We start from the raw sequence: 72,089 nt of genomic DNA, 5'->3' as shown, positions 1-72,089 counted from the left end.
TTCCTTGTTCCGCAATTTCTTAACTACTCGATCTACTATCTGAGTAGGCCGACTGTCATAGCTGAGGTCTTCGCGGACTTGTATCAGCTGGGGCTCAATCACCTGGGTGGCATCTGGGATATGCTTCTTCAGCATAGAGACATGAAATACATTGTGGACAGCTGACATCTCCTGGGGTAGCTCTAGCTCATATGCTACCTTGCCCACTCTTCTGCTGATAAGGTATGGTCCCACATATCTGGGACTTAGCTTGCCCTTCTTCCCAAAACGCATTACTCCCTTCATGGGAGCCACTCTGAGGAACACTGAATCCCCAACTGAAAACTCTAAGGGTCTGCGCCGTGTATCAGCATAGCTTTTCTACCGGCTCTGAGCTGTCTCTATCCTCTGGCGGATCTGCTGTATAGCTGCTGTGGTATCTGCCACTAGATCTGTCTGAAGTTCTAGCTCTTTCTGTTCACCACTCTCATACCAGCAGATTGGAGATCTACACCTCCGCCCATAGAGAGCCTCATAAGGTGTCATACCGATAGTGGCCTGATAGCTGTTGTTGTATGCAAATTCTGCTAGACTCAGATATTTACACCAACTTCCCTTGAAATCTAGGGCACAAGCTCGGAGCATATCTTCGAGTACCTGATTTACTCGCTCCGTCTGACAATCTGTCTGAGGATGGAAAGCTGTGTTGAACTTTAACGGTCCTACACACACTCCCAGAAGTGTGATGTGAACCTACTGTCTCTGTCTGAAATAATGGTTCGTGGGACTCCATGCAGTCTAACGATCTCCTTGAGATACAACTGAGCTAGCTGTTCCATGGAGTAGGATATCCTGATAGCTAAGAAGTGGGTTGATTTAGTTAACCTGTCGACTATTACCCAAATGGTATCAAAACCATTCGTTGTTCTGGGTAGTCCCACTATGAAATCCATGGAAATATCCTCCCACTTCCACTCTGGAATCTGGATAGGCTGCAGAACTCCTCCTGGTCTCTGATGTTCTGCCTTGACCCTCTGACAGGTTAGACAGGTGCTGACATATCTCGCGATGTCTCTCTTCATCCCAGGCCACCAAAAATGTCCCTTCAGGTCTTGATACATTTTGGTAGAGTCAGGATGCATCGCATAAGGAGTCTTGTGAGCCTCATCTAAAATCTTTCTTCGTAGTTCCTCCTGATCTGGAACACAAAGTCTGTCGCCAAAATACAACACCCCGCTAGCGGACACACTGAATTCTCCACTTTCTGGTTCTGCTATCCCTTGCTTGATTTTCTGAATTTCAGGATCCTGCTCCTGAGCTATCTGGATGTCACCAAGCAAGGTAGACTCTAATGTCATAGTAGAGAGCTGTCCGACTATGAGTTCGAGACCGAAATCTGTGATCTCTTTCTGTAGGGGCGGTGACATGGCTGCTAGAGATAATAAGGTAGTGCTGGACTTTCTGCTAAGTGCGTCTGCTACCCTATTTGCTTTTCCTGGGTGGTAGAGGATATCTATATCGTAGTCTTTGACCAGCTCTAGCCATCTGCGCTGTCGCATATTCAGATACTTCTGAGTGAAGAAGTACTTCAAACTCTGATGATCTGTATACACTCTGCATTGAGCTCTATACAAGTAATGTCTCCAAATTTTACGAGCGAACACCACTGCTGCAAGCTCAAGGTCATGAGTAGGATAATTCTTCTCATAATCCTTGAGTTGTCTGGAGGCATAGGCGATCACCTTACCACTTTGCATCAGTACTGCTCCTAGTCCCAATTTAGAGGCATCACTATATATATCAAAGCTGTCGGTGTTTTCTGGTAGAGTCAGAATAGGTGCACTGGTCAATCTCCTTTTGAGCTCGCTGAAGCTGTTCTCACAGTCCTCTGTCCACTGAAATTTCTTGTTCTTCCTGGTGAGAGCTATCAGTGGGGAGGTTATCCTGGAGAAATCCTCTATGAATCTTCTGTAATAGCCTGCTAGTCCCAAAAAGTTTCTGATCTCGCTAGCGTTCTTGGGTTTTTTCCAGTGACTCACAGCTTCTATCTTACTGGGGTCCACCATGATACCATCCTTTGAGATGATATGACCCAGGAAGGACACCTGATCTAACCAAAATTCACATTTTGTGAATTTGGCGTATAGCTGGTTCTGCTGAAGGGTCTGCAATACTATTTTCAGGTGTTTTGCGTGTTATTCCTGAGTTCCTGAATAGATAAGGATGTCATCGATGAATACGATAACAAACTTATCTAAGTATTCTCTGAATACCCTGTTCATGAGGTCCATGAAAGTAGCTGGAGTATTGGTCACACCGAAGGGCATGACTACGAACTCGTAGTGTCCGTATCTGGTCCTGAAAGCTGTCTTGGGTATATCATCCTCTTTTACTTTCACTTGGTGATATCCCAATCTGAGGTCTATCTTAGAGAACACCGCTGCTCCCTTTAGCTGGTCGAACACGTCATCTATTCTGGGAAGAGGGTACCTGTTCTTGATCGTGACTTGGTTCAGTGCCCGGTAGTCTATACACAGGCGCATGCTCCCGTCCTTCTTCTTCACGAACAGTACAGGCGCTCCCCATGGTGAGTGACTAGGGCGTATGAAGCCTTTGTCGAGCAGCTCCTGTAATTTCTCATGAAGTTCCTTCAGTTCTGCTGGAGCCATGCGGTACAGCGCTTTGGAGATAGGATTTGTACCGGGAACGAGTTCTATCTCAAATTCAATCTCCCTGTCTGGTGCTAAGCCTGGTAACTCCTCGGGGAAGACTGCTGGGTAGTCACATACGACTCGGACCTCTGCTAGCTGTTGGTCCTTGTCCTGACTGGTATTGACTACATGTGCTAGGAATCCCGTACATCCTGAATCCATTAATCTCTGTGCTTTCATAGCTGAGAGAAACTTCTTGGCCTTTCTCTTTGGTTCCCCGATGAACTCGAACTGTGCTTCTGCTTCGGGTTAGAATACGACTTTCTGTTTACGGCACTCTATGGAGGCACCGTATCTGATCAAGAAGTCCATTCCAAAGATGACATCGTAGTCAGTCATATCTAGCACTATCAGATCACAACAGAGTTCTCCGTCTGCTATAATGACTGGCACTGCTTTGAGCTAGTGCGTGGATGCCATAATTTCTCCTGAAGGTAGTGTTGTCAGAAATTGACCACTAAGTACCTCTGGAGGTATCACTAACTTTTCGACGAATGCCCTAAATACATAAGAATGGGTTGCCCCAGTATCGAATAAGACAGTTGTACTTTGTTGTAAAATACTAATCTGACCTGTGACAACTGTCGAGGCATTCGCTACATCATCTCTGGTCAGTGAGTAGATCCTCGCATTGGTCATAGCTGAAGGGGCTTCTAGTTTGCCCTGGCTGATGTGTGGACCATCTAAGGCGGTCTACATCTGGTGCAATTGTGTCGGCTGGCCTCCATACTGAATCGGCTGTGGTGGAGGAAAACTGGTCTTGTTCGGGCATTGCTTAGCCATATGCCCTTCTTGTTCACATTCGAAGCATCCCCGTGTGCCCTTGCGACAAACCCCTGGATGGAATTTCCCACAGATAGAGCACTTGGGATGACTGGGTTGTTTACTAGCTAGTCCTCCTTTTGGGTAACTCCCTGGCTTGCGTTTGTTGCTGGAGTTCCCTTTCCAGTTAGAGCCGTGGGAGCTGTGGCCCTGGTGTTTCTGAGTACCTGAGCCTCCTTGGCCCTTATACTCTGAGAGGACTTGTTTCTGCTGTTTGATGCTGTTCTGGTAGTGCTCGGTGGTCAGAGCACTACTAACTAGTTCTTCAGTGGTTTGCGGCCTATGAATGCCGCCAGCCATGTTCATTGCTATTTCCGGCCTCAGCATCTTGAGCATCAACTGGACTCGTTCTTTTTTAGTGCTGACTAGTTCCGGACATAGATGAGCCAACCTATTGAATTTCTTCACGGCTTCCTCCACTGAAAGGTTGCCCTGGCGAAACTCAGTGAACTCATCGTAGTGGCGGTTTGTGACCCGCATGTGAAAGAACTCCTCAAAGAATTCCTTCTCGAAGTCAGCCCATGTCATCTGGTTTACTGGGCGCTTCACTTTGATTCTCTCCCACCACATGCGTGCATCTCCTACTAAGAAGAAGGAGGCGCACTTCACCTTCTCGTGTTTTGGCCAGTCCAGAAGCTCCATCGTGCTCTCCAGTGTTTTGAACCAGGACTGAGCATCCCATGGTTCGTTGGTGCCTGAGAAATTCTCTGGCTTGACCCTCTGCCACTGGATCAGATAGGCTTCTCTCCTTGCCTCTGTTGCTGGGGCTACTGGTGTTGTAGGCTGGACTGGTGGAACCTCTAAGACTACTGGTGTTGCTATGTTTGGTTCCGGGGTAACTGTGGGAGTATTCTGCTGATTAGCCTTTAAGGTGGCTATCTCCTGTTGCTGTTCAGCCAACTGCTGCTGTAACTGAGCCACTAATGCTGTAAGGTCTGGGGGAGGCACTGAACTGCCTGCCTCGTGCTGGGGCTCAGTGGCTGGTGCCCTCTTAGCTGGGCGTCCTCGTGCCATTTCTAAAGACGTAGAGGACATACATGACTAATACAATCATAATGGAGTAACTATTGTTATCATGTTAACTACTATCATAAACAAGCATGCTTCAGTTATATCTAAACATGAAAACAAGAACATAAGAAAAGTGAGGGATGTTCTTACTTGGAAGCTGCAGGTTCAATGCTGATGTGTGTGTAGGAAGTATGGAATTCTGCTCTGATACCACTCTGTAACGACCCGCCTCCTACTGACCAGGCTGCGAGGCCGATCGTTACATTATGCTGTGCTAAACTAATCCCTGACCATCAATAAATCTAGTTTCGGAAGCTGTACTAATTAAAATCTTGTTAAACTATTATCTTTTCTTTATTCTACGGGTGCTAAGGGGTGTAATCTAACTATCCATGTCATTATTACCTCCCCTTATGGTCAAGGAACTTAGCTGAGGGTGTCTGGCTGATATCAGGCCTCCCAATCGATCCACGGATCGATTGAAGGGGGTCGGATCGATCCAGTGATCGATCCAGCCTGCTATTGTGTGGTGCACTTGGGTTCGATCGATCCAGTGATCGATCCAGCACGCTACTGTGCTCGGGGCGATATTCTGGATCGATCGGCTGATCGATCCAGACCAGCAATCGATCCAGTGATCGATCCCAGAGCCTTCTGTTCGCGATGAATTTAGGCTGGATCGAACGGCTGATCGATCCGGACGTAGTCTGTTCGCGGAACAAGTTGCCAATCGATCCATTGATCGATTGAGGACTCCCAATCGATCCACCGATCGATTGGGGTTTCTGATTTTGCAGCTGAGCTCTGATTTCAGCACTTGTTCGTGCCAAAATTTCTTATATCCATTCTAAACTAACTTCAAACATTCTAACATCAGATATTTAACATTCTAAGCATAGTCTAATGCATAGTTCATTAGCTCATGGCGTTTAACATGCTAAAATGAGGAGTAATAGAGATACTAAGGTTCAAACGCTTAAATGCAATTTGCTGGATCCCTAGGATCTTTATTCCAAGTTCCTTCCACACACACCGCCGTTGCATTGACCTCCAGCCTCTGCTAGTCCATCTTTCCTTTACCTTTATCTGCAGTATAAGGAAAAATAGTATCTGTAAGCTTTCGCTTAGTAAGAAACCATCTACCTCACAAAACATGCATACGATGCAATTTATGCTTTGAAAACATGCTGTTGAAATATGTACTGACTAGACTAAACATGGCATGCTATCATACAACACATAGAAATCAAAAGCTAGTCATGGCATACTATCATCTAAAGCATGTGTAACAAAAGCTGAAACATAAAGCTATCATGCATCATCATAGGAAGGAGCTGAGCTGAAACATGAACTGAGCTAAACTAAGCAAATTCTGATTTTAAATCATGTTCACATAACTGATTGTGAGGTTTGAAAACTATATATCATAATAGATTAAAATACTAATCATGCTACTGATGGGCCCGGCAATTGTACTTGTTGTGTGCGCATCCCTAACTAAACTCGGGGTTACAAATTCCGAATCTAGTAGGGTTACTAGGTTATCTGAACCTAGGGATGACTGTGGGAGCCCAACCCAATGGATATCTAATCCAGTACAGTGCCACTGAAAAAGTAAAATACTGCATATAGCTAATTATTGTTTGTCTCGCTCTTTCTAGGTTATCTAAACCTAGAGCTAGGTTGTCTGAACCTAGAGGCGACTGTGGGAGCCCACCCATTGGACATCTAGTCCTGTAAAAGCTGAAGCAAGACTACTATACTATCTTAAATGCTCCTATTGCATTTAACTGAGCTGTTAAACTGTCTAAAACTATACTAGTCATTTTATCGGACACTTGGTGTACGTCAACTCTCCTCTCTATCAGGGAGATCACCTCTATGCACCCGACAACGTCTAAACCTCCGACTGAAGGGGGAAAAGCGTGTCCGGCCCATCTAGAGATGCTCGACTAATCCCTAAATCTGTGAGAAGGGTTAAACACACCCTAAATGTCGACAAAAATCTGCATATTGCTAATCTACAAGCATGAAATTCATGCGAGAGCAACTTATACTGCAGGTGAGGGGTTTCTTACCTCCTGTGCTAAATTTCTTACAAATCTAAGCGCTGGTTTTTCGGTGGAGAAGATCCCTTCGTCGATCTTCTCGCGTCTACGTGTCCTTCTCTCGGAGGGGAGCGTCCTTGTACCCGAGATATCGCCGGAAGAAGCCCTTAGGACCCTAGGGATGGAACCCTAGGTGTGCTTGTGGTTGGCGCCGAGAGAGGGAAGAGGAAGAGGGGGCGGCGTGAGGCTAGGGTGAGGGAGAAATTGTCACGATCAAAAAGTAATCCCTCACTTAATAATTTTCCTATTTATATTTAGGAATTAATTCGCCCAACTCCAACATAAATTTTATTGGTTCCCTTTCCTTTCAGCACGGCCCTGCTGGGTTCAACTGGTTACTAGAATTATCCGTAAACCATAGGTCTCGGGTTCAATCCCTGCTTAGGCCGTTTTCGTTTTCTATTTATTTTTATTTTTTTGCTACTTCCGCTACTCTAAAAATTCCGGAAAAATATTCTAAAATTCCAGAAAAATAATAGAATATTTCTAAAATTATTTTGAGAATTTTTGGGCGTTACAACGGAGGTATGTTTTTATACGTGATTTTTACTGTTGCGCTACATTTTTTGCTTCTTCTTGCTTCGTCGGAGACTGACTTGAGCGTCGGAGGGTCATTGCTGGGGACCCCTTCTCAAACTCGACACTGAGGCTAGCTGCTTGTGTTGCAAGCGGAAGCGGAGTCGACCGGAGGTCGGGAGGAGCGCCACGTCCCCAGCATCCATCTCTTCGACTTTCGGACATGATCAGTTTATATAAAGTGATTGATGACGTTGATAAAACTAAATTAATAAACTTTTCTAATTTAATAAGAAGAGATTCAAAGGAAATGGGAGAAAATTAGCGTTCAGGACTCATACTTTACTATTTAGAGTCTTATGACTTCTGTAAACAAATTAATGAAAAAAGAATTGTACAAAAAAAAATCTTGGAAAGAGAAAAAAGGATCATTTATCTTCCTTCTTTTTTTTCTTTCTTTTATTTTTTAAATTTTTTTCTTAAATTTTAATAGAAAATATATTTTTTATCTTTATTAAAATAATTCAACAATATATATATTTTTAGACCTTTATTAAAATAATCTAATCAAATATATTTTTTAGATTTTTATTAAAACAATCTAAGTATATATAATATATATATTATATATACATGTCAAAATCGGCCCCCCCTAAAAATCAGGAGCCCTTGGCCATTGCCCCCAGTGACATGCCTTAGGGCTGACCCTGTATCTATATTGCTAGCAGCTAGCCCCCGGGTTACAATACAACTGTAGGGTACTTATGCAGTATCTTAAATATTCATAGTTTAATTTCTAATTGTGGTGTACTGCAGAATAATTTTCTCCAATAAAATGACAAATCTAGGATGTTGTGTAGTCGGGTCGTTTGCTACGAGTACTTTCTGTTGGAACCCCAAGGTTGTTTTGGTGTGATCAACAAGTCAAGTTAGGTCTTGTGTGTTTCTAACCTTGTGTCTAAGTGTGCAGGAGCTTAGTAGCATAGGTAGTCGAGCGGAAGACGCAGCTAGTGAGAAGGACGGCACGCTGTGCGTCCGAGGGATGAGGCGCTGCGAAAGAGTACACCGGCGGACGAGAAGGAAGCGTGCGGTGGTTCCGAGGGACGAAAGCCGGAGCGGAAGATTGCTCGGGGAGCAAGAGATGTAGCTAGCGAGAAGGACGGCACGCGGTGCGTCCGAGGGACGAAGACTGCGGATGAGTACACCGACGGACGAGAAGGAAACACACGGCGATTCCGAGGGACGAGAAGCCGGAGGGAAGTCCTCTCGAGAAGACCGGAAGTTGGGTTGGGTGCGTCCGAGTAGAAGACCCGGACCAAACACGAGCTGAACCAGAGCCAAGAGCCCGGACCAAAAAGTCAACAATGTTGACTTTAATGGTTCGGGCGCCCGGATGCATTCCGGGTGCCCGGACCATCCGGGCGCCCGGAGTCTGGTTTTTGACCAGATCGAGGTTTGACTCGATTTGAAAGTTGGGACTAAAGTTTTATCCCCCCAGGGCGCCCAGAACCCTTCCAGGCGCCCCGACCAAGGCTATAAATAGAGCCTTGGTCCAGAAGCTTTAAATCAGTTCAGAAATTGTAACAACGCTTGTGTGCTTCCACTATTTAGAATAGCTTCTTTCTTTCTGTGCCTACATTGCTGTAAAAGAGGCTTCTCCGCCTGAAGGAAATAGTAGTGCGATCATTTTCCTTGGATTAACAACCTCCCCGGTTGTAACCAAGTAAACAGCTATGCCTCTTCGTTTCTGTTTTTAATTCACTGCTTTTCTATTTTATATGCAAGTGTTAGTTTGAAAAGTTGGGAAGGATTTTGTGCTTTATTTTTACAGGGATATTTAACCCCCCTTCTAGCCGGCCGCAACGGTCCTACAAGTGGTATCAGAGCCGAGGCGCTTCAGGAGGACTAACCGCCGAACGAAGCAACGCGATGGCCGGACCAAGCATCCACCCGCCGAAATACGAAGGGGACTTCGCTACCTGGAAAAAACTGATGCAGGTATTTCTTACAACAGATATTTAATTAATTTTAACAATGAAACTTGGCTTTGAAGATCCAGAGGACAAGGAAATAAATCAATGGATAAAAAGGAGTAGGCCGACTTCGTGGCGAACGGCAAAGCAGAATACCATCTGCTGAGCGTTCTTCCGCCTCAAGAAGTCAACAGGATCGGTAAATACAACTCCATAAAGGAACTTTGGGATAATTTCCTCGAGCTGCACGAAGGAACGTCCGAGGCCAAGCTCGCCAAAAGAGATCTACTTCGCAATCAGCTCATTAGCCTACGACCTGGGGAAGATGAGACAGTTGTGCACCTGCACTCGAGAATCAAGGAGATCATCATCGGACTCTCGAATCTCGAAGAAAAGCTAAGTAACCGAGATTCGCTAAGGTACGCTTTAAATTCCTTTCCTAGAAATACCAAATGGGCATCATTAGTAGATGTCTTTTACATTTCTAAAGATTTAGAAAATATTTTGTTAGAAGAATTCTTTTCAACATTTGAAGTACATGAGTCAAGATGTGCATGAACAAAGGGGTCCAAGAATAACATCGCCCTCAAAGCTTCGAGAGACGAATCTGAGTCGGAATCCTCTTGTAACATCCCAAATTTCATGATTTGGAGTCCTAAAAGACCTTATTAAAATCTGGAAATATTTTAGAAAGATTCTAGAGATTTTTAGAAATTTTTAGAGTATTTTTATGAAATTTTTGGAGTTCATTTGGTATTTTTACCAAGAGGAAGAAGTTTAAAAAAAAAAAGAAAAAGGGAAAATGTTGAAGCTGGGTTTTGAACCCAGAACCTCGGGCTTGACCCGAGTCTTAACAAACTCAGCCCAACCATCTGGTCTACGGATATTTTGTTAATTATATATGGAGCGATATATATTTAACTAGTAATTAGGAACAGTAAAATAAATTGGAAATAAAAGTGCGCGGCTGAGGAATCGAAGTCGAGATCTCTGACTTGGTTAAAACCGGGCAGACAAAGTGTGCTAGCGATCATTTGTTATTAAAGAAGGAGAAAAATTCTATTTAAGCGATAGTTGGAAACGAAAATAACCTTAAGTATAAGATTTAAATCTTTTTTTTCTAAAACCTAAAATTTCCTCTCTTGAAGCCTTCCTCTCTGCTTCACGCATGCGCGGCGCCGATTCCTTCTCGGGCGAAAACGAAGCTAGAGCTTCGTCTCCGGTGGCCGGCGAGCACTTCTCTCCGTCGGTTCTTCACAGATTCGAGGTCTCCTCATTGAAGAGAGCTCGTGGGCATTAGGAAGGGTTGAAATTTGAAGTTTCTCCGCGAACCCTAGAGGTTTTCTCCTTCGGTTTGAATTGAAGAATCATAGTAAGTTGCTACTCACCTGTGGTAAGATAGCTTCGAAGTTTATTTCTTATTTTTTTTTCTTGTTCCCGAAGCTTTGGATGAAACCTAGGGTTGGGTTTTGCCGAATTGATGGAACGGAGATGAATAGAGATTTGGTGCTGTGCATTAAGCTGCATGTTACCTGTTTGTTTTAATGTTGGATAGAGTTAATCGTGTGATTTGAGCTCTGAATGAAGTTTTAGATTCGGCTGAGGATTTTCATGAAGATTTGGAATCGATTTTGAGAGTTCTGTAGTTTTGTTCCTCTTTGAAATCTTGGACAAATCCATTCGATACCCTTATTATGCTGTAAGTTAATGTTTACATGTTTGGATTCGGAGATTTCGGGAAGATGGTGTGAACCTTTCATTCTGAGGTTTGGTATGGATTTTAACTATTTTCAATTTGAGGTTTCTGTGAGGTCTCGTGTAATCTATGATTCCATTCTTGGCTTGCTGTGGGTTTTTGTTTTGGAAGACAGTTGGCTTACATCAAGTTCGGTTAGTTTTGAAGTTGCTGCCATGGAGTTTTTAATCAGAATTTGCTTATGTTAAATCTGAGATTGAGGTTTAGATAATTTGCTTATGTAAAATCTGAGATTGAGGATTAGATATGCTACTTCCATTTAAATATATGGATTTGAAATTCCTTATTCTAGCATGAGGTACTCTATTCTAGAATTTGTTATTGTATACAGATTTGGGGTGCTTATATTGGTATGTGGATTCTGCTAGTATACTTTCTGCTAGTATTACAAGAGGTTTCGAATCAGAATTTGGAAAGAATTCCCAGAAGTGTTCTAGACTATGTCTAATGGTCTTATTACTTGTAATACTAAGACTAGTAGGGGATATGTTTAGTAATGCTAGAGAGTTTAACCAGCAGAAGTTAGTCAGTGTAGTAGGCAGATTTGATTAAGCTTATAGTGCAGAATTTTAGATAAGCTTAATGTACAGTTTTTAGATAAGTTTAATATGTGGATTTTCATTAAGCAAATGCAGATTTTTGTTAAGTTAGTATGCAAATTTCTGTTAAGTTAGTATGCAGATTTTTATTAAGCTAGTATGCAGATTTCTGTTAAGCATTAGTGCAGATTTTTGATAAGTATTGTATGTGCAGATTTCTTTTGTATTCTATGCATGATTATGTGTTACATAGTTAGTTTCATTCATAGATGCAAACGAAAGATACCCTAACAGTATTTTGGGTTGAAGAAAAGTATAGGAAAGATAAAGAAAAGTATAAGAAAGATAAAGAAAGGAAATAAAAGACCAAGATAGGTTCTGGGATGGTGGTATGATCCGGGGACCTAAGCCCGGTGAGCGCGCCAGAATCAACCAAGATAGGTTCTGGGATGGTGGTATGATCTGGGGACCTAAGCCCGGTGAGCGCGCCAGAATCAACCAAGATATGTTCTGGGATGGTGGTATGATACGTGGACCTAAGCCCGGTGAGCGCGCCAGAATCAAACAAGATATGTTCTGGGATGGTGGTATGATCCGGGGACCTAAGCCCGGTGAGCGCGCCAGAATCAAACAAGATATGTTCTGGGATGGTGGTATGATCTGGGGACCTAAGCCCAGTGAGCGCGCCAGAATCAAACAAGATATATTCTGGGATGGTGGTATGATCCGGGGACCTAAGCCCGGTGAGCGCGCCAGAATAAAAGAGGAACTCCGGTCCTAAGTTCTGACTCCTACCAACCTAGCGCTAGGATAGTTGTCTGATCAACAACTTATGTTAAGGTACTGCTAAGTGCAACTAGATCACCACAATAGTAGGTTTATAAGTACGCATGCAAGTATGTTCAAGCCATGTTCATGTTTATGCTTATGTATATGTTTATGTTAAACTTGCTCACATGTATAGCACTTCAGTATGTTTGTTTATTTATTATTAGATGAGCATGAGTAGTCTTCAGTAAGTAATAAGTTAGATCATGTTATAGATATATGTACATGCATATCGAGATTTTGTGAGTTAGATAGCGCTTACTAAGCATGTTTCTTATAGACTGCACTTCCTCTTACTACAGATAAAGGAAAGGAAAAGATAAAGAAAGAAAGGCGACAAGGAGGTGTTCGAAGGATGTGTGATGCCAGGACTATGGAAGCCTTGGGACTAGGAAAGAAGTTTTATTTTAGTTTCCATTGTCTTTTGCTATGTTAGGAGTATTTGAGATAGTATTTGTTATTTTGATGTGATTAGGACATAGTAGAAGAATTGTAATCTTGTATGATGATTTCTGGTGTTGTTCTCTTTTATTTTGGATTTATTATACTGCGTGGTTGATTGATATGTGTTCCAGCCGCTTGTGGCTGAGTATATATTGCATGCATTGTTGAATATGGTCACCAGTACAAGGGAGGTTCTGTCGAAATTTTTCGGTAGAGTTTCCTTGTGATTTTAATCATACCGGTTAAGTAGAGTTAGTAGTTAAGTAACGATCACTCTTAGGTAGTAGCAGTAGTAAGAAGGGTGGTCGTTACACCACTCTCGACGGCAAGGAAATGGTAATGATGGTAAGAAGATTCAAAAAACTTTGTAAATCTAGATCTACTAACCATCCACAGGGGAAAAAGAAAAGGACAATCCGTTGCTACCATTGCGACGAAGAAGGGCATGTCAAGGACAACTGGCCCAAGCTGAAGAACAAGGATAAGCATAAGGGTAAGAAGCCTATCCAAAAGCGAAAAGCCCTAAAGGCGACATGGGACGATACGTCATCAGAATCAGAAGTTAAAGCATTCTCCGGACTTGCTCTAATGGCAAGTCATCAAGACGACTGCGAGACAAGCTCTTCCGAAATGAGCATCGAGAGCATCGATGAAGGGGGAGATACGGACAACGAGACCGACAAGGTAAGTCAGGTACGATCTCTTCCTCCCGACAAAATGTTTAAATTCGTTAAACTTTTAACAAAAGATTGCTGCAAATTAGAAAATGAAAATAAAAATTTAAAAGTAATTCTAGCTAAGTCCTATCCCTTAGAAGAATTAGACAAATCAAAATTGAAAAATGAAAAATTAAAATTAGAAAATTAAAATTTGAAAATTCAAATTGATAACTTAAAAAACTATGTATCTTCATCTAAAACCAATTTTAGAAGATTTAATAATTTTAATTGGTACTTTAAATATCATTCAGGGTAAATTAGGAACATTTCAAGAAAATATGTCCCTAAAAACTTTTTAGTTAATCTAGTAGATTGGAACCTATATTGGGTTCCGAAATATGCTTAAACTAAATTTTAAAATTAAAATTAGCGCTTTAAGTGAGAAAATTAAACAAAGAATTTCTTTATGAGGCTTTGTCAAGGAAGTGGTTGTTGCTCCAATAACCAAGAAGGTCTAGTGTCTCGCCACGACCTGTAAGCTAAAATTTTGAAATAAATATTTAATTAACTTACTAATGAAGCATTAACACAAGAATTAATTAATACTTTAAAAAGGTTATTCAAAATATTTTTTTCGATTTAGAAATTTATTTACTTAGAATTTTTTAAAAATTGCCTAACTCAAATTTTTTAATAGAAAAACTTTCAAAAATCATTTTTTTCTAAGTTAAATTTTTTTTTTCTGAAACTAGAAGTTTTTGCTTAAGTTACTTAGAAAAATTCTCATTATTTTTACTTAGAACTTTTTGAATTAGAAATATTTTTTCAAAGTCTTTTACCCTTGGATTGTTTTTTCTTGGAACCCCATTTTTTGTGATCAAAGGGGGAGAAGAAAAAATATAAGTCTAGCGGGAGGTAGATCAAATTTTAACTTGTTTTATTTTTGCACTCAAATTGCAAATTTAGTTAAGTTTACTTTATGTCTATTTTAACCCTAGCTTAACTTGGGTTGATCACACCAAAAAGGAGGAGATTGTTGGAACCCCAAGGTTGTTTTGGTGTGATCAACAAGTTAAGTTAGGTCCTGTGTGTTTCTAACCTTGTGTCTAACTATGCAGGAGCTTAGTAGCACAGGTAGTCGAGCGGAAGACGCAGCTAGCGAGAAGGACGACACGCTGTGCGTCCGAGGGACGAGGCGCTGCGGAAGAGTACACTGGCAGACGAGAAGGAAGTGTGCAGTGGTTCCGAGGGACGAAAGCCGGAGCGGAAGATTGCTCGGGGAGCAAGAGACGCAGCTAGCGAAAAGGACGGCACGCGATGCGTCCGAGGGACGAAGACTACGGATGAGTACACCGGCGGACGAGAAGGAAACATGCGACGATTCCGAGAGACGAGAAGCCAGAGGGAAGTCCACTCGAGAAGACTGGAAGTTGGGTTCGGGTGAGCCCTATTCCGGATGGCAGAGATCACCCAAACGAGCGGACCCGGAGTAGAAGACTCGGACCAAAGACGAGCTGAACCGGAGCCGAGAGCCCGGACCAAAAATTCAACAATGTTGACTTTAATGGTCCGGGCGCCCGGAACCATTCCGGGTGCCCGGAGTCTGATTTTTTATCAGATCGAAATTTGACTCGATCTGAAAGTTGGGGATAAAGTTTTATCTCCCCTAGAGCGCCCGGAACCCTTCCAGGCGCCCCGACCAAGGCTATAAATAGAGCTTTGGTCCAAAAGCTTTAAATTAGTTCAGAAATTATAACAACGCTTGTGCGCTTCCACTGTTTAGAATAGCTTCTTTCTTTCTGTAAAAGAGGCTTCTCCGCCTGAAGGAGATAGTAGTGCGATCATTTTCCTTGGATTAATAGTTGGGACCGAAATGTAGCTAGAGGGGGGGTGAATAGCTCGTCGTGTGCTCGTGTGTTTCGTTGCTTGTTTCTTCAGAGATGTGCAGCAGAAATACAAGAAACAACTACAACAATGCTAACACAATGGATTTTACTTGGTATCCACCTCACAAGAGGTGACTAGTCCAAGGATCCACGCACACACACACACCTCCACTAATAAATACTCCTTTTCGGTAACTACCGAAGACGGAGAAGCCCTACAAGACTCTCAATACAAGGAGAAAGGAAAGGGCAGTAAAGAACAAGCAAAAGCTTACAAGAAGTGCAATAAAAAAACCCTAACCCTAACTTCTCTTCTTTGCCTCTTGACTTGGACAAAAGCTTCCAAGAATCTTCAAGATCTGGCGTGGAGAGCTCTGTGGAGAAGCAGTGGAGTCACTGAGATGAATCATGTGAGAGCTGGAGAGTTCTACCGAAGAAGATGCACGTCAACGGCCTTTATCTGCACCAACAGTCGGATCCCGATCGATTGGATTGCTCCCAATCGATCGGGGAGGCTTTGGATCGATCAACGGATCGATCCAGAGCGCCTCTGTGCTCTGAGAATTTGCCTGGATTGATTGGCTGATCGATCCAGGGCTTATCGCGACAAAACGCAGCTTTCCAATCGATCCACTGATCGATTGGGACCTCTGGATCGATCAGTTGATCGATCCAGAGGTGTTCTATGTGCTCTGCGACTTGCCCACTTGAGGCTTGTCGCGGGGACCTTCCCAATCGATCGGCCGATCGATTGCGCTCCAGCCAATCGATCGGCTGATCGATTCGGACATTGATTTTTGCCCAAAACCAAGTCCCAAGCCCCCAAACCAACATCCGGTCAGTCCATGACCTGTTGGTTCATCATGCCTAGCATCCGGTCACCCTTGACCTGCTAGGACTCCCTCACCAAGTGTCCGATCAATCCCTTTGACTCACTTGGACTTTTCTTCATCATACCAAGTATCCGGTCACTCCCTTGACCTACTTGGACTTTCACCAGATGTCTGGTCAACCTTGACCCATCTGGATTTCCTCGTGCCAAGTATCCAGTCAATCCTTTGACCTACTTGGACTTTCACCAGATGTCTAGTCAACCTTGACCCATCTGGATTTCCTCGTGCCAAGTATCCAGTCAATCCTTTGATCTACTTGGACTTCCCTTCTGCCTAGCTTCACTCACTAGGACTTCTCTTCTGCCTGGCTTCACTCACCAGGTCTTTCACCTAGCTTCACTCACTAGGATTTTCACTTGGCTTCACTCACCAAGATTTTCCTTTGCTTGGCTTCACTCACTAGAACTTTCCTTCTGCCTAGCTTCACTCACTAGGACTTTCAAACTGCCTAGCTTCACTCACTAGGTCTTTCACCTGGCTTCATTCACAAGGATTTTCCTTCTGCCTAACATCCCAGTTAGGACTTTCCTAGTCAAGTATCCGGTCAACCTTGACCTACTTGACTCTTCTACAACCAAACTGATCAGATTCTGATCAGAGGGGAATTGCACCAAACAATCTCTCCAAATGAACAATTGCACCTGCACTTATCCATATCATCGAAGTCTTGTATTGTCAAACATCGAAACTCAAATCAAGACTCAAGCTTGGTCAACCAGGTCATCCTTGACCTGAGGGATATTGCACCAACAATCTCCCCCTTTTTGATGTTTGACAATACCACATTTAAGTTAGGCTAATTCCCATAGCCTCAACCTCCTTCATGCCACTGGGTAATGAAGGCATAAGTTAAACCCCTCATTCTCCTCCTAAGAGGGCAAACTCCCTCTAGGTAATGAAGTCCTAACTTAAACCCTACATTCTCCCCCTATTGGCACACATTAACAACATTCCCCATCTTTGGGCTCACATCAACAAATTCACTTGTTGAAAACTCTCCCCCTGAAGAGTTGCTCATCGTTGTTCACAACTTCACTCGTTGTGATCAACATGATAATGAAAGTCTCATACCTTTCATTTATCATTAACCCTACATTCTCCCCCAATGTAGTCAAATGCCCATCCTTGAGTATTTTTAACTTAACCAATGAAGATATCCACTCTCCATTGTAAACAAATGCTCAACCTTGAGCATTTTCACAACAGAAGGTTAACCACCTTCCAAGGTTCATGAAAAATAGTTTTCATGTCTTTAAAGAGTACCTCCCCCTAAAGACATGGTGGTAACTTCTGTCATTGCACCAACAATGACTTGGAATCCCTAAACCTTTAGGAAACCCAAATTTAGAAGTTTAGAGGTTCAAAAATTTAATATTGAAACCAAACTCAACCTAAACTTCAATTTAGTCTTCCTCAACCAGTCCATCCTTGTTTTCAACATGAAAACACCCTTTTTATGTATACAAATGTTTTTTTAAAAGGTTTGGAATGGTTACCTAGACTAACCATGGTTCAAAAATGCTAAAATCAGGCTTTCCCAGCTAAAATCAGCAACTTCGATCGATTGGAGTTGGGTCTCAATCGATCGGACCATGCTGAATCGATCCACTGATTGATTCAGGAGGGCTGGATCGATCGGTGGATCGATCCAAGAAGCTTCTGTTCGTGAGAAGCTTACTCTCAATCAATTGCCCGATCGATTGATACTCTTCAATCGATTGGGTGATCGATTAAGGTCTGATAGTTGCTGAAATTTAATTTCAGTCAACTTCAGAAACCCCTAGAAAATTTTACAAAATCATGAAAATTTGTGTATGTTGGGACCGATGTGCCCGCTAGAGGGGGGTGAATAGCGGCTCACCCAAATCGTTTGCTTCCTACGTTGTTAGCTTGCGCAGCGGAATAGTACAAAAATAAACAAGTTAAACAAAACACAAGACAAGAAAGAATGCAAACCAAGCTACACGATCATTTACGTGGTTCGGAGATAAAGCTCCTACTCCACGGCGTGTCCGTAAGCTGGACGATCCCTATCCGTCAGTGGATTACTCCCCGGAAGACCTCCGGCTAGCTCAAACTCCTTGTGGGTGGAGAAACCTGACCACAAACTCACCAAGACCTCTTGGACACAAGGAAAACTCTTGAGCACTTGTAGACTACTAATTAGACCTTAACCAAGTCTAATTTCGTCAGCTTAAACCAAGCTCCCAAGCTTTGGTTTTATAGCCCGCGGGTAGAAAACCCCGCCTACCAGTCGACTGCTAAAACATGCAGTCGACTGCTCTCCGTGGAAATTCGACCATTACACCCCAACGGCTCGATTTCACACATTCTGTTCGCTGCCAGTCGACTGCTAAAACATGCAGTCGACTGCTACAGTAACGCTACAGTACTGCTACAGTAAACCCTAATTTTGAGATTTTACCCCAAGTACATTCACTTAGCACTCGTTCTCGCCCGACCAACCTAGACTCTGCCTTCTAGCCTCCTCCATCAGCCTTGCGTCCCTCGGATGCCTCCCCATCCTTCACGTCTTGCCTTCTGGAGCTTCCATCGGCCTTGTCATTGTTGTCAGGTCTTCCTTTGCCAAGAGGTCGCGCCTCCAGGACTTCATTCATTGTCAAGTCACACTTGGATTTACGTTGCCAAGACTACATGCTTGGACTTACACCGCCAAGACCCATCCTTGGACTTTCCTCCTTTGCCAAGATCACACTTGGACTTACGTTGCCAAGACTACATGCTTGGACTTATACCGCCAAGACTCACCCTTGGACTTTCCTTGTTGTACCTGTATCCTGCACACTCACAATGCATATCAAATACAACAATAAACCTAACTTAAACCTTTGCTCAAACATCAAAACCTAGGGTCACTAGATTGCTCCAACAATCTCCCCCTTTTTGATGTTTGGCAAATCGTTTAAGTTAGGGAAACAATATATCAATAATAATGCAAATAAACATGCAATCTACACATGCATAAATCATGGAACCTAATCCTAGGCTCCCCCTTCACCTAAGCTCCCCCTTGAGGTAGGATTTCTTGCAAAGGTAAACTTCTCCCCCTTTGCTAATAAATGAGCAATCGCTCCCCCTTCACCTAAGCTCCCCCTTGAGCTAGGATTTCTTGCAAAGATATGTAGGTTTCCCACTTAAACCTAAATTTCTCCCCCTTTGCCATACATCAAAAAGAGCTCCAACAATATCCCAATTATCGGACTCTTTGACCTCTAATGACCATAGACATCATGTATTAATCCCCCATAAGATTACATACATGTTCACCACTCTTTTGGTCATTTTCTAATGCTGAAAAACATTTTCAGACCGTATCAGTCGACTGCAAGAAGTACCAGTCGACTGCCCCCATGAAAACGAGCTTACAGAGACATTCTATGCTTATGAACAGTGTTACCAGTCGACTGGCCTCGTCAAAATGAGCTTACAGAGGTCCTCTGTGTTGAAAATTACTGTTACCAGTCGACTGGTAACTGTACCAGTCGACTGGTACACTATACATGAAAAAATCAGCCTTTTTTGGCCAACTTCAAAAATACGCCAGAAATTTCACATACCTCCAAAAAAATCTCAAATTTTGTGGGGAGGTCTATTATATCAACGTCTACTTGGGAAAAATATATCTATCACCAATCCCAAGATTGACACAAAACACAAAACTAGCTAAAAAGTTCAATTGAACCTTGACCTAAAGTCCTAGTTTTGGCTTCCTCTTGATGTATCTGCCCATACTAAACCATAATGCATCCCTAGCATTAGTTTATATGGCATCTATATATCAAAAACTAATTTTCATGCAATGTGAACCCAATTCATATTTCCATGCATGAAACTTAACCTAATTGTGCCAACCAAGTATAGTAGAGACTCAAATCCATCTCTAATCCCTTTGGCACATCTTGGTTCACTTAAGATCATTTACCATATGTCCCAAAGACTCTTTGAGATCCCCCTTGAGCTCTTAATCTTAGTCACCTCCCTAGGTGACTCATCCATAATGGCTAGGCCACATCGGTGCACCTCAGGTACACTTGGCCTACAAAACTCACTTTCTTAACCTTAGACACCTTGTCTTTGGTTAATTTCTTCTTGTCATTAATCTTGGACACCTTATCCTTTCTATAATCATATGCTACCCTAGCATATTCCTTCTTATTAGCCTTGGATGACTCTCCCTTGTTCTTGGTAACACCTCCCATATCAATATCATGTGCTACCTTAACACTTGACCTCCTTTTGGTCTTTGAAAAGATTTTATGTTTTCAAAAAGCAACTCCCCCTAAAAACATGGTTAAACTTCTATCATTACACCAACAATGACTTGGGGTTCCTAAATAATTAGGAAAACCAAAACTTGAAGTTTTGAGGTTAAAAATTCAATAATGAAACTAAACCTCAACCGAAACTTCACTTTGGTTTTTCTTAACCAAACCATACTTGTTTTCATCATGAAAACTCATGTAGACATTATTTAGGGTATACTTTATCAAGGAAAAATAGTTTTTTATGAAAATACTTCATATTTTCAAAGATTGACACAAATTTGAAAACTTCAATGTTTTCTCCTAGTTTGTGTCTAACTTTCCAATGATGATTACTATCAAAAGATAGTCTTCACCAAGGTTTTTCAAAAGTATTTTGAAATCTTTTTTAAAACCAATATCCAACCACGTTCTTTGGGCTCAATGCACATGACTTGTACATTAGCTTTCCCAATGATTGGAAGACACATAACTATGTGTTTTGATGAACCTAAAACTCAACAAGATGCACTAGATCAACATCTTGAGTTTAGTTCACCATCTTAACATCTCACTTGTATCTAACGTGTATTTAAAATACATACAAGTCACCTTATAGTTCTTTGTGAGATGTATATTTGGTCTTGCCCTAAACTAAGGGATCATGCATATCTATCTAGGCATTATGAAACTTGTGATCATCAGACCTAGGATGTCATTTGTTATAATCCCACTTGTTGGGATATTTACCATTCTTAATAAATGTCTTTTGTCCTTAATTACAAGGAAATTAAAATAATGCATGATGTTTTATGGCATACATCAAAATAAGTAATTTTTAAAAGAAAAAACATGCTATAACTACATGATGTATGTATGACATGACATGATATTTTTGTGTTTTTCATAATAAAGATGAATGAAAAAATAAATATGATGTCATGACATATGATGGGCAAACAAAGCATGACAAATTAGCATACATAAGATACCTAGATTACCTATCTAAATGTCCTTAAACCTAGCTAACTCAAAATTTAACCCTAGATTGCCCATGATTTCCCATGAAAATGTCAAAACCCAATTTTGACATTTCTTTTCCCTTTCTAAATTTGTGTCATTTTAACTTAAACAAATTTCTCAAAGTATGACACATTTTACTCTTTCAAAGAGTAAATGAAATCAAATTAAGGCTTAGATTCTCCTTTAACCTTCTAAGAAAATGTCAAAACCCCAACTTGGCATTTCTTATCCTTTTCTAAATATGTCAATTTAAATTAAGTTCAAATCCTCAACGTTTGACACATTTTACTCTTCCAAAGAGTAAACATTTTATATTAGGACCTAGATTTCTCTTAAATCACTAAGAAGATACGAAAATCCCAACTTGGTATTTCTTATGATTCTCCAAATTGTGCCAATTTAATTCAAAGATAATTCCTTAAGATTTGGCACATGTTACTCTCTCCAAGAGTGATAATTTGTATTAAGGTTTACATTTCCCTTAATTCCGTAATAAAATGCCGAATTCCAAATTTGGCATTACTTTTGCTTCTCTCAAGTGTGTCAATTTAAATTAGATTCAACTCCTCAAATTTTGACACATTTTACTCTTTCAAAGAGTAACACTTATCATCCTTTTCATTTTCAAAGGTTAACAATAACCTTGAAAATACTCTCAAGTGTCAACTTTAATAAGGTTAGGTTAACTACCCTTCCAATTTGAGTTGACACTCTCTAAACCCATCTAGGGTGTAGAGAATATGCTCCTAGAAACCCAAAACCTATTGGTGCTTGATCCTGTCCGAATCGCTGAACGAACGGACGCTGGGCACGGGGCGCTCTCCTACTGCTGACGTGGATCTTCGACTGGAGGCAAGAAGCTCCGGCGAACCTGCACAGAAGTCGGGCCGGGAGGGAGTCCCGGCGGCGACCCTCCGACGCTCAAGTCAGGCAAGCGAATGGTGGAAAAAGTAGCTCCAAAGGCCGTAGTATGCGTACCTCCGATGAAGAATGAAGGCCTTTATATAGAGCTGGGAAGGGACTTGTGCACAGATACCAAGGCATGTACGTGTCCTCAACTCATACCTCAACAAGGGCTTGTCAGTAGGCTTACCTGACACCATGCTGCTACAGTCCAAGCATGTCTCCGATGGGACAGCAGAACCTCTTGTCATGAGATTCAGCACATGACCGAATGACAGAGCATGCCCTCTGTCAGAAGATATCCTTTGTCCTCTGTTCCCAGACCGGCCGTTCGGCTCTTCTATTTAGTCCGACCGGACGCTTGCATGAGTGGGAGCTTCCAGCTTAAATGCTTGGATGAAACCTCAACATGGCTACTTTATTCTTCAGCCGAGCGTCGGAAACCCCTTTGCGCAGGGTCGTCGCTTACTCCGTTCGGCCAGTCGGCCTGTCAACCTTTTGACCTCCACGTGGCGTTGACTCCCCTCGAAAGGGGGGGCCACTGTTCTTACCGCCGGATCAGTGCTCTTTGGATGCTCTAGGTACTCACTAGGGATGACTTCCCTAGATATCTTCCTAAGGACCTTTCTAGGCTTCATAGAAGCCTTGGTCACTTCCACTAGGTCACTTCTAGGGCTAACTCCCCTTGTAACCTTATTTGTGACTTTGTTTGGCCTTTTTGGAGCCTTAGTCACCTGTACTAAGTCAACTCTAGGGATGACCTCCCTTGTGACCTTCATTGTGATATTATTAGACTTCTTAGAAGTCTTAGTCACATTGGTCTTTGCAAAAGTACTCTTAGGGATTCCTTCCCTAGTATCTTTAACTTGACCTCTAAACCTAGGGTTGGTCTCATAACTATATGGAACCCTATGAAAGGAAGTCACATCCTTCTTGGCTTTAGGTTTGTGTCCCAAACCTCTATAATCATTGGATGACTCTTGTCTAGTTCTCCCTAGAGTTTGCTCATTTTGACCCTTAAGAAGATTTTCCATTCTTGCTAGGGTTCTTTCTAAGTTATCAAGTCTTGACCTCAAGAATTGGTTTTCCGTCATTAAATTCATAGATTTGGATTTTTCTTGACTCCTATGAGTATTTCTATATTTAGGCATATATCTAAAATCCTTAGAGTTATTGCCTAAATCGTTATCTACCTTCCTAGCCTTAGGTATGGTAATTCTAGCATGAGGAGGAATATATTTATCCTTAGATTTATCATGCATTCTATTTTCATGATAAATAGCATTATAATGATTTAAATTTGAACTAACATTCAAGTTAGGGTTTACCTCCCTTACCCTTGAAGCTCTCTTCTTTTCCCACTTTTTCAAGTGCACCAATTTCTTGAGCTCTCCTCTCCTTGGGCACTTTGTGTGGTAGTGACCCCACTCACCACATGTAAAGCACCTAATGTGCTTATTCTCCTTCCTCTTCTTCTTCCTACAACTCACATTAGTTTCTAAATTAACTTTAGTGAGTTTAGGATTTACCTCCTTTACCTTCTTGAGCGAAGGACACCTACTCTTATAGTGCCCCATCTTACCACACTCAAAGCATTTGATGTGGTCCTTTGTGCTCTTCTTGGTAGTTGAGGTGGAGGGTTGAGCTTCCAAGATCTCCTCTTCCTTGGATTGCTCTTCTTCCTCTTCACTTGAAGATGTGGACGGTTCCACTTCTTCCTCCCTTGATGATGTGGATGATACCTCCTCATCTTCCTTCTCCTCCTCGGATGTTGAACTCATATCAACATTTGATTGGTCCTTCTCTTCTTGGACCAATGAGCCCTTCTCCTTGGGCTTCTCCTCTTCTTGAATTTGTGTAGGGTTCTCATGATGGGCAATGGTCTTTTTCCAAAGATCGCATGTACTTGTGTATTCACCTACACTCACAATGATATTAGAAGGTAATAGGTTTAACAAAATTTTTGTTACCTCCTTATCCGCCTCCGCTTGCTCCCTTTGTTCCTCGGTCCAATGTCGAGGTCGGAGGAGCTTCCCCTTTTTGTCCGTAGGAGCTTCAAATGGGTCACTCAAGACAACCCATTGGTTCCAATCCATTTGGAACCATGTCTCCAACCGCTTCCTCCAATAATTAAAGTCTTTTTTGTCATACGGAGGTGGAATTCGGATATCCCATCCGAGCGGTCCTTTGGACTCCATCTTCTTCTTCCTCTAGCTTTTTGCTCTCTTGGCGGTTAGTCCGTAGAAGAGCGCCCTCGCTCTGATACCACTTGTTGGGACCGATGTGCCTGCTAGAGGGGGTGAATAGCGGCTCACCCAAATCGTTTGCTTCCTACGTTGTTAGCTTGCGCAGCGGAATAATACAAAAATAAACAAGCTAAACAAAACACAAGACAAGAAAGAATGCAAACCAAGCTACACGATCATTTACGTGGTTCGGAGATAAAGCTCCTACTCCACGGCGTGTCCGTAAGGTGGACGATCCCTATCCGTCGGTGGATTACTCCCCGGAAGACCTCCGGCTAGCTCAAACTCCTTGTGGGTGGAGAAACCTCACCACAAACTCACCAAGACCTCTTGGACACAAGGAAAACTCTTGAGCACTTGTAGACTACTAATTAGACCTTAACCAAGTCTAATTTCGTCAGCTCAAACCAAGCTCCCAAGCTTTGGTTTTATAGCCCGCGGGTTGAAAACCCCGCCTACTAGTCGACTGCTAAAACATGCAGTCGACTGCCCTCCGTGGAAATTCGACCGTTACACCCCAACGGCTCGATTTCACACATTCTGTTCGCTGCCAGTTGACTGCCCCAGTCGACTGCACCAGTCAACTGCTAAAACATGCAGTCGACTGCTACAGTACTGCTACAGTAACGCTGCAGTAATGCTACAGTACTGCTGCAATAAACCCTAATTTTGAGATTTTACCCCGAGTACATTCGCTCAGCACTCGTTCTCGCCCGACCAACCTAGACCTAGCCTTCTAGCCTCCTCCATCAGCCTTGCGTCCCTCGTATGCCTCCCCATCCTTCACGTCTTGCCTTCTGGAGCTTCCATCGGCCTTGTCATAGCTTGGACTTATACCGCCAAGACTCACCCTTGGACTTTCCTTGTTGTACATGTATCCTGCACACTCACAATGCATATCAAATACAACAATAAACCTAACTTAAACCTTTGCCCAAACATCAAAACCTAGGGTCACTAGATTGCTCCAACAGTGTAGATATTATTTAGGGTATATATTATCAAGGAAAAATAGTTTTCTAAGAAAATACTTAATATTTTCAAAGATTGATACAAACTTGAAAACTTGCAAAAACTTTAGTGTTTTCTTCAAGTTTGTGTCTAACTATTCAATGGTGATTACTATCAAAAGATAGCCTTCACCAAGGTTTTCCAAAATCATTTTAAAAATATTTTCAAAACCAATATCCCACCATATTTTTTGGGCTTAATGTACATGACTTGTACATTAGCTTTTCCAATGATGGGAAACACATAACTATGTGTTTTGATGAACTTAAAACCCAAAAGAATGCACTAAATCAACATCTTGAGTTTTGTTCATCATCCTAACATCTCACTTGTATCTAATGTGTACTAAAACATATATACAAGTCATCTTATAGATCTTTGTGAGATGTAAAATTTGGTTTTGCCCTAATCTAGGGATCATGCATATCTATCTAGGCATTTTAGAATTATAGACATCCACCAAGGATGTTACTTGTTGATAAACCTGTTGATAAATGCCATTTATCCTTAATTTTAAGGAAATAAACATAATGCATGATAATATTATGGCATACATCAAAATGAAATAGCTTTCAAAAGAAAGATTCCTATAACTACATGATGTATGTATGTCATGACATGGTATTTTTATATTTTTCATTGTAGATCATGAATGCAAAATACAAAACTAAATATGATGTCATGACATATAATGGGCAAACAATCATGGCAAGGTTTAGCATAAATAAAATACCTAGATTGCCCTCTAAACGCTCCAAGAAAATGCCAGCCAAAACCTAAATTGGCATTTCTAGTTCTCTTAATTAATTTATGCCAATTGAAATTAAGTATATTCCTCAAGTGTTGGCATATTTCATTTTTCCACAAGAGTAGCACTTTAAATTAAGGCTTAGATTTGCCTTAAATTACTAAGAAAATACCAAAGTCCCAACTTGGTATTTCTTATGTTTTCCCAAATTGTGCCAATTAAGATTAAAATCAATATCTCTCAAATTTGACACATTTTACTCTTTCAAAGAGTAAACAATAAATCCATTTCATTTTCAAAGATTAGTAATAACCTTGAAAATGCTCCTTGAATGTCAACTTCATCATGATTGTGTTAACTACCCTTCCACTTAGAGTTGACACTCTCTAACCCATCTATGGGTTAGAGAAGATGCTCCTAGGAACCCAAAACCTATTGGTACTCCTTGGATGCTCTAGGTATTCACTAGGGATAACTTCCCTAGATACCTTCCTAGTGACATTGTTTGACTTCTTAGAAGCCTTGGTCACCTTTTCTAGGTCAACCCTAGGGATTGCTTCCCTTGTGACCTTGTTAGTGACTTTCTTAGACTTCTTAGAAGTCTTAGTCACGTTTGTTGCAAAAATACTCTTAGGAATAACCTTCCTAGTATTTTTGACTTGATCACTAGACCTAGGGTTGGTTCCATAACTATATGGAACCCTATGGTAAGAAATTACATCCTTCTTGGTTTTAGGTTTGTATTCCAAACCCTTATGACCATTGGATGACTTTGATACTTCTAGGCCTAGGTTTTGATTCTTAGACCCTTGTGTCATATTTGTGATTTTTCTAAGAATCCTCTCTAATTTGTCAAGTCTTGACCTCAAGACTTGATTTTCCTTTCATAATTCTTCAACCTTAGGTTTTTCACTAAAACCTTGATTTTTCTTCTTCTTAGGCAAATACCTAGAATCCTTAGGGTTCTTACCTAAATTCCTATCTTCCTTTCTAAACCTAAGTTGAGAGGTTTTAGCATGATAAGCTACATGATTTTCCTTAATGTTATCATGCTTTCTATTTTCATGGTAAATAGCATTGAAATGATATAAGTTAGAACTAGCATGCTTTTTACCATAATTTAAAGGGGTAGGCTCAATAAAAGTTACCTTTCTTTTTACCTTGGAGGCTCCCCCTTGAATTGAGCTTTCTACTTGAGCCTTGACCACCTTCTTCCCCTTAGGGCATTGACTTCGGTAATGCCCCTTTTGATTGCAAGAGAAGCACACAATGTGTTCCTTGCTCTTCTTTGTATTGGGGATGGTCTCCTTGGGCTTCTCCTTGCCCTTTTTTGTCACTTGGCCCTTCTTCTTGATCAATTTAGGGCACTTGCTCTTGTAGTGCCCATGTTCCCTACACTTAAAACATATAATATGATTTTTATTATTAATTGACACATTTATACCTTCATGTGTAGGGATGACACTTTCTCCTTTGGATCCGGAGGTATAGGCTTCCTCTTGATCCGATAATGATGCTCCTCCAATAGATTTGGCTTGACTTGTGGAGGTTGAAGCCTCTTCCTCCTCTTCTTCTCTTGATCCGGATGTAGAAGCTTCTCCTTCTTCTTGATCCGGTGTCACCAAGAATTGCTCCCCCTCAATCCTAGAGGTGGAGGCTTCATCATCTTGTACATGGAACAAGGAGTATGCTCCCTCCTTGTTCCCTTCATTGCATTCCCTAGAAGATGAAGCTTCTTCTTGGACTTCTTCTTCGGAAGTTGAGCATCTCTCAACCTCGGAGTCCTCCTCTTGGTCTTGCTCTAATGAGTCGCCCTCTTTGGATTCCTCTTGATTTGGTACAGTGGAGGGTTCTTTATGGAGCTTAGCCAACTTGCTCCAAAGCTCTTTGGCATCTTCATATTGTCCAATTTTGCATAGTATTGTGCTAGGCAATAAATTAACCAATAATTTGGTTACCTTGTCATTTGCTTCGCACCTTTGGACTTGCTCCGGGCTCCATTTGCTCCTCTTGAGATCTTTGCCCTTTGAATTCGTTGGAGCTTCGAAGCCTTCCATAAGAGCAAATCATTGCTCTATCTCCACCACTAATAAGTTTTCAATCCTTGATTTCCAAAGATCGAAACTTGTAGATGTGTACGGTGGAGCCACCCTTGTGTCAAATCCAAGTCCATCTTAGAATTACATCTTGAAGTTGAGCTTCTTAAATTCTTTGACTTTGCTGAATTTGCTCCAACTTCTTCACCCTCTAGCTTTGCTTGTTTTGTTTGCCCCTTCCGACGATGATTCCGGTGAAGAGCGACCTTGCTTTGATACCACTTGTTAGGACCGAAATGTAGCTAGAGGGGGGTGAATATCTCGTCGTGTGCTCGTGTGCTTCGTTGCTTGTTTCTTCAGAGATGTGCAGCGGAAATACAAGAAACAACTACAACAATGCTAACACAATGGATTTTACTTGGTATCCACCTCACAAGAAGTGACTAGTCCAAGGATCCACGCACACACACACACACACACCTCCACTAATAAACACTCCTTTTCGGTAACTACCAAAGGCGGAGAAGCCCTACAAGACTCTCAATACAAGGAGAAAGGAAAGGGCAGTAAAGAACAAGCAAAAGCTTACAAGAAGTGCAATAAAAAACCCTAACCCTAACTTCTCTTCTTCGCCTCTTGACTTGGACTAAAGCTTCCAAGAATCTTCAAGATCTGGTGTGGAGAGCCCTATGGAGAAGCTGTGGAGTCACTAAGATGAATCGTGTGAGAGCTGGAGAGTTCTACCGAAGAAGACGCACGCCAACGGCCTTTATCTGCACCAACGGTCGGATCCTGATCGATTGGATTGCTCCCAATCGATCAAGGAGGCTTTGGATCGATCAACGGATCGATCCAGAGCACCTCTGTGCTCTGGGAATTTGCCTGGATTGATCGGCTGATCGATCCAGGGCTTATCGCGACAAAACGCAGCTTCCCAATCGATCCACTGATCGATTGGGACCTCTGGATCGATCAGTTGATCGATCCAGAGGTGTTCTATGTGCTCTGCGACTTGCCCACTTGAGGCTTGTCGCGGGGACCTTCCCAATCGATCGGCCGATCGATTGGGCTCCAACCAATCGATCGACTGATCGATTCGGACATTGATTTTTTCCCAAAACCAAGTCCCAAGCCCCCAAACCAACATCCGGTCAGTCCATGACCTGTTGGTTCATCATGCCTAGCATCCGGTCACCCTTGACCTGCTAGAACTCCCTCACCAAGTGTCCGGTCAATCCCTTTGACCCACTTGGACTTTTCTTCATCATGCCAAGTATCCGGTCACTCCCTTGACCTACTTGGACTTTCACCAGATGTCTGGTCAACCTTGACCCATCTGGATTTCCTCGTGCCAAGTATCCAGTCAATTCTTTGACCTACTTGGACTTTCACCAGATGTCTGGTTAACCTTGACCCATTTGGATTTCCTTGTGCTAAGTATCCAGTCAATCCTTTGACTTACTTGGACTTCCCTTCTGCCTAGCTTCACTCACTAGGATTTCTCTTCTGCCTGACTTCACTCACCAGGTCTTTCACCTAGCTTCACTCACTAGGATTTTCACCTGGCTTCACTCACCAGGATTTTCCTCTGTCTGGCTTCACTCACCAGGACTTTCCTTCTGTCTAGCTTCACTCACCAGGACTTTCAAACTGCCTAGCTTCACTCACTAGGTCTTTCACCAGGATTTTCCTTCTGCCTAACATCCTAGTTAGGACTTTCCTAGTCAAGTATCCGGTCAACCTTGACCTACTTGACTCTTCTACAACCAAACTGATCAGACCCTGATCAGAGGGGAATTGCACCAAACAATCTCCCCAAATGAACAACTGCACCTGCACTTGTCCATATCATCGAAGTCTTGTATTGTCAAACATCGAAACTCAAACCAAGACTCAAGCTTGGTCAACCAAGTCATCCTTGACTTGAGGGATATTGCACCAACATTAACAACCTCCCCGATTATAACCAAGTAAATTGTTGGGCATCTTCGTTTCTGTTTTTAATTCACTGCTTTTCTATTTTATATGCAAGTGTTAGTTTGAAAAGTCGGGAAGGGTTTTGTGTTTTATTTTTACAGAGTTATTCAATCCCCTCCCCTTCTAGTCGGTCGCAACGGTCCTACACTTTCAAATTTATTGATAGAAAATTTATGTTGAATTAGATTGATCATCTCTAAAATTAATTAGTTTGAAAAATAGGATAGTGCTAAGTTGAGAAATAATAATAATTTGGATAACAAGCTCTTGGTTGGGCTGGAACAAGAAAATAATAAGAAAGACAGACTAAGGAGAAAAGCAAGGTGGTGGATGTCCCTCGAAGCTAATTAATGTGCACTACGAAGACATAAGGGCATTCCCCTTTCCCAACTGTTTTTTCTCCACTACTCTTAATCTATAAAATCTATCTTATATTCATTGCGTATCTAAGTGGATCTTTTCAAAAAGATGCGTGCCATTCTACACAAAAATAGAATGCAAGCCATGCATGTTTATAAACTAACTATTTATATTTAACTAAAGCGTTCCCATCCTTTTATTGATAGCAATCCGCATAAGTTTTACAAATATGCAACTTGTACATTTTATTTTTAAATTACCAAATTTTGTTTGACTAGCGCCCGCTTGAATAGTGTGACTAAGGTGGTCGTGAAATCTAGACCAAACTTATAGAGTAGCTATGCAAGTTACAACTAAGTAGATCGAGTGATTATTTAACCGTGAAATCATAGCTGAACTGATGGCATGATGGTAAAATTATGATTAAGCTTGGTCGTAAAATCACAATCAAGCTATCATACAATTGCGGCCAAATGGTAGAATGACCACTTTTGCGGTCGGCCATCTCTTGGTTCACCCATTAAGTAAATCCAAAAGTGCTTGCAACAATTCGCCTCACAATCAATTTCCATAGTTGAAAATTCACGATAAACAAGTCAAGTCAAGTCAAGTCAAAGTTTAGAATATTCAAATTTGTTTGACAAGATAATCGAGTTAAGCTAAATCGAACTTAAAATGAACCAAGCATTTGAAATGATTATTCAAGCTTGACTTGGTTTATTTTAATGAGCTTGGACTTAGTTTAAGCTTGGTTCGTTTAGATGTTATTGAGCTTTCAATTCAAACTTGGCTTAAACTTGGTTCATTTAGATATTATCAAGCTCTTAATTAAATTTATTTGATTGTTTAAAACTTTTATTTGTTTGATTGATTATTTGAGCTTGATAATTCAAACTTGTTTGTTTATTTTTTTTTATTTAGCATATTGCTAAGAGTTTAATTAATGAACATGGTTCATGAATTTTAATATTCATGAACATTGCTCGTGAACGTTATTCATGAACATTGTTCATGAACTAACGAGTTGAATACATATGTGTTCAAACTTTTTTATTTAGTTTAACGAGTTGTTCAAACTTACTTATTTAATTGATCTTGTGTGTATTGAATGGATATAAACAAACTCTTACCAAATCGAACATCGAACTTGTTCACGAATATTCAGTTCATTTATAGCACTAATAAAGTATACTCTTGTCCCAGTTGAATTTTGAACCATGGTACTCTGTGAATTCACAAAATGCCTTACCATTGCACCGTGCCCATGGGAGTTGGTAGCTTACTTAAATCATAGGGTAAAAATCAAAAGGGCATCCCTTTTTAACGAATTCTTGTTAAAGGGACCCCCTATTTTGATTTATTATCAAAAAAGTGTCTCACCCACTTGTACATTACTCTTCTACCCATTGGTATAGTAATTACTTCTGACACATGCATGCATCTGACACACACACTCCCACCTAAATCTTGATTCAGGGTCGTGTTGTAGTAGTTATGTCATTGTAGCTGCTACAACTGTCACTGTTTCATAGTTACTACAATTGGCAGCTATGCAGTTGTAACTGCTACAACTCAATTGTAGCTGCTACAACTATAATAGTTATTGTAGCTAAGAAATTGTAGCTGTTAATAGTTGTAGTAACTACAAAATCGTATTTGTTACCACATGTTTTTTATTTAAATAAAGAACACTAAGTTCTTTTGTAACCCTCAAAAAAGATGTTTTTTTTTTAATCTAAGATTGTTACGGATCGAGACACTAATCCTATGTGTGCATCTTTGAATTCGTTTATGATAATTTAATCTGAGTCTAGGTCAAGAAATTAGTCTGATGTGTACATCTTTGACTTCGTTTCTGATAAACTAATCAGATTCCGAGTTAAAAAACTAATTCAATGTGTACATCTTTGACTTCATTTCTGATAAACTAAACCAAGCCTAGGTTGAGATATGTATCTTTGTGTTCATTTATGATAAACAAATCTGAGCTCAGGTTGAGATGCGCATCTTTCAGTTTGTTATGAAAAACAAATTGAAAATTATTGAAAATAGTAAAAAAAATATTCGGAACTTCCAAAAAGATCCTAAACAATTTTTTTTAATTCGAAACTTGGTCGATTACAGATTTCACTTAATAACAAATATCGATCTTTGCATTAGTTTTGATTAAAAAAAAACACCTCATTCTAATATCCGAATCAAAAATTATGATCTACAAAAGTTTATTATGTTGTTCCTACATCATTAACTACCGTAGTTACTACAAATGTATAGTAACTTAATTGCAATAGCTAAAATACCACAGCTACTATAATTATATAGTAACTATGGGTTTCACTGTATAGTAAAGAATAGATGTATCATTTTATAGAAGATGGGATATCTTTTCATAATAAATCAAAAGAGTACTTGTCTTTGGGATGATTCATTAAAAAAGGAATGTCTTTTCAATTTTTTCCTCTAAATAGGGTGGTATAATGGAGGGGTATTTTTGAAAAATTAATATATTCATGTCTTAATTTAAAAAGTAAGTTACATAATTTAGATACTTAAGAAAGTAAGTTAGGCGAGTAGCTAAGTAAATCATTTTAATATTATTGGGTTGGGGGTGTTACTAAAGCTAGAAAAAGGATATAAAATTTTTTATTTTGTTCTGTTTCTAAAAAAAAAAAAAAAAAAAAAAATGAAACGATCACATCAACTGGCTCTAAGATAAATATAGATATACAATTAAAAGTATAGGACCGGGATACTAATCTCATACTCCAAGAATTAAATGTTAAACCTCTCGATTATGAAACTATACGTGCCAGCTGCTACGCCAAACATTTTGTTCTGTTTCTCAATGTTGTATTGATTGATCCACGTTGGTGCTTCAGGTAGATTACAATTCAATTTGACTAATTAAATATTAATTAATTATTTTTCTTTATTCACATACGAAGACTAAAATTAACATCCATTATTTTTTTAACATATTATTTGGCAAAAATTAACATCCATCAATTAAAATCAAATGAGCACTCTACTTAACCTAAATAGTTTAAAATATCTCTAGATTTTGATTTTACTTCTCTAAATAATATCTTAATTAAATTAATATTTTAACGAGAAAGGTATATTTCAAATGAATATGATTTGATGATTGTGTAAAATTAAGATGTAATTTTTATAACGTGCAGAAATTAGTTGATAATTTTTATAATGTGTACTTATATCATTTTAATTTTACTTCTAAATTATATCTACTTAAAATAATATTTTAATAAGAATTTAATCATGATTAAATACGTAAAAATTAGTATTTAGCTAACTGTCAGTTTTTACCCGTTATAAAAGTTAGATATAACTTTTAAATGTTTTAGAAGCTACTTGGTTAGTTTTACAGTTATATTGAATTCAATGATATTTTTGGAATGAAATACTAGGAGAGACACGGATTTCATTTTTTAGGAAAAAAACATCAATCTAATATTTCTTACCTTTTTTATTTCTACCCAATATTAGTTATATACAAAATATCAACAGTTTGCAGGCAACCATAAACTAGGCAATAGATTAAAAATTTGCTTGACAGGGAAGCGTAAGCTCACCGTCGCGTCATGGTACCCACTTTTTACTCTTAGGCACGCCTGCCTCCGCCATTTGTAACAACAGGGCGGTAATGACATCGCCTGCGAACGGTGCGCTCTTCTTGCTTCCAACATCGACTTGGTATCGCCTGTCCGTTTTAGGCGGTTTCGTATCGGGCACCGGAGTATGACAGCAGCGGTATGAGGAGCTCCGCGGTGGCAGCGGAGGCGGCAGAAGAGGAAGAGTTTTACGAGTCGTTGGATCGAATCCTCTCGTCTTCCTGCTCTTCCACCTCCGCCTCCGACGACGACGCCGATCGCCTCCGACGACGACGAGGTCCCCCCTTTGCGACCAGCTCGTATGATGTTTGGATTTCCGACCTGTCTTCCGTGGAGGAGCGCCGCCGCCGGCTTTTCCAGCAGCTGGGACTATCCGGACACCTTTCCCTCGCCCGGACTCATCCCCCTGCCGATGCAAGTGGGCCTACGGAAACGGTCGTGGAGGTTAATCCACCCCGCCACGCGCATGATGGGATCCCCAAACCGTCCTCCCCCACCGGTGTTGTAATATTCAGATCCAGATCAGATGGCTCCGCTGGCCCCAATCGTGCGGAGATGGAGCCGCCGAAGCGGCGTGCGATTTCGTTTGGATCCGCGACGGCGGCCAAAGCTAAAAGGTCTTGGTTGCTGGAAGGCGGAAAGCACAAGAAATTCGGCGGCGAAGATCAGCAGCTATGCACGATCAGGAATCTTGACGACGGGACGGAGTTCGTGGTGAAAGAGGTGACGGAGGGTGGGATGTGGAACAAGTTGAAGGAGATACGGACCGGGCAGCAGTTCACGATGGAGGAATTCGAGGTGTGGGTCGGCCAGTCCCCAATCGTACAGGAGTTAATGCGGAGACAAACCGTTGAGGATCGCGGTAGCGGCGGCGGCAACGACGAGGACTGTGATTCTGGGCTCGTCAATGGTGGGCCAAAGTCAGGCACAGGCAGTTCGGATGGCGCGAAGTCTAAGAAAAAGGGCGGCTGGTTAAAGACCGTCAAAAACATGGCGAGCACTGTGATCGGCGGAGTACGCCTCCACCAGCGGGAAAGACGGAGTAGTGATGAGAAAGACACATCGCCCGAAAAGGTAGGGAGGAGGTCGAGCTCCGCAACAGATGATAGTTTGGATGCGCCGCCTTCGCTCCATCATGTCCCAGAGCGGATCAAGGTTCGACAGTATGGAAAAGCCTGCAAGGAGCTAACTGGTCTGTATATCAATCAAGAGGTTAAGGCCCATAATGGTGCAATCTGGAGCATCAAATTTAGCTCGGATGCACGATACCTTGCGAGTGGAGGTGAGGACTGTGTCGTTCATGTTTGGGAGGTGGCTGAGTTGAATAGGAATGAGGAGTTGGCAGAGGAAAAGATGGGGGAGAATGACAATTGCTATCCTTTTGTGCCTCTAATTGGTAATAGATCCCTAGAACCTGCAGAGACAGTGAACTGTGGAGACGGCAGTCATCGGGTCAGTAAGAGAAGGTTAAGGGCCCTTAGCAGAGGGAAATCTATGAGTTCAGAACACTTGATGATGCCAGAGCATGTTTTTGCTCTATCAGAGAAGCCTACCTGCACCTTCACAGGGCATACAGCAGATGTCCTTGATGTTTCCTGGTCCAAATCTCAGGTGATCTCCTTTTTCTTTGATCTATCTAAAGCAGGTTTATTTAGTTTTGTTTTGGCTGTAACGGTGTTCACTTGCCAACCCCATTTGGGTGAGTGTTCCCTGCTAAATCTTAGCTACTAACTTGCTGCACTATTGTTTTTTCATATAATGAAGTCTTGAACTGATGTGTGACGCTTTGTTGTTTGAGATATGCAATAGTAAAGAGATCTAGAAATCATGCTTCAGTTCTGTTAAAGAACATCCTCGACTGTGTATTTACGATTTAATATCCTACACCACGACCAAGTGATGAAGTCAAAGAAGTTTGAACAATTAATTGTGTGCATGCTCTAGTTGCCAGGACATAATACAATGGTTGAAAATAACGATACATTACGTATGAATAATAGAGGATGATCTATTATATGAATTTTTGGCATATTGTCATCTTATGTTTAGATTTGATTATGCACTTGTCTGAAAAACCATGTATTTGGAAAGATCCATCATAGTTACAGTTAATAACTTTGACCCAAAAATGCTGCTGAATTCTCTAAGACTTGTTGTGTTTTGTTTGACTTACAATTGTTGGATGGATAACCTGATGGAGTACTATGCTATAAGTAATTTTGTTGTTTATTTTGGAAATATCACGCTGAGACTAAGCTAATAGATAACTCATATTTTAATCTTTCTTAGATTTAGCTTCAAAACATTTTGCTTTATGCAGGGGTTTTGCTTTATGAAAAGTGTGTATCTACTGTTGGAGTTGTCCTAGAGGTTTTATATGAAATATATAATATATAACTACTTATGCATGCAGTACTTGATATCATCTTCAATGGACAAAACAGTCAGATTGTGGCACGTGTCAGATAGTTCTTGTTTGAAAATATTTACCCACACTGACTATGGTGAGAAAATGCTTGCGCTGCTTTTCTTGAATTGTTCTTCATTTACGATCTATTGCTAATTAATGACAATTATTTTGAACCTGCTTTGGTTTAGTGACCTGCATTCAGTTTAATCCCATAGATGACCGATATTTCATCAGTGGATCCCTAGATAAGAAAGCCCGCATTTGGAGCATTCCAAATAGGCAAATAGTTGCTTGGAATGACCTCCATGAAATGGTCACTGCTGCCTGCTTTACACCCAATGGGCAGGTTTGAATTTAGAAGAATATTAAAATTGTCATGGATTAATTAATCAAAATTAATTGTCTCCTGGCATTGTAGACTGCACTAGTGGGTACTCATAGGGGTAGTTGTCACCTGTTTGACACATCAGGTGCGATCCTTACTGAAGATCTTCATGAGCTTTTAGCTTTTTATTAGCTGCTGGACTTTTACACGATTCTCCTTTTCATTCTTTTCACTATGATCTTCTTTTAAATACTATCTAGAGAATAAGCTGCACATCAAAAGCCAGATTTACTTACAAGCAAAGAAAAGGAGGTCCAGGCAAAAGAAAATTACTGGCTTTGAGGTATTTGTACATTATATGTAAAGTTCAGTGCATAAATTTTTCACTTCATGCTTTTTATTTATGGATGAAAATTTTACCAATTATTACCATATCCCTTTTATTCTGATAAGATTACTGAACAGTTTGTTCCAGGAAGTTCTTCAGAGGTTCTTATCACATCAGCAGACTCGAGAATTCGTGCAGTTAATGGGGTTGATCTAATTCACAAGTTTAAAGGTAATATTGGCAGTGATTAATGGATTCTTATATTGCTGTTTCTTGATGCTGTAGATAACCATTAATGCAAAGTGAGCAAAATAAATCATATTAGATTGACTCGACAACCTCAAAATTGTTGGAAAAGGAGTATAGCAGGAAGAAAATTGACTGAAAAATAATCAATAAATAAAAATTGGCTAGAAGGACAAAGAGGACTACATTAGTTATGAACCATTGCAAAATGGTAAAATGTTTGCATTTAAAAAAGCTTGTTGCAGGTGTTGACTGTATTGACAAGGATTTTAATATGCCTCCTTGACAGATGATTTTTAGCAATGTGATTGAATAATCCATTCTACTTTCTGACGATGAGTATCTAAACTTAAGCTCCCTTGCCTAGAGACTAGAATATGGTACAAACTTCAAGCTTGAGTTTAGGGTGCTTTCAGAATGTTACACCAGGGATCTAACTTTTGTATCTAAATTATAACTTCTGTACCTGATAAGCTACTTAAGAGATTATTAATATTACTAGTAATAAAACTTTGCATGGAGTTTATATTTGGCCTTTCTACCATGTCATCTTTGATTGGAAAGCTAAATACACAATCAGTGACTTGTTTGAACCTGAGAAGAAAAGGCACCTTTAGGGGAAGGAGATGACAGTAATTTATCGCTCTCCAACAAGGTGGCGATAGAAGATAGTGCATGCCAACTGATTATAATTTCAACATAGTGAGACTTAATTGTTTGTAATTGCTCCTCTCTTTCTAGAAATTTCTTAAAGTAATAGACTACTTTGAGGGTTTTAAACGTAACTAGACACATATGACAGAATGATCAAAATCCAAGTACTATTTACTCTTCTTCACAATTGTTAAAATTATAGTATTACATCACCTCTTTATATAGATTAGAAAATACATTAAAAAAAAAATTGTAACCTAGCAAAGCTTATCTAAATTTCATATAAAAATTGATGTTACCACATTTTTCTCATTTTCTTAAACTAATCAAATCCCAAATCAAATGTCCAAATAGACCATACGTTTACATTGGTTTTCAAGATAATTTTTTGATTCTCTTGACTCTTGCTTATGTTTGGCCCCCTTTTTGACCTAGCCTTCAATCAACTACACTTTCATTTTTGGATATGTTCCTTTTTTTTAAAAGCAATCTTACTGAAAAAAAATGATAATAATAAAATGATCCCGTCATTATCACTGCTGTGTTGAGAACAAATAAGAATTAATCTGCATTTTGTGTGGTGAAAATAATATATACCATGCGTGTTTCAAAAATTCATACACATGCCCATCTAATAGACAATAATCTAAATAGTTATTTCATTCTTTGTCATTGCAAGGTTAGTTTTTGGTGGTTCGTGCACAAACTCTTCTAGGTCTCAGATCCTTTCTCAATAGAAATCACCTTTTTTATTAAGATAATATTTCTATCGGTTGGTTATAACGTGTTTGTTTGGGCATGGTTTAAAATCTCTTAGCATATTGAAATAGTCAAAATGTATCATTCTGATAAATTATCGAAACTCAATACTAGTCGGCTCCTGTGTCAAGTTAGCATATCATGTTAACACTCAACACCCCTTTACATGCTAAAATTGAGATAATGTTATTTTTTTATAGTTTGTCCTTACATAAGATAATGTCCAAATTGTAACATTCTAAATGGAAAACAAATAATGAACTTAACTCTATATAGTTGTTTATCTTTTTCTTTTTTTCATCTCTTGCCTCCTTCTGTCTCTAATTTATCACCGGCACTATATATAGAAATATCGGCACAATACCGAAATAGTATTGTTCCGATCAAAGACCAAAACATCGGCATGGTTCAAAATTTTGAACCCCTAGTTTAGGGGAGAAGAGTAGATAGTTTTACTTTCTAGGCCTGGACTTGGTTATTATTATTTTTAAATTTTCCTGTTCAGTCTTTATGGGCTATTTTGGCTTATGGAAATGGCATTTCTTTTTCTTTAGTTGTTAGATTTGGAAATTTGCATGTGTTGACCCCTCCAGTACTGTCATTGGCAGAAAGCCTTCCATGCTTTGACTGCTTTTTTTTAGAGTGCAGAGTCAAAATGAAGTTCAAATGTTTGAACCAATTAGTTGATCACGGATAAGCTAAGGTGGGCATACCAAACTTAGCACCCCCAATTGACTGCACTATTTGATTCTCTGAAATGAACTTCCCATTCAAGAAATTTTGGAGGAGTTAAGTATAATTAAGGGGTTATTTATAATATATTGTATTCGTCAATAATATACAAAAGTAGAGAAGCCTACTTTGGTGGGAAAATTTTCCTTTAACAACTGTTTTTGTTAAGCTGCTGACTAAGTCAATTTTATAATTGATTTCTAAAACATATTCAATGTTTTGTTTTCAAGAAGTGCCAATTCTGAGTGTGATGAAAATTTCTGATTCAACTGATACTCGTTCTCTTCCAGGTTTTCGCAACACAAGCAGCCAAATCTCAGCCTCCATGACTGCAAATGGGAAGTATGTTATCTGTGCTAGTGAGGACTCCCACGTTTACATGTGGAGATACGATGCTCATTCTCAACCAAACAAGAGAAAAAGTGTAGTAGATTCTACGGAGTCTTATGAGCGCTTCCACTGTCAGAATGTGACTGTAGCTATTGCATTACCAACCCCCAGTAGAGCTTCGTCAGGATCGTCTGTGGGTCACAGCAATCCACAAATCTATGAGAGTCTATTTCACCAAGTTGCCCGCACAAACTCCAGTAGCTCACATGATCTGGATACTTGGCCTGAGGAGAACTCACCAAACAATGAGCCTATCCCTGGAAACAACAGCAGTGAACTCTGCCATGGAACTTTTTTGCAGCCGCAAAGCAGGTCAGCTTGGGGAATGGTGATTGTGACTGCTGGAAGAAGGGGTGAAATAAAAATCTATCAAAATTATGGCTTACCACAATGTGTGTCAAGGCATTTGATATACTGAATTTGACGATTTGAAGTTGGAGTAAGCAAGAATAGCCAGTTGTTGGTTACTCCAATTTTGCAGTTGGGTCGTGGATAGATAGTTGCATGGGCGAGAAATTTCAGTTTTTTTCCCCCGGCTTGATTGTCACTCCCAACGTTCTTTTATCCATTCTTTTCACCTGATATTTGATTAAGCAAAACACACACACACACCTTGTAGATCGAGTGCAAAGTGTATGTAATTCTGGTTGTTATTCAGAGATCCAAATTGAACTGTTTCATTTCTCGATTTGTATGTTTTAGAGACGATCAAAAAGCCAGAATTCTGGTTGAGATAGTGAAATTTTTTTGGTTTCCCCTTGTGTTCTGCATCAGATTACGTATTGAAAGCTAGCAATCTCACTGACAATGTTCCTAGCAAAAATGCCTGTTTGTTGTTTGTTGAAATGAGTATCTGCAAAAGAATGATACTATAACGCAGGAACTTTTCATGACATGATTTTACGAACATATTCTAGGGGAACTTAGGATGTCTAGTCGTAGGGGCAACTCAGGGTGTTGAGCTCTATAGGAGGCCTTAAAGCTCCAACTATGGTATAGTAGTAGGGTATCCAGATTGTCACCCAGGTACTCGCGGTTCGAGTCCCAGTTATGGTGAATTTGAAGAAATTTTTTCTCCAAATGAGACATGCAATTAAAGGATATTGGGCTACTGGATTGTCCGCTGCGAATGCTTCCCGATTTACCCTGGTGACCAGGCCGATCACCCAGGCTCGATGTTACCCAGCTTAATTAATCAAGTGACAGGCTCGATGTTACCTAGCTTAGTTAATTATTTTTCTATAGGAGGCCCTAGAATCTGAGTTGAACAAGGGACTGATAATATGAAAAATGGAGCCACATAAAGTTGAATCTGTTGACTTGAAATGGGATCACGCTGACTTGAAATGCAAGAAAAAAAAGGAATAAACCCTCATAGATTCGTGGTACAAAATTTTTTCACTGACTATTAGGATAAATTAGTTCGGTGCTATAAATTTTTTTCAACAGCTATCAAGATAAATCAGGATGATTTCCAACCTAAACTCATGATTATATTAATTATCAATCGATTAATTTTATTTTTAATAGATTGAAATTGATTTTTTTTAACTTTCTATTTTTTTTTTTTATCGATGTTCACGTTGAAACAGAACAGTTTCATGCTGAAACAAATAGTGTTTCAACGTGAACTAGTTTTTCCATTGAAACATTAACCCTCTATTTGGATGGAGTGAGGGAAGGTTCATTAACGGAAAGGAAAGGGAGGGGAAGGAAGGGGAAGTAAAGTATTTAACTTCTCCTTGTTTAGGAAGAAGGGAAGGTTCATTAACGTAATATGTGTTACTTTATTTGGGAGAAAAGGAAGGGGAATGAAGGTTAAATAGATAAAGTTACAAAAATACCCTTACTTTTTAAATTAGAAAATTTTCATAATATTAATATTTATTTTATAAATATAAATTAGATGTTTTTAATAATAAAATTAATTTTTTATATTATCATTTAAATTAGTTATTTTTTTAATAAAAAAATTAATCATTTTATACTATTCATAACAAAATAATGAATTATCGATAATCAAGTAATTAAATGATAAATAATAAAAATAATGATTTTAGAAATCATAAATAAAATAATTTGAAAGATAATGCTGATGAGAATTTCTATTCTTTAAAAACTTATTAAATTTTGATGAAAAAATTTAAAAAATAGTAGATATCCTCTTAAATTTTGACGTCAAAAATGATTTCTCCCTTCAATTCAGTTAGAATACGTGTTGGATCCCCTCTTCTGATGATTTAGCAGCAAGCGAGCTATGAAAAAAGTGAGGAAATTGGACTCCGACGACATATATAGTAAAATTAGAAATTGAAAATTTTCTTAAACTATTAAGAACAAGGATAAAATTGGAATAAAAAATCTTTTATTTTTTCTTCCTCTTCCTTACACCCCAATTTGAGGTGTCAGAAAATCTCACTTTCCATGGGTAACAAAGGTTAAAGCTTACCCTTCCTTACATTTCCTTCCCTTCCCTCACTCCTTCCCAAACAAGGTTAAAAGTTTCCCTCACCTCCTCCCAAACAGACTCTAAAGGGAATAGGAAAAAAACACCAAAAAATGAAAATTGTTTTGTTGAAACAGCAATAAAATAAATCGTTTCATGCATTATATATATATATATATATATATATATATATATATATATATATATATATATATATATATATATAGAAATTTTTTTTATAAATATATTATAGCTAGAAATCAAATCATGAATTTTGAATGACAATTTAAATATCTTACCATAACATTAAAGTCCCAGAACCACACTGACTTAAAATAAGATCATTATTTAAGGATATCGATAACAAATTAAAGCAAATCTCCCTAATCTCATCCTCGCACTTGATCTCTTTCTCCTTTGTTTGCTTTAGTTTGATATCTTTCATTCAGAATGCATGACACTTTTGTCAATCAAATTAAATGTACGGAACGAACTAGAGCTTCCGAGGAGCTTTGACATATATAAAAGTATCAATAATTGATCAAACGGCCTATTTAATTGTGTAATTTTTAAAAGATGGATCTAACTTTTAGTTTTCTAAAAAAACATATTAAAATTTTATTTTACCTTTCTCGTCAATTATTGTGATGTTGTATTTAGTGTTAAATTTCAAATAATAGTATTACTGTGGTGCTAATTTTAAAATTTATATAATATCAAAATGATACTGATTATTGTTATTTGAAATTCAATGTAATATTATTTTTTGAATGCAATGTTATAGTAAGTTGAGAAAAAGATAAAATGAAAAATAAGTAAGTTTTTAGGAAATATATAAATTAGATAATTTTAAATACGTTTTTTTATAATACTAAATGATTACAATCTAATCAATCAGAATACATTTTATAAATTATTATTAAGAATATTTTAATAATATCATCTCTATATATATTAATTAGATATATAATTATTATTATAATTCAATCTTGATCGGTCAAATTTTGACCGATTAGATTAGTCATAAATTTACCTTTTTTCGGTGTCAATTGACGTCTAAGTATCATAAGTAGTGTATGAATAGAGTTAGTGATGCACGCTTTCCATGTGCGCGTGCGTGTGTGCGCACGCACATCCCTGTGTATTGGTCAGTCCATGCGCGCGTGGACTGTGCATGCATACACGCGTGTCATGCTTTCTATTTTCATGATAACAAACACCAAAATGATGAAATTTATTTCTATCATGCTTGTTTTCATGATATAAAAAATACCATTAACTAATGGTACCTTAGTTTTTCTCTTGGAAGCTCTCCCTAATTGACTTGAGATTCCTTCTTTGTTATTTGTTGGAATCCTCCCCTTTGGATATTGATTCCGATAATGTCCTTTTTGATTATAAGAGAATGATACAACGTGCTCCTTGCCCTTTCGTATCATGGGGCTGACTTCCTTTGATTTCTTCTTCGCCTTAGGTGTCAATTTAGTCTTCTTCTTAACTAATCTTGTGCACATGTTCTTGTAGTGTTCATTCTCCCTACACTCAAAGCATATGGTATGATTTTTATTTTTATAAATTAAAATTGTTATACCTTCTTTGATCGTAAGGGTGACACATGATTCTTCATTTGATTCGGATGTCGAGGCTTTTCTCATTTTAGTATCAATGAACTATGCTCTCCCTCAATCCTTGAGATGGATGTCTTTTTAACTTTATCCTCAGATGTTGAGCATCTCTCAATCTCCGAAACCTCTTATTCTTGATCCAATGAGTTTTCCTCTTTGGATTTGAATTCATTTTGCACTGAAGTCAAATCTTCATGAAGTTTTGTCAACTTGCCCCATAGCTCCTTGACATCTTGATATTCTCTACTTTTGCACAATGTGTTGTTTGATAATAAATCAACCAACAATTTAGTTACCTTGTCATTAGTCTTGCTTCTCTTTATTTGCTCCTCGATTCATTTTTTCTTCTTGGGGAGCTTCCCTTTAGTATTCATTAGAGCTTCAAATCTCTCTATAAAGCAAACCATTGCCCTATGCCCATTATGAAAAAAAAATTTCAACCCTTGATTTCCAAATATCGAAGCTTCCCATTTTGAATGATGGAGGTGCTCGAATGTCATATCTAAATCTATCTCGAAAATCCATTTGGAAGTTAAGCTCCTTTTATGATAAGTCTTTGACTCGTTGAAAATTAGGGCTTCAGCTTTCAACTTCTTCTTCTTCCACTAGCTCTTGCTTTTTTCGACGATTAGTCTGATAAAGAGCAGCCTCATGTTGATACCACTTGTTAGGGCATGTAGAGAGCTAGAGGGGGTGAATAGCTTCGTTTACTTCTTTGAACTTAATTTGCAATGAAAAACTTGAAGCAATGCTAACACCTTAATTTTACTTGGTATCCACCTCCTTGAGATGACTAATCTAAGTGTCTGCTCCTTACTCTCATAGATACACTATGAAAACATCATTCCTAAAGGTGGAGATGCCTCCTACAAGTTCAAGCACGAGAATACAAAAAGAGAGCAAGAGAATACAACAGAAACAAGGAAGTATAAATACCCTAAACACGTTGCTTTTGATCTCTTCTTGCTCAAAAATGTCTCTTGTTGACTCAGAAATGCAGCAGCACTTCACTTCAGAATCACCAAGAATCAACATGAACAACTCTAGCTTCAAAACTTTGCAAAACCCCTTATCTAGAACTACTTCGATGCCTCCTAATTGATTTGGCTTACTCCTAATTGATTGTTACATCATACAACCGTTCAAACACCTGTAAAATGACTCTTTTCACCCATCTAATTGATTCAGCAGCTTCTAATTGATTGCTCCAATCAATTAAGAAGTTTTTTGTTCGTGAGAGAAAGCTGCCTAATTGATTGTCCAATCAATTCCCAAACTTTCTATTCTCTCATGAAAAAGACTCCAAAAGATTACCCTAATTGATTTGTTAAAGCCTAATTGATTAATCAATCGATTCAAAGCCTTACTGTGCTTCGCAAAAACATCCCAATTGATTAGAAAATCAACTTAATTTATTGGAGCATATCCCAATCGAATAGGCACTATGCCTGATCGATTAACCTTGGGCTAATCGATTGAGCTAATCAATTGTCCAATCCTAAACTCTAAACTTGAGTTTAGGGTTCTTTTGCCCAATCTTAAAGTCATTTGTGACTCGTTGGGACTTTCCGTTGCCTAGCATCCGGTCACCCTTGACCTGCTGAGGCTTTTCACCAAGTGTTCAATCAACCTTTGACCCACTTGGACTTTTCATCTCATGTCAACTCCCATTGGACTTTCGATCACCAATTGTCTGGTCAACCTTTGACTCACTTGGATTTTTCCCTTACTTAGTCCCGCTAGGACTTTCATTGCCCAGTTCCTAACTAGGCCTTCCATTATCTAGTCCTGCTAGGACTTCCACTTCCTAGTTTCCACCTAGGTCTTCATTATCTATCCCCGCTAAGACTTTCATTGTCTAATTTCTAACTAGGTCTTTGACTGTCTGGCCCCGCTAGGACTTCCACTGCCTAGTTCCCAACTAGGACTTCTTTGTTGTCTAACCTTTAGTTAAGACTTTCCCAGATAAGTATCCAATCAGTCCTCCCTTGAGCTACTTGACTTCTTTCTCACATATTATCAAACATCGAAACTCAAGCTCGAGCCAACTTGAGCTTAGTCAAACTGGTCAAACTTAGCCTGAGGGTGATTGCACTAACAGAAAATTAGTAACATCTTCATGCAATTTCACTAGAAGGGGATTGTCAAATTTGAGCAAAGGTTTTCCCCTTTGAATCTTGACTACAATATATCATGAACTTTGTTTTAACTCACTTGGCAAAATTTATATTCCTTGTAAATACCAAATATATAGATCATGCATATAATGGCTACAGTCTCAGTCTCTCTCTCTCTCTCTCTCTCTCTCTATATATATATATATATATATATATATATATATATATATATATATATAATGGCTATGGTCTCTCTCTCTCTCTCTCTCTCTCTCTATATATATATATATATATATATGGCGTGTGCTACTGAGGGGCAGCTCCCTACATGGGTGCCTGCTAGGTGCGCCCCTACCCCTCAGTCATGCATGTATGGCTGGCTCTATAGAATGAATTGCATTCACTTGTCCAAAATGATATTTTGAATGATTAGTAATGTCATTTAGACTTAAGATAACTCCTCAAATCTTTCAAAGAATGATGGAACATATATCCAGAGGAGTTCCTTCTTTTACGTGTGTTTATATAGATAACGTTTTACTATTCTCTAAAACCAAGGAAGAATATTATACACATCTACATATGGTATTCAACTTATTTGATAAACATGGGTTAATAGTTTATCAAAAAAAATGAAACTAGCTACAAACCTGATAGATTTCCTTAGAATTGAAATTGGGCAAGGAAAAAGTTCTCTCCAAACTCATATATCCACCAAAATACTTGACATCCCTGATAATATGGAAGATATAAAAACTCTTAGATTTTTTTTAGGACTTTTGAATTATGCAAGGCCTTACCTTAAGGATATTGGAAAAATAAGTGGACCTCTACATAATAAAACTTATTTTGGACAAAGATATTTTTAGCAGATTAAAAATATGGTCAAATAACTCCCAATACTCACTTTACCCCTTTATTCTGACTATTTAGTAATAAAAACTGATGGTTGTGAATCTGGCTGGGGAGGAGTTTGATTTCAAAAAACTCAAAATATGACTCAAACATATTAGAAGCTTTATGTAGATATACTTCTGGCAAATACAAAGAAAAAGGGCATTTGACTTCTTTAGATTATGAAATCTTAGCCATCATCTATTGCCTTGAGGCATTTATGCTCTTTATCTACAACAAATCAAAAATCACAATACAAATTGACTGTGAGGCAATTGTTAAATATAGTCAGTAAACAAAAGGATCAAGAAAGACTTTAAGCACCAAAAGATGGCTAAAATTCACTGATACAATTATAAACAAAGGATTAAAAATCCAATGGGAACACATAAAAGGAATAAACAATTCCCTAGCCAAATACTTTATCTAGACTTTATGTTAACATTACATTTCATTTGTGCAAGATTTATAGATACGCAAAAGAAAGTTCAAACTTTTGTAATGAAAACTATGAAGTTTGGCAATCAAGAACTTCAGTAGTTCATTAGACATGAAGACTAATTTCACTTTAACTCTAGGAAAAAATTGGATACTATACAAACTTATTTACTTGACAATATTGAAATATTCCTACAATGCTAGGAAGTTCTAACTATAAAATTGACATCATCAATGCGCTATCCAATTACTTCTTAACAATAGTGCAAAAATTAGAAAGTAAGAAATTCTCCTGTTATGCTATGTTTTCTAGAACACATGCAAGTGTGTACCATGATTAGGATAAAATAAAGACAATCATCCAAGGATGTGAAAACCCTTCTTATAAGGGATTCTACTCTTTAATGATTTTACTTTAGTTAGGGCTAAAGAAGACCCAAATTTCTTTATCAGTACTTTACTTAAAAATCACGACAGAGTCCAGCCAACAAAAATTTATTTACAAACATCCAGCTCTCAGCCAAACAAAGAGGTACTATAGTTAACTCTTTCTCAAAAACCAAGACATTACTTAACTTAACTCTTTCTCAAAAACCAAGACATTACTTAACTTAACTCTTTCTCAAAAACCAAGACATTACTTAACTTTAGTTGAACTCAAAGCAAAAACTGAGCTCAAAGCCAAAGCTGCTACTCCAAAAAGTATAGCCTCTGAAAGAATTCTTAAGGGGCTCCTTACCAATATTCTCGATAATATTTCTACCTATATTCATAGCATGGCAGAACATTCAACGATCCATATCTTTTTCGATTTATGTGAGCTACTTAGGATACTACATGAAAGTCCTCCAGCAGGAATGTCCATCATTTATGAAACTGAATTCAACTACAAATTGAAATGCCAAAAGACTTCAAAATAACCTTGGTTGTCCATGCTAATTATTTTATTCTTTCCGTAAGTCAAACAATGATTTTGAGAAATTTATTCCTCACAACTTCAAAGGGAGACTTATTACTCTCTTTACACTTATGGACTATGGATTACTACATAAACTTTGGTTATATGATCTTAATTCTGTTTGAGAATTTCTAAAAACCCTAGGTACCATTCTAGCTTATGATCTTGAAGAATTAGAAACTTTTGTCATTTGCACCTTCGAAAGCTCTCCTCCAAAATGGATCAACTTAAAGATTGAACCTGCTAGACACTTGATTCGGATAAATATTCATAAAGTTAATGGCCAACATCTAGACCAAGCAGATTATCCTAAACTAGGTAGCCCACTCTGAACCCACAGACCAATTCAAGCACTAGCATGCTTCAGTCCAAGGAAGCGACTGGTTATAGGATAAACTTCATGATCCTGAAGAATATTATTTAGCAAGTGAAACTTATATGGAAAATATATATTGGCCCAAAGACATGGGAACAATATTTTTTTTCTTTCCATTTTTCTATCCAACATATTGCTCTATGCCAACATTATAAAAAAAATGAATAATAGATCGCTAAACGAGCATCTAGATCATGGTTTGTAAAATCTTGATCTGGATCGTAGGATCGTATGATTCTACAGTCCAAAAACACAAAATTGATCCAGGTCGTTCAAGATCATTTCCTGTGGTAGAATGTGGTAGAATTGATATAATCATATAGGATCGATAAAATCGTACCGATTTTATGATCCAGCTATCCTGCTCACTTTTTTGGGTTAGGGCATGTTTTGTAAGCTTTAAAATAGGTTGTGGCCCATTTTTTGGCCCAAAGACCCAGCCCAACCTGAAATATTATTAAATCTTTTTTGCTTAATAGAGATTAGCACTTCATTGAGTTCATCAAGTAACCAAAGATGTATGCACTGCCATCATCACGACCACAAAACATAAGAAGTGATAAATCAAAGTACTACTTGGCAACAATAGATGACAGATGTTCATGATGCCCATTCAACCTACTTTCTTCCCCCACCTAACCTCTTTATGCAAGAGCCACCTCATCTTCCATTAACCAACCTTCATGATGAAGCACCCACTCATGCAACTACCACCACCAAGATTCTCCTATAAATACTTCCCAAGACTCTTTATGCAAGCATATAGAGAAGAGAGAAGCAAGTGTGTGCAAGTGAGTGTTTGTGTGCAAGTGTGTGAGCAAGAGTTCTTTCTAGTTTCCTACTTTCCTTCTATAAATTTTCTATTATAAGTTTCTTTCTGTATTATCTTATTTGTGAATTTTACTGAGATGTTTGAATACATAAATATTATATGGAGGTGTGGGACTTTTTCTAGGTCAAAGCAAGGCTTTGTCTTTTTCTTAATTCTAGTTTTTTACATCTTCCTTAGTCCTTATCCAAGTAACCTTGTGAATGGTAACTATATAAGGAAGAATAGTATTATAACCATATAAGACTAGTGCTGCCTAAGTAAAGAAGAAAGGAAAGTAGCTTAAAACTTGAAAGCAGTTGAGGTTATGGTTCAACTATTAGTTCTTTTACAGATGAGACTCACTAGAAGAAACTAAAACACTAGGACAAGAACCAAACATCCTTTCCTCTAGCCTAGCTCCTCCAAAAATATTGGTACACCCTATCACAATCCTCTCTTCAAACCAAAAATCAAATCTACAAAAAGATAACCAAAACTCAAAACCACAATGTTGGGAGATTGTTAGTCTAATCGTCCTCGAGTCAAGGTTGACCAATTTGACTAAGCTTGAGTTGATTCGAGCTTGAGTTTTAATGTTTGGACAATATATGAAAAAGAAATCAAGTAGGTCAAGGTTGACCGTATACTTGATAATATGTGATAGAGAAGTCAAGTAGGTAATGGAAGATCGGATATTTGACTGGAAAAGTCCTAACTGGAGGTTAAACAAGAAAAAGTCTTAACTCGAGGGTTAGGTAAAGGAAAGTCTAAGTGAGTCAAGGAGGACCGCACATTGGCAAAGAAAAGTCCTAACTGCAGTTAGGCAATGAAAAATCTAAGTGAGTCAAGGAGGACTGCACGTTAGCAAAGGGAAACCCAAGTGGGTCAAAGAGAATCTCACGTTGGCAAAGGAAAGTCCTAACTTTGGTTAAGCAAAGGAAAGTCCAAATGGATCAAGGAGGATCATACATTGGCAAGAGAAAAGTCCTAATTATGATTAGTCAAAAGGAAAATCCAAGTAGGTCAAGGTGGACCACACTTGGTGATTCGAAGTCCAATGGAAAGTTGGTAAAGAGAAAGTCCAAGTGGGTCAGAGGTTGACCAGATACTTGGCATAAGAGAAAGTCCAAGTGGGTCAAAAGGTTGACCAGATACTTGGTGGGGAAGACCCAACATGTGACGATTGACCAGATGTTGGACAAGGAGAACCCTAGACTCGGATCAAGTGAGTTATGATTGGTTAATTGATTAGGAAATCGATTGGAATATGGCTAATTGATTGGGTAATTGATTAGAGTGGCATTTCTCGTGAAGGTGCAGGAATTGATTGGGGCAATTGATTCTGACCATGTTAATCGACAGTGAGTTGGGAAATCAATTGGCCAATCGATTCATCCCAAGCCAATCGATTGGCATAATCAATTGGGAGAAGTTCAAAAAGCACAGTAGGGTTTGGAATCAATTGGGCAATCAATTAAGACTTTGTTAATCGATTGGGCTAATTGATTAAGGCTTTTTGCAAGAGAATAGAAGGTTCAAAAATTGATTGGGTAATCAATTAAAGTCTTCTAAATCGATTGAGATGTCTCACCAATCGATTAGTGTTTGAAAAAGGAACGGTTATGCAGGTGTTCGAATGGTCGGATGATATGGCAATCGATTAGGGAAAAACTGAATCAATTGGGAGACATCGAAGAACCCTAGAAAAGGGTTTTTGTAGATATTTCAAAGCATCTCTCGCATACATCTCTCACACCGGTTCTTAGGTGTTTGGAGTAGAAGCGCTACTAGATTTTCCACCACCAAGAGACAATCCAAAACAAGAAAAGAGCAAGCAAAGCAAGGTTCATGTTGTAAAGTCATTTTTTATTTCTTTGTAACCTAGTTTGCTTTTCTTGTCTATATTTCTTACATTCGAGCTTGTACGAAATTTTTCCACCTCTGAAAAGTTTTGAGAATGAGTGATGTCATAGTGGATGAGATTGTGAGAGTCAGACCCTTGGATTAGTCACCTCAAGGAGGTGGAGACCAAGTAAAATCCAAGTGTTAGCATTGTTTCAAGTTTTCCACTACAACAAATCAACAAGACAAAGCGAAAGAAGATATTCACCCTCCCCCTCTAGCCCCTCAAAGTGTCTTAACAAGTGGTATCAGAGCGAGACCGCTCTTCTTGAATTAATTGCCAAAAGAGCAAAGAGCTAGAGGAAGAAGAAGTTGAAGCTTGAAGCCCTAATTTCAACAAGTCAAGAGATTATCATTCAAGGAGCTCAAGTTCAAAAATCGAGTGCCAAGATGGATTCAAATGTGATATCTGAGTACCTCCACCATTCAGATTGGGAAGCTTCGATCTTTGAAAATCAAGGGTCAAAATTTTTTCATGAAAGAGATAAAGCAAAGATTTGCTCTAATAGAGGGTTTTGAAGCTCCAAGAGGTGCAAAGAGAAAATGAATTGAGAAACAAGTCAAGAGGTGCGAGGAAAACTACAAGATAACTAAATGATTTGTTAAATTTATTGCCAAGCACCATATTGTGCAAAATTAGATAATTTTAAGATGCCAAGGAGCTATGGAGCAAATTGGCAAAGTTTCATGAAAACTCATCCTCAATGAAACACAACGACAAAGGCAAAGAGGGAAACTCTTTGTTTTATGTGCATGAGGATTTGGAGGTTGAGAGGTGCTCAACATCCGAGGATGGAGTTGAAGAGACATCCACCTAAAGGATTGAGGGGTAACGTCAATCATTGACATCGGAGTAAGAAGAAGTCTCTACCTCCGGGTCAAATGAAGAAGGATTATATGTCACCTCTACAAGCAAAGGTATAAAAATTTTAATTATAAAAAATAAAGATCATTTCATTTTCTTTAAGTGTAGAGAAAAAGGATACTATAAGAGTAAGTATCCTAAATTGGGGAAGTAGAAGACTCAAGTGGTACCCAAGATGAAGGAGAAGCCAAAGAAGATCAGTCCTGTGATATGAAAAGGTAATGAGCACATTGTGTACTTTTCTTGCAATAAAAAAAGGACATTATCAGAGTGAAGGTCCAAAGGGAAGAAATCTAAGCAAGAAGAAAGGAGGAAGCTCAAGTCAATGGGGGACTTCCAAGGGCAATTACAAGCATGCTAGAAATAATTTTTATCATTTTAATGTTATTTATCATGAAAATAGAAAGTATAAAAAATTCAAGGACAATTACAAGTCATTTCATGCTAGGACTATCATACCTAAGGGTAGGACAGTAGAAAATAGTTTAGGTAAGAAATCTAAGGAAATTAGATATGTGCCTAAAAAAAATAAAATCCAAGGCAATAAAAAATCTAAATTCGAGGATTTAAGGAGAAAAATTAAGTCTTGAGGTTAAAACTTGATAAATTAGAGAATACCCTTAAGAAAATGATAAATGAAGTCTTAAGGTCAAAGAAGCAAAACCTAGATCAAAATAGGCAAGAGTCATTCAATGGCAAAAGTGATTTGGGATACAAACCAAAAGCCAAGAAGAATATGCCCTCTTATCATAGAGTTTCATATGGTTATGGAAGTAACCCTAGGTCTAGAAGTCAAGTCAAGGTTACAAGGAAAGTTATTCCTAGAGTTGACCTTGAAGAGACTAGTGTGACTAAAGCTTCTAAGAAGCCTAGGAAAGTCATTAGAAAGGTATCAAAGGAAGTTATATCTAATGAATACCTAGAATATCCAAGGAGTACCAATAGATTTTGAATTCTTGAGAGTGTGTTCTCTAAACCCTAAATGGGTTTAGAGTATGTCAACTCTAATTAAAAATGTAGTTAACCCAACCATGATGAAATTGATACTTTTGAGACATTTTCAAGGTAGTGTGACACTTTGAAAATGAAGAGTTGATTTTTACTCTTGAAGAGTAAAAAGTGTGTCAATAAATTTAAGGAATTGATAATCAAATTGGCACAAATAGGTTAGAGGTCAAAGAAATGTCAGATTGAGATTTTTTGACATTTTCTGAGAAGATGAGGGCAAACTTAGGTTATTTTTAGTTTAGCGATTAGTTAGTGATACTTAGATAGAGAATCTAAGTATTTTATTTATGCTAAAATTACCATAATTGTGTGCCCTATCATATGTCATATCATCATATCATACATCTTGCCATGATATTTGATATATATCATGTCATATATACATCATTTAGATATGATAGTCTTTCTTTTGAAAAATACTCATTTTAATGTATGTCATAATCATTATCATGCATAAATTATTAATTCCTTATAATTAAGGACAATAATATTAATTGACATCCTAGGTTGGATGATTAAAATTTAAATGCCTAGTTAGAAATGCATGATTCTTTAGTTTAGGAAAAATCTAATTTACATCTTACAAAAAAACTATAAGATTGACTTGTATGTGTATGAAACACATTAGATACAAGTGAGATGTTAAGAAGATGAACAAAACTCAATATGTTAATTTAGTGCATTTTTTTGAGTTTTAATATCATCAAAACAAATGATTATATAAAGTCCAATCATTAGAAAAACTAATATACAAGTCATGTGCATCTAATCCAAAGAATATGATTGGAAATTTATTTTGAAAATTATTTCAAAATTATTTTGAAAAACCTTGGTGAAGCCAATCTTTTGATAGGGATCACCATTGATTAGTTAGATATAAAATAGAGCGAAACATTAAAGTTTTTCAATGGTTTTTAATTTTGTATCAATCTTTGAAAATGAGAGTTATTTTCATAGAAATCCTTTTTTTTTTTTCTTGATAGTATATGACATGAGTAATGTCTACATAAAATTTTATGATTTTTCGATAATCATAGAATTATTTATGATTTTTTGAAATTAAATCTAAAATTATTTTCAAAAATCAGAAAATTTATATATGGGCAATCGATTACCTTACACCAATCGATTAAAGTAAATTTTTACGAGCACGGAGACTCGTAGAATTGATCAAGTGATCGATTAAACGTTGTAATCAATTGGATCAATCGATTAAGACGGGTGTAATCGATTGAATCCCAACTTCAATCGATTCGTAATAGATTGGCAGTTGAAACCAATAGATTAAGAATGCTAATTTTGACTGAAATGGTCTAATTTCAGTCCATTAATCCATGTTTAGTTGAGTTAATCATCCCTAATCCTATAAAGTACTTTGAAAAGTATTTAAGAATAATTTCCTTAATGAAAATAAGAAAAGAATGGTTAAAGGGGTTAATTTGGAGTTTAGAAGGAACATTCAAAGTTGAACTTTTAACCTCGCGACTTCAATTTTGGGTTTCCTAAAGGTTTAGGAACTCTACATCATTGTTAGTACAATGATAGAAGTTTGGAGCATGTTTTGGGAGGGAGTTTCTTCTTAAAGGTATGATTTTTCTTTTAAATTATAAGGATGAAGAGACAATGAAAGATTAGAAATCTTCATTGTGATAGATATATGCTCAAGGATGAGCATCAAATATAATGAAAGGTATGAAACTTTCTTTGTGATCCTTTGACCAAATTCACTCTCGAGGAGAGTTTTTAATGTGTGTCAAAGGGGAGAAAATGTAGGGTTTAAGTTAGAAACCTACATTCATGCTTTGGCATGAGATGAAGAATAGAGTTCAACTAATATGGGTTAGTCTCATTTAAACATATTGTCAAATATCAAAAAGGGAAAGATTGTTGGGAGATTGTTGGTATAATCGTCCTTGGGTTAAGGTTGACCAGTTTAACTAAGCTCAAGTTGATTCAAGCCTCAGTTTCGATATTTGGACAATATGTGAAGAAGAAGCCAAGTAGGTCAAGGTTGACCGGATACTTGACAATATGTGACAGAAAAGTCAAGTAAGTCATGGAAGACTGGATACTTGACTGGTAAAGTCCTAAATGAAGGTTAGGCAAGAAAAGGTTCTAACTCGAGGATTAGGCAAAGGAAAGCCTAAGTGACTCAAGGAGAACTACACGTAGGCAAAAGAAAGTCCTAACTACGGTTAGGCAAAGAAAGTCCAAGTGGGTCAAAGAGGAATGCACGTTGGCAAAGGGAAGCCTAAGTGGATTAAGGAGGACCACACGTTGGCAAAGGAAAGTCCTAACTATGATTAGACAAAGGAAAGTATAAGTGGGTCAAGGAGGACCGCACATTAGCAAGAGAAAATTCCAAGTGGATCAAGGTGAACCACACTTGGTGATCGGAAGTCCAACGAGAAGTTGATAAAAAAAAAAGTCCAAGTGGGTCGGAGGTTGACTTGGCACTTGGCATAAGAGAAAGTCCGAGGGGGTCAAAAGATTGATCGGACACTTGGTGGGGAAGACCCAATAGGTCACGGTTGACCGGATGTTTGGCAAGGAGAACCCTAGCCTCAGATCAAGTGAGTTAGGGTTAGTCAATCAATTAGGGAATCGATTGGGATATGGCTAATCGATCGGGTAATTGATTAGAGTCGCATTTCTCGCGAAGGTGCAGGAATCGATTGGGGCAATCGATTCTAATCATGTTAATCGACTGGGATGATCGATTAAGAAGATCTTAATCAATTAGGTAGTTTGTTAATCGATTAAGAGCTATTTGTCGCGAGAAGCACAGTGAGTTGGGGAATCAATTGGCCAATCGATGCATCCCAAACCAATTGATTGACACAATTGATTAGGAGATGTTCACGAAGCACAGTAGGGTTTGGAATTGATTGGGCAATCGATTAAGACTCCGTTAATCGATTAAGGCTTTTCGTGAGAGAACAGAAAGTTGGGGAATTGATTAGATAATAAGCATTCTGAATCGATTGGGATAGCTCACCAATCAATTATGGTTCGAAAAAGGAGTCATTCTGCAGGTGTTCGAATGGTCAGATAATGTGACAATAGATTAGGGAATAGCTTAATCGATTGGAAGGTATCGAAGAACCGTAAAAATGGGTTTTCGTGGATATTTCAAAGCATCTCTCGCATACATCTCTCACGCTGGTTCTTAGGTGTTTGGAGAAGAAGTACTGCTACATTTTCCACCACTAAGAGGCAATCCAAAGCAAGGAAAGAGCAAACAAAGCAAGGTTCATGTTGTAAAGTCATTTTTTTTTTCGACCCCACGGGTCATCCGAGATGGTAAGTGGTGGCATGCTTGCTACATGAGGTCGCGCACGAGGTCAAACCGCAGGGCTGTCGGGGTGTAAATCCCCGGACCCTGTGCAACTCACCCCACCACCACTTACCCTCTCGACTGTCGTGATTTACCTCCCTCGTGATGACCTGGGGTCGAGTGCAGCGGGGGTGCTGGGGCCGAGCGATTTCACCTTTTGCCACATGTTGTAAAGTCATTTTTGATTTCTTTGTAACCTAGTTTGTGTTTCTTATTTGTATTTCTTGTATTTGAGCTTGTACGAGGTTTCTCCCCCTTTGAAAAGTTTCTGAGAATGAGTAATTTCATAGTGGATGAGATTGTGAGAACCGGACCCTTGGATTAGTCCTCTCAAGGAAGTTGAAACCAAGTAAAATTCAAGTATTAGCATTGTTTCATGTTTTCTGCTACAACAAATCAACAAAATAAAGTGAAAGAAGATATTCACCCTCTAGCTCTCGGAGTGCCCTAATACAAAAAAAAAATAGATATCCAAAAATCAAAACCCCAAAAATATTGGTATCTACAAATGTGAGAAAAAGATGATATATTGTGCAATTTACTTGTTATCTTTAAATTAAGGCATTTCCTTGTTATAAAGAAAATAAAAATAAAATGAATATTACAAGATTTTTCAGTCTTCATTATGTTTTCCTTACAAAAAGAGAAAGATCACACTAAATCATATGTCTCACACATTTGTCTCGATCATCATTCATAACTCTCAATAGATGGCACGAACCAAATTGGTGGAGGCAATATTTTTTTATACGACAAGCAATAACACTCTACTTTTCTTGTTTCGGATCGAAGAAGCCAAAATCAAGATTTATTTTACCCATAAAAATATTGTAGTTTAATCTCTCAATAGCGTTATGAAGTAGATGCAATTTATCCTAAACCTAGCAAAATCTTCAACTGATAATATAATAAATAAGCACTGTTCATGCCTAAAAAAAGACATTTAACTCCATTCCAACAAGAACTACCTTGACAATTATGTTTGAAAACCATAAATCCTACCATCTCAAACTTTTTTGTATTATTAGACGCATCCACATAGACATTTTGCCTCATAATTAAGATTAGTTCGTTGGTGCTCGAGAATTGTACTTATCATATTATGTAAATAGATGTTTGACAAGGAGTCCAAGTATTTAATTAATGTCATTATTTAGTCCACCAACATTAACTCTTTTGGCCGAATGATCTCTACTTAGGTTAAACAATAATATAACCTATAAATCATACATTATATTGTTAAATAATCCATCATTATTTTATAATGTTGGTGGAGAAAAAAAAATCTAGATTTACTACTTGGATATGTCTGCTTTAGTATAGAGATATTCATGGCAAAATATTATGGTCATATAATTATCAGGAATTGATTTGATGAGAAAAAAACTTTACTCTGTGTATTATGCACAACAAGTTTCAAATTCACAGAGGTAGGGATTTGAACGTTCACATTCGGAAAATTAGCCAAGTTAAACCAAGCCAAATTCATTTTATGATGTTCAAATTTATTTGATAAGATAATAAAGCTAAATCGAGCTGAACCTAAAAAAAACTAAGCCGTTAAAATAGTTATTTAAGCTTGACTTTGTTTTTTTTTTTAATGAATTTGAGCTTTATTCAACATTGACTTGAGCTTGATTTGTTTAGATATTATAAAGTTCTCAATTCAAGTTTATTTAAAAATTTTACATTTTTAAACTTGTTTGATTTATTATTGAGTGTGATAATACAAATTGCTTGTTTATTTTTAATTATTTATTTACTATATTGATTGATGCGGCGATATAGAGGGGTTCACCCGGTAGGGGTCGATTGCCATGATGAAGGTCAAAATCAAGGCAATCAACGTTCAGGTATCAAATGGCCAAACGGAGGATAATCGCATTGGCCGGTCGGGGCAATCTGGCCCCCGACCAGGAGGAAAAGGTCCCGGTCCAACCCCACCTTTGACTCAGGGAGGTGTGTCGAACGACCGACGCTTAATGGAGTAGTGTTGGACGCCCGGAGGAAGAGGAGACGATATGTAGAATCCTGACCGAGCGGACGCGGCATAGGCTTAGCAGGATCCGGCCGAGCGGACGCAGCACAGGCGCAGTAAAGTTCCGGCTGAGCGGCTAACCCGCTCAGCCCAGCAACTGACCCACTATGTTATCTCTCGACATCCTTTTGGGAGTGAGTGCCGCTAATACCAGGCATGGTCGACGGGAAGATCGTACGATGGAAGCTTCCACTGTCACATCAGATATATGCTCTGTCACGCCCCGGAGGAGTCTCTGTCCGAAGAAATTTCGGCAGCATCTCTCCTGTACGGCGGATAATCTGAAACTTTTCTACAGCATCATATACCTCAGCCACATGCGGCTGGAATAATAATAATAATAAAACAATCACCACGCAGTTAATATCAATTTCAGCCTCTGGCTGACACAACCACGCAGTTAAGTAGTAAATAAATAGAACAGTAATACAATGACTCAAAAACAACCCTACTCAACTACACTCGTAAAGCTCAAATCCGACAAACTCACCTCTTCTACCGTCCAGGCAGGCATGGAGTAAAACATATCCAAACCATACCAAAGTCCATCAACGATAAGAATCCATACAAGATCCATAAGTAAAACCAATACACGTCTAAGACATAGTCTGATAGAGAAAACTAAAATAACAACTCGTGGTCTACAGAGGACTAGCACTACGTGCAGTGGAGATTAGCGACTGGAACTACCTCCTGACAGCATCAACCTGAAAATAACAACGGAGGCGGGGGTGAGTCCAACGCTCAGCGGGTAACAACTGATATGCAAAGTAGGGAAATAACATTTAGCACTCATCATGCGTACAGTCTCCTGATATAAAAGGATGAAATGCAACTGAAGTAAACAGGAGAAAAACTGTACTAACCAGGACCTGGGTATAAGGACAAACAGTCCGAGTGACATAGAAATCTTGTATGCATGTCAAACATAGGCGTCCAAACAATATACAGCATATAAATGCAGCAAGCACAAACACAAGCAATAAATGCATCATGTATATGATGCCAATGATGCGTCCTGGTCACCCCTGACGCCAGTCGATCATCTCACACACAATAGTGAGGCCGAGTGGGTAGGGCTGTGACAACCGTGCACTCTGTCGTCACTACTCCTGATGAGTGACCGAGTGGACGGGATGTTGTCGGAGTACACCTATCCTCCTACCCCAAATCATAAATGGGGGAGCACAATGCTCTCATCTCCCGGTACACGATGACGGGGAGGAATCTCTGCCGGCTAACACGTTGCATCACGCTACCCATGAGCGGACCAACGGAGCCAAACAAAGTCCCTGCTGCAACACGCACTGCCTGAATCGACCACTAACCCATGAGTGGTGGTGTGTGCAGATCCATGTAACTGGCGATGTGCTCAACAATAATGAAGCGAACTATCGTACAGCATGCAATCATGCAAATGGTGCATGGCACTAACCACAAAATATCCTGAGCTAATCCATATATATATATATATATAAGTGCACCATAGGTCAACTAATCAAATCAAAGGTACACTGAAGGTATAAAAACTAGGTCCTGAACATGGTGAAGCATGGTATATCACTACCCCTATAAGCATGTATCAACAGGTATGGAATACATGAGATGCAAAACAAGCAATCAACCAATCATGTAACATGTATCGAGTAGTGATTAACCGAAACAAATAAGAGAACATAATTATTGCTACTTGTTAAATTCACTACTATGCATATCAAAGACATAAAGTCAAAAGTACCCGCCTCCAATCGAAATGGTCCAATCCGACAATCGAGATACTCGTCTCGAATCAAAGTCCTGTAATAAACCGTATAGTTTAGCTAAATTTAATTATAAGCAAAATAGCTAAACCAAATTATTTTTCTCCAAGAACCCTAATTAAATAGTTAATCACAGTTAACTATCCCTAATCCAAAGCTTAGGGTTCCATTCCTAACTTAACCACAAGTCGACCTAACTACACATGAACCACCAACTATATAATGAATCAAACATATCCAAATAAACTCAATTAAGTATCTTACCCAATTTAAATTTGCACAACTCTAAAGCTTCTGTCAACAACACAACTGGAGATCGACTTGTCGCCGCTAGCAACAAAATAAATTGCTGGATCAAGGAAACCACAACAAATCCCATTAGAAATTCTTTCCCACTGTCCAATTAAGATGAGGACATCATAAATCGGAAATACCTAATTTTCCTTACCCAACTCGTAGTCGTGCTTGTTTATCTACACCAGAACTGTGGCTACCAGCACAAATTGATTGCTGCTGGAACAAAACGAACAAACCAAATCAACAATTAATCAAAATCCTTGAAACTACAGAATTTCCAACCAAACTAAACCTCACCGTGGATTTGATCAAGGCAGAGGGCACAAGGGCAGCGGCGTCGGCACCGTGCAGAGGTGCGTCAACAAGCAAGATGACTGGGAACCCAATCTAGGGCACGGTTCACTGTGAGGAGAGCTCGGCTCTGATGTGAGGAGATCGGAGAGAGCGTCGGCACCTAGGGCTCGGCGTCGTGTCGGAGTGGCGGCGACGCGACTAGGGCTCGGCTCCGGGTCGGAGTGGCGGCAGAGGAGAGAAGGAAGGCGTCGGCAGCAGTGATTAGGGCACGGAGTCGGCGTCGACTTCTCCCCTTGGTCACGTCTTAAGCACGAGGGATGAAGGAAAACCGCCACGGCCGGCGATTAGGGCAAGGAGAGTCGGGCGCGCGGGGGGGAAGAAATCGGGCACGGGTTCGGCGTCGAGGGAAACAGGAGGAAATGAAAAAGAAAAGGAAAAGGAAAAAAGAAAAAGAAATAAAACTTTTTCCTCATTAAAACAGGGTAGCCTAAACAGGCTTTTCCGGTCCCTGTGTTTATCCCCATTAACTCGTCCATACGAGCTCCGAAAAATTTCTAAAAATTCCAGAAAATTCCCTTATTAATATTCGCCTATTTTCGGTATTTTACATTCTCCCCCACTAATAAAAATTTGGTCTCCAAATTTCGGTATCTACCATCAGCAAATACTAACAACAGGTAAAGCGTATGAATGTTGAACGGTAAATAAATCACATACCTCAAGTGAAAAGATGGGGGTATCGAGCTCGGATAGTATCCTCAAGCTCCCAAGTAACCTCCTCGTCTGAATGATGCTGCCATCCGACTTTAACCAGCCGGATAGTCTTGTTCCGCAACTGACGCTCTTTCCGGTCCAGAATCCGTACCGGAACCTCCTCATAAGTGATGTCAGGCTGAACAGGAACTGAGATATCTGTCAGCACATGTGTCGGGTCGGGTACGTATCTCCTCAACATAGATACGTGGAATATGTTGGTGCAGCGGAGGCCGGCAAGAGGGGGGTGAATTGCTGAAAACAAAAAGTAACTATACCCTCCTCGTACTTTCAACTCAGTTAGTGCAATAGTTAACAAAATAATAAAACAGTAAAAGAAAGACACAGAAGAATTAACCTGGTTACAATCAAGGAGGTTGTTAATCCAGGGCAGTAGAAGCGCACTAAAAGAAACTCTCCTTTGCTGAAGGCGGAGAAGCCTTTTACACTTTCAAAAGCTCAGAACTATTGCTAGGAAATACTACAGATTGAATGCTTGAGTTGTTATTCAATTCCTAGCTCCAGGGGCCTTTATATAGGTCCTGGAAATCCTATCCCGAGGCTCCAAGGCGCCTCCAACGAGGGTCCAAGGCGCCTCCATGGGAGTCAGCGGATAAAACTTTATCCGCGCACAGAACGGTCACTTTGACCTGTTGAAGGCGCCTTCAACAGGGTTGAAGGCGCTTTCATGATGGAGGCGCCTCCAAGCCTGCTGGAGGCGCCTCCAAGCTGGCAGCCTACTTTTCAGCCTGGTTTCTTCAGCTTTCGACGCTCCATTCTTTTGGGTGATTGCGACCAACCGGAATAGGGCTCACCCGAACCCAATTCCCGGCCTTCCTCGAGCAGCCTTCCGTCCCGGCTTAACGTCCCTCGAACGCGCGCACGCTCTTCACGCCCACCGGAGTACTCTTCCGCAGCTCTCTCGTCCTTCGGACGCACCGAGCCCGTCGGCTCCCTTCCCGTGCCGTCCTTCTCGCTAGCTGCGTCTTCCGCTCGACTTCCTGTGCTCCTAAGCTCCTGCACACTCAGACACAGGGATCAAACATAGCAGGACCTAACCAACTTGGTTGATCACATCAAAACTACCACAGGGTCCAACAGAATACATCGTGGACGTCAACCAGGGACAGTAGTAATACCAATCGGTAAGCTACTGCTCCAATCCTCTCCAGGATCTTGAAAGGTCCAATATATCGTGGAGCTAGCTTACCTCTGAGACCAAATCTCTTCACCCCTTTCGTGGGTGAAACTCGCAGAAATACATGGTCACAAATGGAGAATTCTAAGAGTCTCCGACTCCGGTCAGCATAACTCTTCTGGCAGTCTTATGCCTCTGACATCCTCCGTCTGATAGTATAGACCAACTCTGCCTCACGCTGAGCTCTATGAGGTCCCAACAACTGGGTCTCTCGAATTCTCGTCCTGATCGACGACTGAGCAACTATGGTAACAATAATACCCTGCTCTGTATGTCCCTACCCCCCAAGGTCTAACTCGGAGAAACCCTGAATCAAGTCCGTGACCACAACTCAGTGGCAAGCTAAGTCCCTTTAGACTTCCGGCTAAGTGCATCGGCAACCACATTAGCTTTTCCCCGGGTGATAGCTAATGGTACAATCATAATCCTTCAGAAACTCCATCCATCTCCTCTGTCGGAGATTAAATTCCTTCTTGGTAAAAATATATATTTGAGACTCTTATGATCAGTGAGAATCTCAAATGTAATACCAAACAGATGCTGCTGTCAAATCTTCAAGGCAAAATAATGGCAGCCAGCCACAAGTCATATACTGGGTAGTTCTCCTCATGCTCCCTCAACTGCCGAGAAGTAGGAGACTACCCTGCAGTGCTGCATCAAAACAGCGCACAAACCCTGTAGAGATGTGTCGGTATAGAGCACGAATCCGTCCTCTTCAGAAGGTAAAACCCAAAATCGGAGCCGACACTAGTCTCCGCTTCAGTTCCTGGAAGCTGATCTCATAATCCTCAGTCCAAGTGAACTTCACGCCTTTCCTGGTCAAGCATGTAAGTGGCATAGCAATCCGAGAGAAACCCTCAACGTATCTCCGGAAATATCGAGCCAAACCAAGGAAGTTGCGAGCCTTCTCTATAGACTCCGTCTACTCCCAACGGTAACAACCTCTATCTCCTGTGGAACCACGGTATACTCCTACTGGTGACCGTGTGTCTCAAACATCTCACAAAAGACAACCAAAATACGCACTACTGATCTTCACATATAGAAGTTTCAGTTGAAACATCTCTAGAACTATGCGAAGATAGTGTACGTGATACACCTCAGATCAGGAATAAAACACCACGTCGTCAATAACGATAACGAATTCTGATCCAATATCCTAGGGATACCCAAATCATTGAGTCCATGAAAATATCTAAGGCTCCGCAAGCCCTAATGGTAACACCAAGACACATAATGTCCATATCACAGACATTCCTAACCATAAAATCCTCGACAATAAACAGATCTGATCACCAACGATATAAATCACCAAAGAATAGATTCTCCAGTGTGAGAGCAACGCTCCATCACACGAAATACCACATATGTGGGAGCAACGCTCTACCACAAGAAATCCTCAATATGTGGGAGCAACGCTCCACCACAACTATGTTAGGACCAAAAGTAGCTAGAGGGGGGGTGAATAGCTCGTCGCTTGCTCGGTGTGCTTCGTTGCTTGTTTCTTGAAGGATATGCAGCGGAAATACAAAGAAACAATCACACAACGCTAACACGGTTGGTTTACTTGGTATCCACCTCACAAGAGGTGACTAGTCCAAGGATCCACACCTACGCACACACCCTCCACTAAAGAAACTCTCCTTTATGGTAACTACCAAGGGCGGAGAAGCCCTACAAGACTTAATACAAGAAGAAGAAAGGGTAATAAAGAAATACAAGCTTACAATGAAAGCACAAACCCTAACCCTAGTTTCTTCTTCTTGCTTTGATCCGCCTCTTGACTTGGAAGAGCCTCCAAGAACCTTCAAGAACTAGTGATCTTGAGCTTGAGAAGAGTTGTGGAGGAGCTGGTGAAGATCTGAGTTGAATCGGTGAAGAGATGCCGAAGGAAATGAACGCCTACGGCTTAAATCAACGCTAACGGTCGAATCCCGATCGATTGGAATGCTCCCAATCGATCGGGGAGGCTTTGGATCGATCCACGGATCGATCCAGAGCGCCTCTGTGCTCTGGAAAAACTTCTGGATCGATCCACGGATCGATCCAGCGCTTATCGCGCGAAGCAGCAGCGTCCCAATCGGATCGATCCAAAGGGGTTCTGTTCGCGGGGACTCACCGGATCGATCGGTGGATCGATCCAGATCTGCTGGATCGATCCACGGATCGATCCAAACCTGCTGGATCAATCCACGGATCAATCCAAACCTGCTGGATCAATCGGCTGATCAATCCAGATCTTGGTTTTTGCCCAAAACCACGCCCAAAGCCCCCTAAACCAACATCTAGTCAACCATGACTTGTTGGTACATAAGACCTACCATCCGGTCACCCTTGACCAGCTAGGACTCTCTCACCAAGTGTCTGGTCAATCCCTTTGACCCACTTGGACTTTTCTCTTCTTGCCAAGTATCCGGTCACTCCCTAAGACCTACTTGGACTTTTCTTCCTCGTGCCAAGTATCCGGTCAATCCCTTTGACCTACTTGGACTCTCACCAGATGTCTGATCAACCTTGACCCATCTGAATTTCTCTTGCCTGGCTCCACTCACCAGGACTTTCCCAATTGCCTAGCTTAACTCACTAGGTCTTTCACCTGGCTTCACTCACCCTTGCATTGTCAAACATCGAAATCCAAACCAAGACTCAAGCTTGGTCAACCAGGTCAACCTTGACCTGAGGAATGTTGCACCAACAATCTAAATCCGTAATATGTATCTACAATATATATATGGGGGCAATGCTCCGCTACAAGCAATCCACAATAGGTGGGAGCAACTCTCCACTACAAACAATACATAACATGTGTGGGAGCAACGCTCTACCACAAATAATACATAAGTACCCAAGGCACCTAACTATCCGGCTAGAGACTGCACGAGATCTCTCTGCCACGGATCACAGTGAGTAGCCTAGGGTATAACAACCTAGTAAGCAAATCAAACCCATAGTCAACTCTATCATCATCCTAGTGGATCGGTCACCCACTAATAGGAGAATTAGTTGACAAGGTAATACAACCAATAACATAATGTAGACACTTAACATTCTACATTCAACATAGGTAGAATCATCATGATGCTACCAACAATACACCTGGCACACGTGCACACACAACATAGGTATGATCGACATAATCATCCAATTAGTACACCAAACACACTCATAGCACAGGTATAATTTAGTGTGATACCTCCAACAATAGCTACCGAACCCGTGTGCATATATCAACATAGGTATAATCGACAATACACCTCAAACAACCTCACATGGCATATATACACCTATGCCAAGAGTATAATCAATGTAATACTTCCAACAAAGCCATAATAGACACGAGTATACACACAAAACAAACATAATCAACAAGATACCTCGAATATTACACCGAACACATCTGCACATATCACAACTCAGATTAAATCGATAAGATACCTCCAATAAAACACTCAAACACATATGCACATTTCACAACATAGATTTAATCGACGCAATACCTCCAATAAACAATCAGACATGTATGCCTAACAACTCGGGTATAATCTACTAGAAACCCACAATAATCATAACTGGACAAGTATACACCCACTACGTGCAATTTAAACTGTCTATCAAGAACTCCTACAACACACAATAATCATATGAACACACATCATAGATATGCAAAAATCAACATACTTAATCCAATCAACCTGACATTCCCTATTTTACCTTCTATGTTATCCAAATCCGACACAATACTCAACCATTTTCATCCAGCCTTGACATTGATGAAAAATTGGTTACATTTAACACTTCAATAAAATTTATATCCTCAATATCTGAAACCATTACTAATCATTCATATGGAGTTATATGATAAAAAAAAAAATTTTTTGCCAGGATTCACAAACCAATCCACTCATAATCAACCGGATATCATGTTCCATACATGTATCCACTCAGCAGACCCAGAAAAATTTTCAACTATGACAACCAAAGGCAGCACAATAAAAATCCTACCAGTTCATTGATCCATAATCCATACAGAACTATCCGAAGGGATCCATCTTTATAGACACCAGAGCAAGTAACAACTTGACCCCCAAATAAATTGTCAAATAACTAAATCAGTTCATGGGTCAATTCAACACTAATTACATCAACTCAAACTAGAAAATGTCAGCCCACATAATATCATATGTATAAATGTGTACGACCCAAAAGAAAAAGTCAGAATTCAAGATCATCAAAACACTCTCATTTTTATCCTCAAAAATATCAGCCCACATAGTATCAGATGAATAAATCTCTACTCCCATGAGAGCAAATTAGCATTCAAAATATCAAATCATTATTTATCCACATAGTCCAATATCAGAGGAAGCAAATATCAATCTTATCATCCTGTTAACTAACCACAACTAACCAGATTTATTAAAACCTCATAGGCACACTCAACCGTAAACTCTCTAGCACCCGATTTATAATCTAATCACCAACTATAATCATCAAACCTGTGAATATCATACATGACACTCACTATGTCACCATCAACGACAACCCAAATAATAGATCATCAAAATAGTTATCCACTAATAGATCATCAAAACAAATATCTAGTAATAGATCATTATACAACCACATAACATTTACTCTTATAAATCATTAGAAATCAACACATCACAATATCTGATCTCACAATATCCCTCAACCTCAAACCGTTCTCAACAATGATCAAACATGATAACTCCCCAATGACCAATTTTCATCGTATCGGGTACCCTAATATCCAAAAGATATGAGTATAAAAACTCTACTGGCTAAATCAACAGGAATATGTAGGTATCATCCATTACCCAGCTAACAATAGCAGAGGCTGGTATGTGACTTCATCTCCTACTAGTAGTAACAGAAGCTAAAACTACTGATGGTATGATATGAAAAATCACCAGAGACCATAATCCTTGATCTCTATTAAGGTCAACCATGCTCAATGGCTAACCTATCACATGTAATATGTGTTACAACAAACAGACAAGTATTAAATAAAGAATGCTAATACATGTCATAAACTATAAAATTAAATATCATACCAAATTGCTGTCTGGAGATGTTCCGTCGCTGTCCAGTCCCCTAATTGACCTCGGAATTCTGAACAAGTAAATCGCCGGGAATCTATACAAATCCGAAACGAAAGTCCGAAATATAACCATAACGGAAATCCGTACAAACCGAAATAGATATCCAAAAATCTAGAACACCAAAAGCAGGTATCATAACCCGCTCTGATACCAATAAATTGATATCAGATAAATCTCAAAAATCCAACACACGGAAATCAAACAAGAATCGCTAAACTTTGGCGCTCTGATACCATATCAATTGCTATCAGGTTATACCAACTATCCAAAATACGAAAATAAAGATCGTAAAACTGTGCTCTGATACCACTAAATTGTCACGCCCCGGAGGAGTCTCTGTCCGAAGAAATTTCGACAGCATCTCCCCTGTACGGCGGACAATCTGAAACTTTTCTACAGCATCATATACCTCAGCCACATGCGGCTGGAATAATAACAATAATAAAACAATCACCACGCAGTTAATATCAATTTCAGCCTCTGGCTGACACAACCACGTAGTTAAGTAGTAAATAAATAGAACAGTAATACGATGACTCGAAAACAACCCTACTCAACTACACTCGTAAAGCTCAAATCCGACAAACTCACCTCTTCTGCCGTCCAGGCAGGCATGGAGTAAAACATATCCAAACAATACCAAAGTCCATCAACGATAAGAATCCATACAAGATCCATAAGTAAAACCAATACACGTCTAAGACATAGTCCGATAGAGAAAACTAAAATAACAACTCGTGGTCTACAGAGGACTAGCACTACATGCAGTGGGGACTAGCGACTGGAACTGCCTCCTGACAGCATCAACATGAAAATAACAACGGAGGCGGGGGTGAGTCCAACGCTCAGCGGGTAATAACTGATATGCAAAGTAGGAAAATAACATTTAGCACTCATCATGCGTACAGTCTCCTGATATAAAAGGATGAAATGCAACTGAAGTAAACAGGAGAAAAATTGTACTAACCAGGACATGGGTATAAGGACAAATAGTCCGAGTGACATAGAAATCTTGTATGCATGTCAAACATAGGCGTCCAAACAATATACAGCATATAAATGCAGCAAGCACAAACACAAGCAATAAATGCATCATGCATATGCCAATGATGCGTCCTGGTCACCCCTGACGTCAGTCGATCATCTCACACACAATAGTGAGGTCGAGTGGGTAGGGCTGTGACAACCGTGCACTCTGTCGTCACTACTCCTGATGAGTGACCGAGTGGACGAGATGCTGTCGGAGTACACCTATCCTCCTACCCCAAATCATAAATAGGGGAGCGCAATGCTCTCATCTCCCGGTACACGATGACGGGGAGGAATCACTGCCGGCTAACACGTTGCATCACGCTACCCATGAGCGGACCAACGGAGCCAAACAAAGTCCCTGCTGCTGTTGGGACCGAAAAGTAGCTAGAGGGGGGTGAATAGCTCGTCGCGTTTGCTCTTCTCACTTGGTTGCGCTTTGTTGCTTGTTTCTTCAAGAGATGGCAGCGGAAATACAAAGAAACAACATACAACGCTAACACTTGGATTTTACTTGGTATCCACCTCCAAAGGAGGTGACTAATCCAAGGATCCACACAACGCACGCACCCTCCACTAATGAAACTCTTCTTTATGGTAACTACCAAAGGCGGAGAAGCCCTACAAGACTCAATACAAGAAGAAAGGGAAGGGATACAAGAAATACAAGCTTACAAGCTTACAATGAGTGCAAAAACCCTAACCCTAGTTTCTTCTTCTTGCTTTGATCCGCCTCTTGACTTGGAAGAGCCTCCAAGAACCTTCAAGAACTGGAGATCTCGAGCTTGAGAAGAACTGTGGAGGAGCTGGTGAAGATCTGAAATGAATCGGTGAAGCAGTGCCAAAGACAACTCTCGCCTGCGGCTCAAATACGACGCAACGGTCGGATCCCGATCGATTCGATTATTCCCAATCGATCGGGGAGGCTTTGGATCGATCCATGGATCGATCCAGAGCGCCTCTGTGCTCTGGAAAAATGTCTGGATCGATCCAGCGCTTATCGCGCGAAGCAGCAGCGTCCCAATCGATCCACTGATCGATTGGGACTTCTGGATCGATCCACGGATCGATCCAGAGGCTTTCTGTTCGCTGGGAAAAGCCTAGATCGATTCACTGATCGATCCAGCTCTTGGTTTCTTCCCAAAACCAGGTCCCTAGCCTCCTTAACCAACATCCGGTCAACCTTGACCTGTTGGTACATCATGCCTAGCATCTGGTCACTCCCTTGACCTGTTAGGACTCCCCACCAAGTGTCCGGTCAATCCCTTTGACCCACTTGGACTTTCCAACACGTGCCAAGTATCCGGTCATTCCCTTTGACCTACTTGGACTTTCCTTCATGCCAAGTATCCGGTCAACCTTGACCTACTTGGACTTCCTTTCTGCCTGGCTTCACTCACCAGGTCTTTCACCTATCTTCACTCACTAGGATTTCCTTCTGCTTGGCTTCACTCACCAGGACTTTCAATCTGCCTGGCTTCACTCACCAGGACTTTCACCTAGCTTCACTCACTAGGATTTTCCTTCTGCCTGGCTTCACTCACCAGGACTTTCAATCTGCCTGGCTTCACTCACCAGGACTTTCACCTAGCTTCACTCACTAGGATTTTACTTCTGCCTAACATCCCAGTTAGGACTTCCCAGTCAAGTATCCGGTCAATCCCTGACCTACTTGACTCTTCTACAATCAACCTTGTATTGTCAAACATCGAAACCCAAACCAAGACTCAAGCTTGGTCAACCAGGTCAACCTTGACCTGAGAGATGTTGCACCAACAATCTGCCCCTTTTTGATGTTTGACAATATCACAATAACACTTACAATACCACATGTAAGTTAGGTTAATCCCATAGCCTCATTCTTCATGCCAATAGGTAATGAATACATAAGTTAAGCTCTTCATTCTCCCCCTAAGAGGGCAAACTCCCTCTAGGTAATGAAAGCCTAACTTACTTTCATTCACAAGTCCTTTCATTCTCCCCCTATTGGCACACATCAACCCATCTTTGAGCACATATCAACCCATGCCCCAATTTTGGCACACTTCAACAAATCCACTTGTTGAAAACTCTCCCCCTGAAGAGTTGCTCATCGTTGTTCAGAACTTCACTCGTTGTGATCAAATATGATAATGAAGGACCCATTCCCTTCATTATCAACAATTCTTGCCCTGAAGCAATAACAACGGTCCAATAACCCAAATGAAGGTCTCATATCCTTCATTTATCCTTACCCTACATTCTCCCTTAATGTAGGTAAATGCTCATCCTTGAGCATTATCCACTTGAAACAGTGGAACAATGAGGATATCCAATCCCCAGTAAGGTTCAAATGCTCAACCTTGAGCATTTTCTCACACAGAAGGTTAACCACCTTCCAAGGTTCATGAAAAAAAAATAATTTTCATGTCTTTAAAGAGTCCCTCCCCCTAAAGACATGGTAGTTACATCTGTCATTGCACCAACAATGACTTGGAATCCCTAATCCTTTAGGAAACCCAAATTTAGAAGCTTTGAGGTTCAAATATTCAAAATTTGAAACAAACCTCAACCTAAACTTCAATATAGTCTTCCTTAACCAATCCATCCTTGTTTTCAACATGAAAACTCCCTTTTTATGTATACAAATGTATTTTTAGGGGTTTGGAATGGT

At 39.6% G+C, this 72,089-nt stretch overlaps 1 protein-coding gene across 2 annotated transcripts; it reads left to right on the top strand.

Annotated features, from left to right (window-relative positions):
• The first annotated feature begins 34,327 nt into the window (after positions 1-34,327).
• On the top strand, positions 34,328-40,922 carry LOC122051169 (WD repeat-containing protein 44-like). 2 transcript variants are annotated; one of them, XM_042612147.1, is made up of 7 exons: positions 34,328-35,934; positions 36,737-36,827; positions 36,922-37,079; positions 37,152-37,203; positions 37,319-37,401; positions 37,524-37,617; positions 40,068-40,922. In XM_042612147.1, exons 1-7 carry the CDS (start codon positions 34,465-34,467, stop codon positions 40,583-40,585), a joined length of 2,466 nt encoding a protein of 821 aa, XP_042468081.1. In that variant the 5' UTR covers positions 34,328-34,464; the 3' UTR covers positions 40,586-40,922. The 2 variants fall into 2 exon arrangements, with proteins under 2 accessions (XP_042468081.1, XP_042468082.1); XM_042612148.1 differs by lacking the exons at positions 36,922-37,079; positions 37,152-37,203.
• The last annotated feature ends 31,167 nt before the right edge of the window (positions 40,923-72,089 follow it).

Source organism: Zingiber officinale, chromosome 3A, assembly GCF_018446385.1.
Source record: "Zingiber officinale cultivar Zhangliang chromosome 3A, Zo_v1.1, whole genome shotgun sequence".
NCBI classification, from domain to species: domain Eukaryota; kingdom Viridiplantae; phylum Streptophyta; class Magnoliopsida; order Zingiberales; family Zingiberaceae; genus Zingiber; species Zingiber officinale.
This window is presented reverse-complemented; position numbering and strand designations above follow the sequence as displayed.

Excerpts from the sequence above, each read along its gene's own strand:
- LOC122051169 (XM_042612147.1), top strand. The coding sequence starts at position 34,465 with ATGAGGAGCTCCGCGGTGGCAGCGGAGGCGGCAGAAGAGGAAGAGTTT. Across the intron at positions 35,935-36,736 it reads TTTCCTGGTCCAAATCTCAG|TACTTGATATCATCTTCAAT; the intron begins GTGATCTCCTTT and ends TTATGCATGCAG. Across the intron at positions 37,402-37,523 it reads AGAAAATTACTGGCTTTGAG|TTTGTTCCAGGAAGTTCTTC; the intron begins GTATTTGTACAT and ends ATTACTGAACAG.